This window comes from Zingiber officinale, chromosome 3B (assembly GCF_018446385.1).
Source record: "Zingiber officinale cultivar Zhangliang chromosome 3B, Zo_v1.1, whole genome shotgun sequence".
In the NCBI taxonomy this organism is placed as follows: domain Eukaryota; kingdom Viridiplantae; phylum Streptophyta; class Magnoliopsida; order Zingiberales; family Zingiberaceae; genus Zingiber; species Zingiber officinale.
In genome coordinates this window covers 19,337,239-19,409,327 of record NC_055991.1, presented here as the reverse complement: position 1 = coordinate 19,409,327, position 72,089 = coordinate 19,337,239, and the positions used below count along the sequence as shown (strand labels likewise).

At 37.0% G+C, this 72,089-nt stretch overlaps 3 protein-coding genes across 3 annotated transcripts in view; 2 read left to right on the top strand and 1 right to left on the bottom strand.

The window, feature by feature from the left end:
- The first annotated feature begins 14,878 nt into the window (after positions 1-14,878).
- Positions 14,879-21,287, top strand: LOC122054727 (leucine-rich repeat receptor-like protein kinase PEPR2). The gene is made up of 4 exons (XM_042616166.1): positions 14,879-15,197; positions 20,228-20,464; positions 20,516-20,669; positions 20,822-21,287. Exons 1-4 carry the CDS (start codon positions 14,879-14,881, stop codon positions 21,285-21,287), a joined length of 1,176 nt encoding a protein of 391 aa, XP_042472100.1.
- Positions 21,288-23,892: 2,605 nt separating this feature from the next.
- Positions 23,893-25,031, top strand: LOC122054726 (receptor-like protein kinase). The gene is made up of 2 exons (XM_042616164.1): positions 23,893-24,076; positions 24,484-25,031. The coding sequence occupies exons 1-2, from the start codon at positions 23,893-23,895 to the stop codon at positions 25,029-25,031; spliced, it is 732 nt and encodes a 243-aa protein (XP_042472098.1).
- A 44,059-nt stretch (positions 25,032-69,090) lies between these two features.
- The window catches only part of LOC122056078 (receptor-like protein kinase), a 4,339-nt gene continuing 1,340 nt past the window's right edge, over positions 69,091-72,089 (bottom strand). The window contains exons 2-3 of the mRNA XM_042617859.1: positions 69,919-72,089; positions 69,091-69,544 (exon numbers count right to left, since the gene is read on the bottom strand). The exon at positions 69,919-72,089 is cut by the window's right edge and continues 782 nt beyond it. Coding sequence (XP_042473793.1) covers positions 69,165-69,544; positions 69,919-72,089 — 2,551 coding nt within the window. The 3' untranslated portion in view covers positions 69,091-69,164. The remainder of the gene's footprint in view (positions 69,545-69,918) is intronic.

The window sequence follows — 72,089 nt, the reverse complement described above, 5'->3', positions numbered from 1 at the left end:
TGATTTCACATTATTCATACAAATCAATGTTTCATACAATGACTTTAGTGGTTCATTGTCAAATATTATCCAAAATGTGATGGAAAGTGCTAAAAATATCATTTTTCAATCATAACCCAAAATTTAACAAGTGATTTATTCAAAGGAAAGAGAATAAAGAGCCGATGATAAGTGGAAATATCAGACAAAAAATAACAGTTTCATTTACCTTATAGAGAAATGACAGATGGAGAGGCTCGTTAGGCACTTATCTATACCGAATCACCAACCCGTATACCGTTATCGTACAAAAAAATACGGTATAAAATTTTTTCATACCGATACCATATCAGATTTTCAAAATATCAAATTTTCAGTATACCAAAATTCTAATATTCATCCCGTTTAGAGTAAATTTTCGGTATTAGTATGGTATACTGAAAATTTTACTAAAAATCATATTTGGATACCGATATCGAAAATTTTGGTATAGTATAATACCGTACAAAAATTTCTGATATATCGTAAAATCGGTATAGTTCGGTAAATTTCGGTACGATATGTGTAGTATACGAAAAATTTAGTATTTTTTCCCCCTCCTAAGTATAAGAAAAAGTGGTAGTAAATGCCTCCTGAATTATTAGAATGTCATTGGTTATTTGCGTTGGACTTGAGATTCAACTCTTTTAATGGAACAATACCGACAAACTTTGAAAATTTATCTCATCTCTCTCAGTTGAAACAGTAAGAGAATGATTTCAGTTGTAGTTGGGATGAAACAGGTTGGGAGGCAGCATCCCATCATCATTGGGTTCGTTGCAACACTTGATTTCAATCTTAAACCTCAGTGATAATGGATTTGTTGGACAACTTCCATTTGAGTTGAGGAATTTGAATATACTACAGAGCTTTGATATTTCTTTTAACAATCAAACAGAGAGTTTGATGCCCTTGAGTGATTTCACATTATTCATACAAATCAATGTTTCATACAATGACTTTAGTGGTTCATTGCCAAATATTAACCGAAATGTGAGGGAAAATGTTAAAAATACTATTTTTCAGTAATAACCCAAAATTTAACAAGTGATTTATTCAAAGAAATAGAATAAAGATCCGATGATAAGTGGAAATATCAGACATAAAAATAACACTTTCAATTATCTGATAGAGAAATAACAGATGGAGAACCTCGTTAAGCACTTATCTATATCGAACCACCAACCCGTATACCGTTACCGTACTAAAAAATACGGTATAAAATTTTTTCATACCGATACCATATCAGAATTTCGGTATACCGAATTTTCGGTATACCAAAATTCTGATATTCATACTGTTTAATGTAAATTTTTTTGTATCAGTATGGTATATTGAAAATTTTGATAAAAGTCATATTCTGATACCAATATCAAAAATTTCGGTATAGTATAATACTATAAAAAAATTTCTGATATACCGTAAAATCGGTGTAGTTCGATAAATTTTTGTACGATATGTGTTGTATACGAAAATTTTAGTATGTTTTTCTTCCCTTAAGTATAAGAAAAAGTGATTGTAAATGTCTTTTGATTTATTATTAAAATGTCATTGGTTATTTGCGTCGGACTTGAGATTCAACTCTTTCAATGGAACAATACCGACAAGTTTTGAAAATTTATCTCATATCTCTTAGTTTAAACTACAAGAGAATGATTTCAGTTGTAGTTGGGAGTCAGCATCCCATTATCATATGGTTTGTTGCAACACTTGATTGCAGTCTTAAACCTTAGTAATAACCCAAAATTTAACAAGTTCGGTAAATTTCTGATATACCTTAAATCGGTATAGTTCGGTAAATATTGGTACGATATGTGCAGTATACGAAAATTTTAGGTTTTTTTTCCACCCCTAAGTATAAGAAGAAGTGATAGTAAATGACTTTTGAATTATCAGAATGCAGTGGTTATTTGTGTTGGACTTGAGATTACACTCTTTTAATGGAACAATACCGACAAGTTTTGAAAATTTATCTCATCTCTCTCTCAGTTGATTTCAGTTGTAGTTGGGAGGGAGCATCCCATCATCATTGGGTTCATTGCAACACTTAATTGTAGTCTTAAACCTCAACGATTATGTATAAGTAGGACAACTTCGACTAGTGTTGAGGAATTTGAATATACTATAGAGCTTTGATATTTTTTCTAACAATTAAATATGGAGTTTGATGCCCTTAACTGATTTCACATTATTAATACAAATCAATGTTTCATATAATGACTTTAGCAGTTCATTACCAAATATTAATCGAAATGTGAGGGAAAGTGCTAAAATACCATTTTCCAGTCATAATCCAAAATTTAACAAGTGATTTATTCAAAAGAAAGAGAATAAAGAGCCGATGATAGGTGGAAATATCAGACAGAAAAATAATAGTTTGATTTACCTGATAGAGAAATGACAGATGGAGAGCCTCATTAGACATTTATCTATATCGAACTACCAACCCGTATACCATTACCGTACCATAAAATACCGAATATAATTTTTTTATACCAATACCATATTGTAATTTCGGTATACCAAATTTTCGGTATATCAAAATTTCTATATTCAAACAGTTTAGAGTAAATTTACGATATCAGTACGGTATATTGGAAATTTCGCTAAAAATCGTATACTGATATTGATACCGATACCGAAAATTTTGGTATGGTATAATTCCGTACCTAAATTTCCGATATACCGTAAAATCGGTATAGTTCGGTGAATTTTGGTACGATATGTTCAGTATACAAAAATTTCAGTATTTTTTTCACCCCTAAGTATAAGAAGAAGTGGTAATAAATTTTTTGTTGGTGTTGCTCTTGGCTATCTTTCAATTGAGCAATGCCTTGAACTCTGATGGAATTGCACTATTAGCCCTTTCCCGCAACTTGATACTTCCACCGTCGGTGAACTCTACTCGGAATTCATCATACCCAAGTCGCTGCAGATGGGGGGGAATAAGTTGCGACAGAAGTGGATATGTCACTTCAATTGAGCTTCCTGTGCTACGAATTTCGGATTCTCTGGGCAAAGAAATTGGGTTGCTTAGATGTTTGAAGAAACTAAATCTTGCTGCCAATGATCTTTCTAGATTTATTCCCTCAGAATTGGGCAATTGCACCCTTCTTGAACACTTGAAACTCTCAAATAATTTTCTTTCAGGTGAGATACCAGTGACCCTTCATAATTTAGAAAAGTTATCAAACTTGGCGCTTTACAATAACTCACTGAGTGGCAATAAATCGAGTCTTTTGTTCCAAAGACCGTCTCTTGAGATTATTTACCTTAAGGATAACAATCTCAATGGCTCAATTCCTTCTTTCAATTTAAATGCATGCAAGTTTAAATTATTACAGCTTGCTCAAAACAATCTTTTTGGTACTTTGCCTAATTCAATTGTTAATTGCAGTGAGTTACAGTAACTCTATCTATACGCGAACCAATTGACAGGACTTATTCCCATGACCATAGATGACCTCACAGAAATGGATGTTAGCCAAAATGATCTAGAGGGGAACATCTCTTTTAGGTAAAAAACAACATGCAAGTTAGAGAGATTAATTTTCTCTTGCAATAGATTTGAAAGTGAACTTCTAGTGGCATTGGGTAATTGCACTAACTTGATGTTCTTTTCTGCTTCTAATAATCAATTGTCGGGAAGAATACCATTAGAACTTGGCATGTTGGAAAAACTTGAGACTCTTAACCTATTTAATAATAGTGTTGTTGACAGCATCCCTCTTGGTATCTATTTTAGAAATCAATTGGTGGTTTTGTTATTAGGCAATAATATGCTTAATGGGACAATACCTCCAGACCTTGCAAACTGTTCGATTTTGAAGAGGTTGGTTCTTTCACACAACAATCTTAGTGTCTCAATTCCAGAATTCTTTGTGGCATCAAATTGGCTAAAATTGATTTAAGTTTCAACAAACTCAATGGACAAATTCCTTAAGCTATAACATTGTGAATCTGACCATTATCAACTTGTCAATGAATAAGCTCGATGGACCGATACCTCAGCAAATAGAAAACCTAGCCAAACTTCAACTTTTGAATCTGTCCAATAACAATTTGTATGGTCCATTGCCTTTTGAAGTATTAATGTAAAATACCGAAAAAAATAGTGAATAATGATAAGAGAATTTTCTGAAATTTCTGAGAATTTTTCTGGAATTTTTCGGAGCTCGAATGGACGAGTTTGCTGGGATAAAAATAGGGCCCCGGGAAGGCCTGTTTAGTCAACCCTATTTAAGCGAGGAAAAGTTTAGGAATTTTAGTATACCGAATTTTTGGTATAACAAATTCCAATATTCATACAGTTTAAAGTAAAATTTCGGTATCAGTAGGTGTACTGAAAATTTCACAAAAAATCATTTACTAATACTAATACCGAAAATTTCAGTATGGTATATACCGTACCAAAATTTCTGATATACCTTAAAATCGGTATAGTTCGGTAAATTTTGGTACGATATGTGCAGTATATGAAAATTTTAGGATTTTTTTCCACCCCTAAGTATAAGAAGAAGTGGTAGTAAATGCCTTTTAAATTATCAGAATGTCATTGGTTATTTGCGTTGGACTTGAGATTACACTCTTTTAATGGAACAATACCGACAAGTTTTGAAAATTTATCTCATCTCTCTCTCAGTTGATTTCAGTTGTTATTGGGAGGGAGCATCCCATCATCATTGGGTTCATTGCAACACTTAATTGTAGTCTTAAACCTCAATGATTATGGATAAGTAGGACAACTTCGACTTGTGTTGAGGAATTTAAATATACTACAGATCTTTGATATTTTTTCTAACAATCAAATAGGGAGTTTGATGCCCTTAACTGATTTCACATTATTAATACAAATCAATGTTTCATACAATGACTTTAGTAGTTCATTGTCAAATATTAATCGAAATGTGAGGGAAAGTGCTAAAATACCATTTTCCAGTCATAACCCAAAATTTAACAAGTGATTTATTCGAATGAAAAAGAATAAAGAGCCGATGATAAGTGGAAATATCAGACACAAAAATAATAGTTTCATTTACTTGATAGAGAAATGATAGATGGAGAGCCTCGTTAGGCACTTATCTATATCGAACTATCAACCCGTATACCATTACCATACCATAAAATACCGAATATAAATTTTTCATATCGATACCATACTGTCATTTCAGTATACCGAATTTTCGGTATATCAAATTTTCGGTATACCGAATTTTCGGTATACCGAAACCGATACCATATCAGAATTTCGGTATGACAAATTTTCGGTATATCAAAATTTCAATATTCATACCGTTTAAAGTAAATTTTCGGTATCAGTATGATATACTGAAAATTTCGCTAAAAAACATATATTGATACCGATATCAAAAATTTCGGTATGGCATAAAACCGTACCAAAATTTCTGATATACCATAAAATCGGTATTGTTCGGTAAATTTTGGTACGATATATGCAGTATACGAAAAATTTAGTATTTTACCCACCCCTAAGTCTAAGAAGAAGTGGTAGTAAATGCCTTTTGAATTATCAAAATGTCATTTGTTATTTGCGTTGGACTTGAGATTCAACTCTTTCAATGGAACAATACCGACAAGCTTTGAAAATTTATCTCATCTCTCTTAGTTGATACTGCGAGAGAATCATGTCAGTTGTAGTTGAGAGGAAACAAGTTGGGAGGCAACATCCCATCATCATTGGGTTCGTTGCAACACTTAATTGCAGTCTTAAACCTCAGTGATAATGGATTAGAAGGGAAACTTTCACTTGAGTTGAGGAATTTGAATATACTACAGAGCTTTGATATTTCTTTTAACAATCTAATAGGGAGTTTGATGCCCTTTAGTGATTTCACATTATTCATACAAATCAATGTTTCATATAATGACTTTAGTAGTTCATTGCCAAATATTAACCGAAATGTGAGGGAAAGTGCTAAAAATACCATTTTTCAGTCATAATCCAAAATTTAACAAGTGATTTATTCAAAGGAAAGAGAATAAAGAGTCGATGATAAGTGGAAATATTAGACACAAAAACAACAGTTTCATTTACCTAATAGTGAAATGACAAATGGAGTCTCATTAGGCACTTATCTATACCGAACCATCAACTCGTATACCATTACCGTACAAAAAAATACGGTAAACAATTTTTTTGTACCGATACCATATCGGAATTACGGTATATCGAATTTTCGTTATACCAAAATTCTGATATTCATACCGTTTAGAGTAAATTTTCGGTATCAGTATGGAATATTGAAAATTTCGCTAAAAATCGTATACTGATACCGATATCGAAAATTTTGGTATGGTATAATACCATACCAAAATTTCTGATATACCGTAAAATCGGTGTAGTTCGGTAAATTTTGGTACGATATGTGCAGTATACGAAAATTTTAGTATTTTTTCCCTCCCGTAATTATAAGGAGAAGTGGTAGTAAATGCCTTTTGAATTATCAGAATGTCATTGGTTATTTGCGTTGGACTTGAGATTACACTCTTTCAATGGAACAATACCGACAATCTTTGAAAATTTATCTCATCTCTCTTTTAGTTGATACTGCAAGATAATGATTTCAGTTGTAGTTGGGAGGAAACAAGTTGGGAGGCAACATCCCATCATTAGAATGTCATTGGTTATTTGCGTTGGACTTGAGATTCAACTCTTTTAATGGAACAATACCGACAAGTTTTGAAAATTTATCTCATCTCTCTCAGTTGATACTGCAAGAGAATGATTTCATTTATAGATGGAAGGAAACAAGTTGGGAGGTAGCATCCCATCATCATCGGGTTCGTTGCAACACTTAATTGCAGTCTTAAACCTCAGTGATAATGGATAAGTAGGACAACTTCCACTGAAGTTGAGAAATTTGAATATACTACAGAACTTTGATATTTCTTTTAACAATCTAACAGGGAGTTTGATGCCCTTAAGTGATTACATATTATTCATACAAATCAATGTTTTATACAATGGCTTTAGTGGTTCATTGCCAAATATTAACCGAAATGTGAGGGAAAGTGATAAAAATACCATTTTTCAGTCATAACCCAAAATTTAACAAGTGATTTATTCAAAGGAAAAAAGAATAAAGAGCTGATGATAAGTGGAAATATAAGATACAAAAATAACAGTTTCAATTACTTGATAGAGAAATGACAGATGGAGAGTCACGTTAGACACTTATCTATATCGAACCACCAACCCGTATACCGTTACCATACCAAAAAATATAGTATACAATTTTTTCATACCGATACCATATCGGAATATTGGTATACCAAATTTTCGGTATACCAAAATTCCGATATTCATGCCGTTTAGAGTAAATTTTTGGTATCACTATGGTATACTGAAAATTTTGCTAAAAATCGTATTCTAATATTGATACCGAAAATTTCGGTATAGTATAATACCATATAAAAATTTCTGATATACTGTAAAATCGGTATAGTTCGGTAAATTTCGGTACGATATGTGCAGTATACAAAAATTTTAATATTTTTTTCCTCCCGTAATTATAAGAAGAAGTGGTAGTAAATGACTTTTGAATTATCAGAATGTCATTGATTTTTTGCGTTGGACTTGAGATTACACTCCTTCAATGGAACAATACTAACAGGCTTTGAAAATTTATCTCATCTCTCTCTTAGTTGATACTACAAGAGAATGATTTCAGTTGTAGTTGGGAGGCAGCATCCCATCATCAATAGGTTCGTTGCAATACATAATTGCAGTCTTAAATCTCAGTGATTAAGGATAAGTAGGACAACTTCCACTTGAGTTGATGAATTTGAATATACTACAGAGCTTTAATATTTCTTTTAACAATCTAATAGGGAGTTTGATGCCCTTAAGTGATTTCACATTATTCATACAAATCAATGTTTCATACAATGACTTTAGTGGTTCATTGTCAAATATTATCCGATATGTGATGGAAAGTGCTAAAAATATCATTTTTTAATCATAACCCAAAATTTAACAAGTGATTTATTCAAAGGAAAGAGAATAAAGAGCCGATGATAAGTGGAAATATCAGACACAAAAATAACAGTTTCATTTACCTTATAGAGAAATGACAGATGGAGAGGCTCGTTAGGCACTTATCTATACCGAATCACCAACCCGTATACCGTTATCGTACAAAAAAATACGGTATAATTTTTTTTCATACCGATACCATATCAGATTTTCAAAATATCAAATTTTCAGTATACCAAAATTCTAATATTCATCCCGTTTAGAGTAAATTTTCGGTATCAGTATGGTATACTGAAAATTTTACTAAAAATCATATTTTGATACCGATATCAAAAATTTTGGTATAGTATAATACCGTACAAAAATTTCTTATATATCGTAAAATCGGTATAGTTCGGTAAATTTCGGTACGATATGTGCAGTATACGAAAAATTTAGTATTTTTTCCCCCTCCTAAGTATAAGAAAAAGTTGTAGTAAATGCCTCCTGAATTATTAGAATGTCATTGGTTATTTGCGTTGGACTTGAGATTCAACTCTTTTAATGGAACAATACCGACAAACTTTTAAAATTTATCTCATCTCTCTCAGTTGAAACAGCAAGATAATGATTTCAGTTGTAGTTGGGATGAAACAGGTTGAGAGGCAGCATCCCATCATCATTGGGTTCGTTGCAACACTTGATTTCAATCTTAAACCTCAGTGATAATGGATTTGTTGGACAACTTCCATTTGAGTTGAGGAATTTGAATATACTACAGAGCTTTGATATTTCTTTTAACAATCAAACAGAGAGTTTGATGCCCTTGAGTGATTTCACATTATTCATACAAATCACTGTTTCATACAATGACTGTCACGCCCCGGAGGAGTCTCTGTCCGAAAAAATTTCGGCAGCATCTCCCCTGTACGGCGGACAATCTGAAACTTTTCTACAAGCACTATATACCTCAGCCACATGCGGCTGGAATAATAACAATAAAAGAAAACAAACACCACGCAGTTAATATCAAATTCAGCCTCTGGCTGACACAACCACGCAGTTAAAAATAAAGCAGCCCACTCGGCTGTACCAAAACCAAAACACAAAACTGCTAGCCGGCTAGACTTACACAACCAATAACATAAATACAAAATACCACATAACAACGTCAACACTCCAAAAATAAAACCAGAGTACAGAGCTAAACAAACTGATACATAAAACAAACAAAACATACGTGAAACCGATAAGTCTTCTGATGTGACGTAGGGACCAGCAGACAGGATGCTCCAAGCGACACCATAAATTACCTGGTACCTGAAAAAGATAGTGTCAACGGGGGTGAGTTCAATAACTCAGCGAATACCAATGGACATGAGTAGTAAGATATATCTAACAGCAACAAACATGGAATATAACTTCCTAATCATATATAGGGAATATGCAAAACTGAAAGGAAACTGAGGAAGCTGTACTTACCAGGAACTCCTATCCAGACAAAAGGGGTCGTCAAACCGAAAGTGTCAATAATCCTGTATGCAGGTCAAAGGTATGCATCCAACCAAAATGCAGCAACCAAATGCAGCAAACACAATCACAATAATATAAATACATCAATGCATATGATGCTAATGATGCGTCCTGGTCACCCCGCCAGTCGATCCTCTCACACACAAATGGCGAGACCAGTGGGTAGGGCTATGACAACTGCACTCTCATCACTGCTCCCGATGAGTGACCGAGTGGACGGGATCCTGTCGTACTCCTATCCTGTGACCCCAAATCATAAATGGGGAGCTCAATGCTCTTAACTCCCGGCGATGACGGGAGGATATCTCTGCCGGCTCACGCTGAGTCTCCTAACCAACGGAGCCAAACAGTCCACCGTCTCGGCTACATACCTGCTACACTACATGCCGTGAGCAAACAGAGGCGGGCTACCACTGAGTCATATGACCAGGAGCAAAGAACCGCCACACACCTGCCTGATATACCACTAAACCATGAGTGGGGGTGTGTGCAGTACATGTAACTGGCGATGGGCTCAACCATAGTGGAGCCGACAATCGCACAGCATGCAATCATGATGCATGTCACTTTGCATAACAAAAACTGATAAACATAACCATATCCATATATACAAAATGGGTACTGTAAAAGCGATGGTCACATACCAAAAATCTATAGTACACAGGTCAGATAGAATATCAAAAACCTATGTCCTGAATATAATAAGTATGAAATATCCTGATCAGCATAGAAAAATCCATATATACATGATATGGGTACCACAGTATCAGTAGGTCAATCCACGGATCTAGGGCATACAGGTCCTCTATGGTATAGCAACCTAGATCCTAAACATATCTCCTTCCATAATATATGTACCAACAATATGCACATATCAATAATCAAGGTCTAGGTACACGAATCATATATGATATACAAATAGAGGTACACAAGCCAGTCATGGCATAAAACCTAAGTATCAGACAATCTCGATACACATGACTGAAACCAAAAGTCCAGAACCTAGTCCTAACCTCAGTAAAACATGGTATGTCACTTATTCTAGAAACTAAGATACTCATGGTAATACAGTACTCATGGCAATAAATCACATGATATAAGCACGGATACGTCACAGGCGATAAACCTAACATGCTATGGATATCAAACAGTGACATACCAAAGACAAACATGTTCATTGCTTGTAGTTATAAAATACTATGCATATCCAAAGACAATATCATAAAAGATAAGTCAAGAGGTACCCGCCTCCAATCGGTAAGGTCCAATCCGATCCAAATTTGACGTCGAGATACTCGTCTCGAATCAACCTCCTGTAATCACATTTTACAATTAATTATATCATTAAATCAAAATGACCAAATCCTAAACCTATTAGGAATAAATCATGGTGAATCAATCCAATAGATCCACATCCCCTTCACAATTCACCACATATCACCAATTCCAACACATAATCAATTATGTATGTATCAATTCCTACCTAAATCAATATGTATCATAATCATATTCCTTACCAAAATTCACATGATCATCTAACCAAATCCTCCAATTCGGAACATGATCTACAACCAATATTCAAATACATCTAATCCTTACCTCAAATCACAGCTGTGTTGGATGGGAGGGTTACTGTTGGGAACCAGGTGTCGCTGGATAAGAATAGCAACCTCTCAGCAAAGACTTCTTGACTCTTCCTCTCCAAATCTCGTACCCTTGATCCACAACCAGGAGGAAGAACATACACAACAAAGCAACACAACAGGGAAGAAAATCAGAGGAGAAGATCACTGATCCACTACAAAGTTCGTGGCTGCTGGACCCGGGTGGCAGAAATGGACTATCGGATCCCAAAAACACCACAGATCACCACTTCCTCACCAACTTGTAACCTTCTTCCTCTCCACTGGTCAGAGGTGATCAAGAATCCGTCGACAGTGCTAGGGCACGGTGTAGTCGGCTGCCGGTGCTAGGGCACAGGGAAGAAGTTCTGTGCGTCGGCGTCGGCACGATCAGGTGACTGTGAACCCAAAAATCTAAGGCACAAGGAGTTAGCCGGCGACGAGAGCTCGGGTGGCTAGCGACCAGCCGCGACACTGTGGCGTCGGAAATGGGGCGTCGACGCTATTCCTTGTGGTGGTGGCAGCAGTGGAAACTAGGGCACGACTCGGCGTCGGTGGGCAGAGATCAGGCTCGGAGAAGAGGAGGAAGTGGCCGGCGCTAGGGCGGTGAAGTCAGCGTCGCCGGTGTGGAGAAGAAACGGCACAGTGAAGAATCGGGGAAGAAAGGAAAACCGTCGGGTCGGGTGAGGGGTTCGGCGAGGGAAAGGAACGGAGGAAAAGAGAAATAAAGTAAAGAAATAAAAGAAAAAAATAAAGGAAAAAGTAAACTTTTCCTCACTTAAATGAGTAGCCAAAATAGGCTTTCCCAGAACCCAAATCTTATCCCCGTTAACTCGTCCATACGAGCTCCGAAAAATTCCCGAAAAATTTCCAAAAATTCTGAAAAATTCTCTTATCAATATTTGCCTATTTTCGGTATTTTACAATGACTTTAGTGGTTCATTGCCAAATATTAACCGAAATGTGAGGGAAAATGTTAAAAATACTATTTTTCAGTAATAACCCAAAATTTAACAAGTGATTTATTCAAAGAAATAGAATAAAGAGCCGATGATAAGTGGAAATATCAGACATAAAAATAACACTTTCAATTATCTGATAGAGAAATAACAGATGGAGAACCTCGTTAAGCACTTATCTATATCGAACCACCAACCCGTATACCGTTACCGTACTAAAAAATACGGTATAAAATTTTTTCATACTGATACCATATCAGAATTTCTGTATACCGAATTTTTGGTATACCAAAATTCTGATATTCATACTGTTTAATGTAAATTTTTTGTATCAGTATGGTATATTGAAAATTTCGATAAAAGTCATATTCTGATACCGATATCAAAAATTTCGGTATAGTATAATACTATAAAAAAATTTCTGATATACCGTAAAATCGGTGTAGTTCGATAAATTTCGGTACGATAAGTGTAGTATACGAAAAATTTAGTATTTTTTCCCCCTCCTAAGTATAAGAAAAAGTGGTAGTAAATGCCTCCTGAATTATTAGAATGTCATTGGTTATTTGCGTTGGACTTGAGATTCAACTCTTTTAATGGAACAATACCGACAAACTTTGAAAATTTATCTCATCTCTCTCAGTTGAAACAGTAAGAGAATGATTTCAGTTGTAGTTGGGATGAAACAGGTTGGGAGGCAGCATCCCATCATCATTGGGTTCGTTGCAACACTTGATTTCAATCTTAAACCTCAGTGATAATGGATTTGTTGGACAACTTCCATTTGAGTTGAGGAATTTGAATATACTACAGAGCTTTGATATTTCTTTTAACAATCAAACAGAGAGTTTGATGCCCTTGAGTGATTTCACATTATTCATACAAATCAATGTTTCATACAATGACTTTAGTGGTTCATTGCCAAATATTAACCGAAATGTGAGGGAAAATGTTAAAAATACTATTTTTCAGTAATAACCCAAAATTTAACAAGTGATTTATTCAAAGAAATAGAATAAAGAGCTGATGATAAGTGGAAATATCAGACATAAAAATAACACTTTCAATTATCTGATAGAGAAATAACAGATGGAGAACCTCGTTAAGCACTTATCTATATCGAACCACCAACCCGTATACCGTTACCGTACTAAAAAATACGGTATAAAATTTTTTCATACCGATACCATATCAGAATTTCGGTATACCAAATTTTCGGTATACCAAAATTCTGATATTCATACTGTTTAATGTAAAATTTTTGTATCAGTATGGTATATTGAAAATTTTGATAAAAGTCATATTCTGATACCGATATCAAAAATTTCGGTATAGTATAATACTATAAAAAAATTTCTGATATACCGTAAAATCGGTGTAGTTCGATAAATTTTTGTACGATATGTGTTGTATATGAAAATTTTAGTATGTTTTCCTTCCCTTAAGTATAAGAAAAAGTGATAGTAAATGTCTTTTGAATTATTAAAATGTCATTGGTTATTTGCGTCGGACTTGAGATTCAACACTTTCAATGGAACAATACCGACAAGTTTTGAAAATTTATCTCATATCTCTCAGTTTAAACTACAAGAGAATGATTTCAGTTGTAGTTGGGAGTCAGCATCCCATTATCATATGGTTTGTTGCAACACTTGATTGCAGTCTTAAACCTTAGTAATAACCCAAAATTTAACAAGTTCGGTAAATTTCTGATATACCTTAAATCGGTATAGTTCGGTAAATTTTGGTACGATATGTGCAGTATACGAAAATTTTAGGTGTTTTTTCCACCCCTAAGTATAAGAAGAAGTGGTAGTAAATGACTTTTGAATTATCAGAATGCAGTGGTTATTTGTGTTGGACTTGAGATTACACTCTTTTAATGGAACAATACCGACAAGTTTTGAAAATTTATCTCATCTCTCTCTCAGTTGATTTCAGTTGTAGTTGGGAGGGAGCATCCCATCATCATTGGGTTCATTGCAACACTTAATTGTAGTCTTAAACCTCAATGATTATGTATAAGTAGGACAACTTCGACTTGTGTTGAGGAATTTGAATATACTATAGAGCTTTGATATTTTTTCTAACAATTAAATATGGAGTTTGATGCCCTTAACTGATTTCACATTATTAATACAAATTAATGTTTCATACAATGACTTTAGCAGTTCATTGCCAAATATTAATCGAAATGTGAGGGAAAGTGCTAAAATACCATTTTCCAGTCATAATCCAAAATTTAACAAGTGATTTATTCAAAGGAAAGAGAATAGAGAGCCGATGATAAGTGGAAATATCAGACACAAAAATAATAGTTTCATTTACCTGATAGAGAAATGACAGATGGAGAGCCTCATTAGGCATTTATCTATATCGAACTACCAACCCGTATACCATTACCGTACCATAAAATACCGAATATAATTTTTTCATTCCAATACCATATTGTAATTTCGGTATACCGAATTTTCGGTATATCAAAATTTCTATATTCAAACAGTTTAGAGTAAATTTACGATATCAGTACGGTATATTGGAAATTTCGCTAAAAATCGTATACTGATATCGATACCGATACCGAAAATTTTAGTATGATATAATTCCGTACCTAAATTTCCGATATACCGTAAAATCGGTATAGTTCGGTGAATTTTGGTACGATATGTTCAGTATACAAAAATTTCAGTATTTTTTCCACCCCTAAGTATAAGAAAAAGTGGTAATAAATTTTTTGTTGGTGTTGCTCTTGGCTATCTTTCAATTGAGCAATGCTGAACTCTGATGGAATTGCACTATTAGCCCTTTCCAGCAACTTGATACTTCCACCGTCGGTGAACTCTACTCGGAATTCATCATACCCAAGTCGCTGCAGATGGGCGGGAATAAGTTGCGACAGAAGTGGATATGCCACTTCAATTGAGCTTCCTGTGCTACGAATTTCGGATTCTCTGGGCAAAGAAATTGGGTTGCTTAGATGTTTGAAGAAACTAAATCTTGCTGCCAATGATCTTTCTAGATTTATTCCCTCAGAATTGGGCAATTGCACCCTTCTTGAACACTTGAAACTCTCAAATAATTTTCTTTCAGGTGAGATACCAGTGACCCTTCATAATTTAGAAAAGTTATCAAACTTGGCGCTTTACAATAACTCACTGAGTGGCAATAAATCGAGTCTTTTGTTCCAAAGACCGTCTCTTGAGATTATTTACCTTAAGGATAACAATCTCAATGGCTCAATTCCTTCTTTCAATTTAAATGCATGCAAGTTTAAATTATTACAGCTTGCTCAAAACAATCTTTTTGGTACTTTGCCTAATTCAATTGTTAATTGCAGTGAGTTACAGTAACTCTATCTATACGCGAACCAATTGACAGGACTTATTCCCATGACCATAGATGACCTCACAGAAATGGATGTTAGCCAAAATGATCTAGAGGGGAACATCTCTTTTAGGTCAAAAACAACATGCAAGTTAGAGAGATTAATTTTCTCTTGCAATAGATTTGAAAGTGAACTTCTAGTGGCATTGGGTAATTGCACTAACTTGATGTTCTTTTCTGCTTCTAATAATCAATTGTCGGGAAGAATACCATTAGAACTTGGCATGTTGGAAAAACTTGAGACTCTTAACCTATTTAATAATAGTGTTGTTGACAGCATCCCTCTTGGTATCTATTTTAGAAATCAATTGGTGGTTTTGTTATTAGGCAATAATATGCTTAATGGGACAATACCTCCAGACCTTGCAAAACTGTTCGATTTTGAAGAGGTTGGTTCTTTCACACAACAATCTTAGTGTCTCAATTCCAGAATTCTTTGTGGCATCAAATTGGCTAAAATTGATTTAAGTTTCAACAAACTCAATGGACAAATTCCTTAAGATGTAACATTGTGAATCTGACCATTATCAACTTGTCAATGAATAAGCTCGATGGACCGATACCTCAACAAATAGAGAACCTAGCCAAACTTCAACTTTTGAATCAGTCCAATAACAATTTGTATGGTCCATTGCCTTTTGAAGTATCAGTGTAAAATACCGAAAAAATAGCGAATAATGATAAGGGAATTTTCTGAAATTTCTGAGAATTTTTCTGGAATTTTTCGGAGCTCGAATGGACGAGTTTGCGGGGATAAAAACAGGGCCCCGGGAAGGCCTGTTTAGTCAACCCTATTTAAGCGAGGAAAAGTTTAGGAATTTTAGTATACCGAATTTTTGGTATACCAAATTCCAATATTCATACAGTTTAAAGTAAAATTTCGGTATCAGTAGGTGTACTGAAAATTTCACAAAAAAATCATTTACTAATACCAATACCGAAAATTTCAGTATGGTATAATACCGTACCAAAATTTCTGATATACCTTAAAATCGGTATAGTTCGGTAAATTTTGGTACGATATGTGCAGTATATGAAAATTTTAGGATTTTTTTCCACCCCTAAGTATAAGAAGAAGTGGTAGTAAATGCCTTTTAAATTATCAGAATGTCATTGGTTATTTGCGTTGGACTTGAGATTACACTCTTTTAATGGAACAATACCGACAAGTTTTGAAAATTTATCTCATCTCTCTCTCAGTTGATTTCAGTTGTTGTTGGGAGGGAGCATCCCATCATCATTGGGTTCATTGCAACACTTAATTGTAGTCTTAAACCTCAATGATTATGGATAAGTAGGACAACTTCGACTTGTGTTGAGGAATTTAAATATACTACAGAGCTTTGATATTTTTTCTAACAATCAAATAGGGAGTTTGATGCCCTTAACTGATTTCACATTATTAATACAAATCAATGTTTCCTACAATGACTTTAGCAGTTCATTGCCAAATATTAATCGAAATGTGAGGGAAAGTGCTAAAATTCCATTTTCCAGTCATAACCCAAAATTTAACAAGTGATTTATTCGAAGGAAAGAGAATAAAGAGCCGATGATAAGTGGAAATATCAGACACAAAAATAATAGTTTCATTTACTCGATAGAGAAATGACAGATGGAGAGCCTCGTTAGACACTTATTAATACCGAACCACCAACCCGTATACCGTTACCATGCTAAAAAATATGGTAAAAAATTTTTTCATACAGATACCATATCAGAATTTCGATATACCAAATTTTCGGTATACAAAAATTATGATATTCATACCGTTTAGAGTAAATTTTTGGTATCAGTATGGTATATTGGAAATTATGCTAAAAATCATATTCTGATACCGATATCAAAAATTTCGGTATAGTTCACTAAATTTCGGTACGATATGGGCAGTATACGAAAATTTTAGTATTTTTTCCCACCCCTAAGTATTAGAAGAAGTGGTAGTAAATGCCTTTTGAATTATTAGAATGTCATTGGTTATTTGTGTTGGACTTGAGATTCAACTCTTTCAATGGAACAATACCGACCAGCTTTGAAAATTTATCTCATATCTCTCAGTTGATATTGCAAGAGAATGATTTCAGTTGTAGTTGGGAGGAAACAAGGTGGGAGGCAGCATCCCTTCATCATTGAGTTCGTTGCAACACTTGATTGCAGTCTTAAACCTATGTGATAATATATTAGTAGGACAACTTCCTCTTGAGTTGAGGAATTTGAATATATTACAGAGGTTTGATATTTATTTTAACAATCTAATAGGGAATTTGATGCCCTTAAGTGATTTCACATTATTCATACAAATCATTGTTTCATACAATGATTTTAGTGGTTCATTGCCAAATATTAACCGAAATGTGAGGGAAAGTGCTAAAAATACCATTTTTCAGTCATATCCTAAAATTTAACAAGTGATTTTTCAAAGAAAAGAGAATAAAGAGCCGATGATAAGTGGAAATATCAGACACAAAAATAACAGTTTCATTTATCTGATAGATGTTGAGCCTCGTTAGGCACTTATATATACCGAACCACCAACCCGTATTTCGTTAACGTACCGAAAAATATTGTATAAAATTTTTTCATACCCATATATGAATTTTGGTATACTAAATTTTCGATATACCAAAATTCTGATATTCATACCGTTTATAATAAATTTTCGGCATCAGTACGGTATACTAAAAATTTCTCTAAAAATCATATATTGATACCGATACCGAAAATTTTGGTATGGTTTAATACCATACCAATATTTTTGATATACCATAAAATCGGTATAGTTTGGTAAATTTTGGTACGATATGTGTAGTATACGAAAATTTTAGTATTTTTTCCCACCCCTAAGTATAATAAGAAGTGGTCGTAAATGACATTTGAATTATTAGAAGATTATCGGTTATTTGTGTTGGACTTGAGATTCAACTCTTTCAATAGAACAATACCGACACGCTTTGAAAATTTATCTCATCTCACTCGGTTGATACTGCAAGAGAATGAGTTCCGTTGTAGTTGGGAGGAAACATGTTGGGATGCAGCATCCCATCATCATTGGGTTAGTTGCAACACTTAATTGCAGTCTTAAACCTCAGTGATAATAGATTAGTAAGACAAGTTCCACTTGGATTGAGAAATTTGAATATACTACAGAGCTTTGATATTTCTTTTAACAATCTAACAGGGAGTTTGATGCCCTTGAGTGATTTCACATTATTCATACAAATCAATGTTTCATACAATGACTTTAGTCATTCATTGCCAAATATTAATCGAAATGTGAGGGAAAGTGCTAAAAATAATATTTTTCAGTCATAACCCAAAATTTAACAAGTGATTTATTCAAAGGAAAGATAATAAAGAGTTCATGATAAGTGGAAATATCAGATACAGAAATAACAGTTTCATTTATCTAATAGAGAAATGACAGATGTTGAGCCTCGTTAGACACTTATATATACCGAACCTTCAACCCGTATACCGTTAATGTACCGAAAAATATAGTATAAAATTTTTTCATACCGATACCATATCGGAATTTCGGTATGCCGAATTTTCGGTATATCAAATACCGAATTTTTGGTATATCAAAATTTTTATATTCATATCGTTTAGAGTTAATTTTCGGTATCAGTACGGTATATTGAAAATTTCTCTAAAAATCGTATATTGATACCGATACCGAAAATTTTGGTATGGTATAATTCCGTACCAAAATTTCTGATATACCGTAAAATCGGTATAGTTCGGTAAATTTTAGTACGATATGTACAGTATACAAAAATTTTAGTATTTTTTTCCTTCCCTAAGTATAAGAAGAAGTGGTAGTAAATGCCAGCAAAGGATAAGTGAAATTTAAATTCTATGGTCATGACAAAATGAAAGATTAACCACTAAAATATTGACCCAAATGTGAGGGAAAGTGCTAAAAATGTCATTTTTCAGTCATAACCTAAAATTTAACAAATAATTTATTAAAGAAAAGAGAATAAAGAGCCGATGATAAGTGGCAATATCAGACACAAAAATAGCAATTTCATTTAGCTGATAGAGAAATGACAGATTAGAGATTCGTTAGGCACTTATCCATACCAAACCACCAACCTGTATACCATTATCATATCAAAAATACGGTATAAAATTTTTTCATACCGATACCATACCGAAATTTAGATATACCGTAATTCCGATATTTATACCATTTAAAGTAAATATTCGGTATAAGTACGGTATACCAAAAATTTTGCTAAAAATCTTATACCGATACCGAAAATTTTTGTATAGTATAATATTATACCAAAATTTTTGGTATATTGTAAAATCGGTCTTAGGATAGCAGACTTGTTTGTTTCTATTAAGGCCCAATGAACATGATAACGAATTTTCTGTTAGTGTTGCTCTTGGATATCTTTCAATTGAGCAATGCCTTGAACTCTGATGGAATTGCACTATAAGCCCTTTCCAGCAACTTGATACTTCCTCAGTCGATGAACTCTACCCAAATTCATCAGATCTAAGTCCCTGCAGATGGGCGGGAATCAGTTGCGATAGAAGTGGATATTTCACTTCAATTGAGCTTCCTATGCAATGAATTTCGGGTTCTCTGGGCAAAGAAATTTGGTTGCTTGGACGTCTGAAGAAACTAAATCTTGCTGCCAATGATCTTTCTGGATTTGTTCCCTCAGAATTGGGCGATTGCACCCTTCTTGAACACTTGAAACTCTCAAATAATTTCCTTTCAGGTGAGATACCAGTGACCCTTCAGAATTTAGAAAAGTTATCAAACTTGGCGCTTTACAATAATTCATTGAGTGGCAATAAACCGAGTCTTTTGTTCCAAAGACCGTCTCTTGAGATTATTTACCTTAATGATAACAATCTCAATGGCTCAATTCCTTCTTTCAATGCAAATGCATGCAATGTTAAATTATTACAGCTTGGTCAAAACAATCTTTCTGGTACATTGCCAAATTCAATTGGTAATTGTAGTGATTTACAGTAACTCTATCTATACGCAAACCATTTGACAGGACTTATTCCCATGACCATAGATAACCTCACAGAAATGGATGTTAGTCAAAATGATCTAGAGGGGAACATCTCTTTTAGTTCAAAAACAATATGCAAGTTGGAGAGATTAATTTTCTCCGGCAATATATTTGAAAGTGAACTTCTAGGCATTGGGTAATTACACTAACTTGACATTCTTTTCTGCTTCTAATAATCAATTGTAGGGAAGAATACCATTAGAACTTGGCTTCTTGAAAAAAACTTGAGACTCTTAACCTATTTAATAATAGTCCTGTTGACAACATCACTCTTGGTATCTATTTTAGAAATCAATTGGTGGTTTTGTTATTAGGCAATAATATGCTTAATGGGACAATACCTCCAGGCCTTGCAAACTTTTCGAGTTTGAAGAGGTTGGTTCTTTCACACAACAATCTTAGTGACTCAATTCCAGAATTCTTTGTGGCATCAAATTTGCTATATATTGATTTAAGTTTCAACAAACGCAATGGACAAATTCCTCAAACTGTAGGGAACATTGTGAATCTGACCATGATCAACTTATCTATGAATAAGCTTGATGGACCGATACCTCGACAAATAGAAAACCTATCCAACCTTCAGCTTCTGAATCTGTTCAATAACAATTTGTATGGTCCCTTGCCTTTTGAATTATCAGAATGTCATTGGTTATTTGTGTTGGTCTTGAGATTCAACTCTTTCAATGGAACAATACCGATAAACTTTGAAAATTTATCTCATCTCTCTCAGTTGATACTGCAAGAGAATTGATTCAGTTATAGTTGGGAGGAAACAAGTTGGGAGGCGGCAGCCCATCATAATTAGGTTCATTGCAACACTTGATTGCAGTCTTAAACCTCAGTGATAATGGATTAGTAGGACAACTTCCACTTGAGTTGAGGAATTTGAATATACTACATAGCTTTGATATTTCTTTTAACAATCTAACAGAGTGTTTGATTCCCTTGAGTGAATTCACATTATTCATACAAATCAATGTTTCATACAATGACTTAAATGGTTCATTGTCGAATATTATCCTAAATGAGAGGGAAAGTGCTAAAAATATCATTGTTTAGTCATATTTAACAAGTGATTTAATTAAAGAAATGAGAATAAAGAGACAATGATAAGTGACAATATATGACACTAAAATAATAATTTCATTTACCTGATAGAGAAATGACAGATGGAGAGCCTCGTTAGGGACTTAACTTTACCAAACCACCAACTCGTATATCGTTACCATATATACCAAAAAATATAGAATAAAATTTTTTCATACTATTACCATACCGAAATTTCGGTATACCAAATTTTCAGTATAACAAAATTCCGATATTCATACCGTTTAGAGTAAATTTTCGATATCAATACGATTACCTAAAATTTTGCTAAAAATCATATACTGATATCGATACCGAAATTTTCGGTATCGTATAATACCATACCAAAATTTCTGATATACTGTAAAATTGGTATAGTTCGGTATGATATGTGCAGTATACGAAAATTTTCGTATTTTTTCCCACCCCTACGTATAAGAAGAAGTGGTAGTAAATGCTAGCAAAAGATAAGTGAAATTTAAACCTTATGGTCATGACAAAATGGAAGAGTAACCACTAAAATATTGACCCAAATGTGAGAGAAAATGCTAAAAATGTCATTTTTCAGTCATTGTTAACAAATGATTTATTCAAGAAAAGAGAATAAAGAGCCGATAATAAGTTGCAATATCAGACACAAAAATAGCAGTTTTATTTACCTGATAGAGAAATGGTAGATGGAGAGCCTCGTTAGGCACTTAAGTCCAGAAATCTTAGACAAGATTGACGAAGCAGACAACCTAGGTGGGGTCTTGGACAACTCTAGTTCTGTCAAAGAATTAAGCTTTTGTAAGGATAGAGGCCAGAAATTTTCGATGAAGAGACCTTCAGCTGCAATCGCTCGAGTACCAACATGTTGACAACCTCACCTCAGGCGGCAGCACCTCGATCGATATCATTGCTAAATAACTTGAGCGTTTTGAGCGCACCGAGCCGCCGACCTAATCTCCCTCGGCAAAAGATGAAATGTGTTATGGAATACGTACAAGCCGTCGACAGTCATGTCCTCCCAGGAGTTTCCAGAGACATCGATAGTCACTTCCTCCCTAGAGGATTTATCACAGTAATATCTCCTCCTCGTTCTTAATTAGTAACACGAATTCTTTTGGTTGAGACATTGGTCCCAGACAAGTATAAGAAGAAGTAGTAGTAAATGTCAACAAAGGATAAGTGAAATTTAAACCCATGGTCATGACAAAATGGACAAGTAACCACTAAAATATTGACCCAAATGTGAGGGAAAGTGCTAAAAATACTATTTTTCAGTCATAACCCAAAATTTAACAAGTGATGTATTCAAAGGAAAGAGAATAAAGAGTCGATGATAAATGGCAATATTAGACACAAAAATAACAGTTTCATTTACCTGATAGAGCAATGATAGATGGAAAGCCTCGTTAGACACTTATCTATACCAAACCACCAACCCGTATACCGTTATCATACCAAAAAGTATGGTATAAAAAATTTTTATACCCATACCAAAACGAAATTTCGGTATACCGAAATTCAGATATTTATACCACTTAGAGTAAATTTTAGGTATCAGTACAGTATACCAAAAATTTCTCTAAAAATCGTATACCGATACCAAAAATTTCATTATGATATTATACTGTACCGAAATTTTTGGTATATTGTAAAATCGGTATCAGTACGGTATACCGAAATTTTTGGTATATTGTACCAACTAAGCAATACCCCATCACAGCTTCAATGCTTGGTCATCTATGGGATTTGTTGTGCCCTAGCCTAGTCCGTTGCTGCTCATGATTTCCATCCATTGCCAGAGCTTTCGGGCATTAGTCGTCCTAATGGTAATGGTAATGGTTAAGGAAGGATTCCATGGACGAAGATTCGACCAGTGAAGCTTTAATTTCAAAATCTAATGGCTCACCGAACCCACCGTCGACTATGTGTTGCCACGTAAGGCACAACCCTATTGGGCTACGTTGTGCCCTAGAGGCCACGTTGTGCCTTAGAGGCCATGTAAGGGTGTGTCTTCTCTGCGGGCACCTTCCGCAGAAGACTGACGACTGTATAGCTTCTTCTCTGATTGCTCTGGCCAGGCTGTCAGCACGCGATCACTCCAAATGATGTACTTGCCTCCGGGATGGTGAGTAGAGCCCACTATTGTCACTAGCTAGCCTCCAACCGCATGCCATAGAATCCTCTGTTTGAATAGTAAAACGGAATCGTAACAGAGGAAACACCTACCTTGCAATCGGTCTGCACACTTATAATCTCCCGGCTCTTGGGAGCTCCCCTTGATGGTTCTTCCGAAGCCCTATCCAGTGGTGTGCTTGGTCCTGGCAGTGTCCTTGCAAGTCGTGTCTACTGTCGCAAAATGCAATTTGGTGCGAATCACGTCGCCCTTCGTTGTGTGTCCAAATCGGATCAGAGAAGATGGAAGCAAAAAGTTTGGCCATGGCGAGGAGGAATTCAAATTGATGGGTAAGTGTGCAGAGATCTAGCTACATAAGACAACAACCAATGAATTTAAACTAAGTTACCTTTGTTATGCTTGAATATCAACCCCCACAGTTGTTAATGGTTGTGATGCTGCAATATTAGACAGTTTCTTCTTCACTAGAGATTCAAGTTTACTTTATTTATTTATTTATTTTTTTGTTGCTTATTTTACATGTGAAAATTGTGAGAAATTATCATTATATATAGTTTGTTATGCTTTCTCTAGGTAACATCCAAGTTATATCACATGAAAAAAACATGGTAGGATAGCTGACTTGTTTGTTTCTATTAGGGCCCAATGAACATGATAATGAATTTTCTGTTAGCGTTGCTCTTGGCTATCTTTTAATTGAGCAATGCCTTGAACTCTGATGGAATTGCACTATTAGCCCTTTCCAGCAACTTGATACTTCCTCAGTCGGTGAACTCTACCCGGAATTCATCAGACCCAAGTCCCTGCAGATGGGCGGGAATCAGTTACAACAGAAGTGGATATGTCACTTCAATTGAGCTTCCTGTGCTACGAATTTCGGATTCTCTGGGCAAAGAAATTGGGTTGAATAGACGTCTGAAGAAACTAAATCTTGTTGCCAATGATCTTTCTAGATTTATTCCCTCAGAATTGGGCAATTGCACCCTTCTTGAACACTTGAAACTCTCAAATAATTTCCTTTCAGGTGAGATACCAGTGACCCTTCAGAATTTAGAAAAGTTATCAAACTTGGCGCTTTACGAAAATTCACTGAGTGGCAATATACCGAGTCTTTTGTTCCAAAGACCATCTCTTGAGATTATTTACCTTAATGATAATAATCTCAATGGCTCAATTCCTTCTTTCAATGCAAATGCATGCAACGTTAAATTATTACAGCTAGGTCAAAACAATCTTTCTGGTACTTTGCCTTATTCAATTGGTAATTGTAGTGAGTTACAGTAGCTCTATCTATACATGAACCATTTGAGAGGACTTATTCCCGTGACCATAGATGACCTCACAGAAATGGATGTCAGTCAAAATGATCTAGTGGGGAACATCTCTTTTAGATCAAAAACAACATGCAAGTTGGAGAGATTAATTTTCTGCTGCAATAGATTTGAAAGTGAACTTCTAGTGGCATTGGGTAATTGCACTAACTTGACGTTCTTTTCTGCTTCTAATAATCAATTGTCGGGAAGAATACCATTAGAACTTGGCTTGTTGAAAAAACTTGAGACTCCTAACCGATTTAATAATAGTCTTGTTGACAACATCCCTCTTGGTATCTATTTTAGAAATCAATTGGTGGTTTTGTTATTAGGCAATAATATGCTTAATGGGACAATACCTCTAGGCCTTGCAAACTGTTCGAGTTTGAAGAGGTTGGTTCTTTCATACAACAATCTTAGTGGCTCAATTCCAGAATTCTTTGTGGCATCAAATTGCTATATATTGATTTAAGTTTCAACAAACACAATGGACAAATTCCTTAAACTGTAGGGAACATTGTGAATCTGACCATGATCAACTTGTCAATAAATAAGCTTGATGGACTGATACCTTGGAAAATAGAAAACCTAGCCAACCTTCAGCTTCTGAATCTGTCCAATATCAATTTGTATGGTCCATTGCCTTTTTAATTATCAGAATGTTATTGGTTATTTGTGTTGGACTTGAGATTCAACTCTTTCAATGTAACAATACCGACAAGCTTTGAAAATTTATCTCATCTCTCTCAGTTGATACTACAAGAGAATGATTTCAGTTGTAGTTGGGAGAAAACAAGTTGGGAGGCAACATCCCATCATCATTGGGTTCGTTGCAACACTTAATTGCAGTCTTAAACCTCAGTGATAATGGATTAGTAGGGAAACTTCCACTTAAGTTGAGGAATTTGAATATACTACATAGCTTTGATATTTCTTTTAACAATCTAACAGGGAGTTTGATGCCCTCGAGTGATTTCACATTATTCATACAAATCAATGTTTCATACAATGACTTTAGTGGTTCATTGCCAAATATTAACCGAAATGTGAGGGAAAGTGCTAAAAATATCATTTTTCAGTCATAACCCAAAATTTAACAATTGATTTATTCAAAGGAAAGAGAATAAAGAGCCGATGATAAGTGACAATATCAGACATAAAAATAACAGTTTCATTTACCTGATAGAGAAATGGCAGATCGAGAGCCTCGTTAAGTAGTTATCTATACCGCACCACCAACCCGTATACCGTTACCGTACCAAAAAATATAGTATAAAAAATTTTCATACGATACCATACCAGAATTTTGGTATACCAAATTTTCGGTATACCAAAATTCCGATATTCAAACCGTTTAGAGTAAATTTTCAGTATCAGTACAGTATACTAAAAATTTCGCTAAAAATCGTATACTAATACCGATATCGAAAATTTCGGTATGGTATAATACCATACCAAAATTTTTGATATACCGTAAAATCGATATAGTTCGGTAAATTTTGGTACAATATGGGCAGTATACGAAAATTTCAGTATTTTTTCCCACCCCTAAGTATAAGAAGAAGTGGTAGTAAATGCCAGTAAAGGATAAGTGAAATTTAAACCCTATGGTCCTGACAAAATGGAAGAGTAACCACTAAAATATTGACCCAAATGTGAGTGAAAGTGCTAAAAATGTCATTTTTCAGTCATAACCCAAAATATAACAAATGATTTATTCAAGAAAAGAGAATAAAGAGCTGATAAGTGGCAATATTAGACACAAAAATAGCAGTTTTATTTACCTGATAGAGAAATATCAGATGGAGAGCCTTGTTAGACACTTAAGTCTAGAAATCTCAGACAAGATTGACGAAGCAGACAACCTAGGTGGGGTCTTGGACAACTCTAGTTCTGTCAAAGAATTAAGCTTTTGTAAGGAGAGAGGCCAGAAATTTCCGACGAAGAGACCTTCAGCTGCAACCGCTTGAGTTCAACCATGTCGACAACCTCACCTCAGGCGGCAGCACCTCGATCAATATCATTACTAAATAACTTGAGCGTTTTGAGCGCACCGAGCCGCCACCCCAATCTCCCTCGGCAAAAGATGAAATGTGTTATGTAATACGTATAAGCCGTCGACAGTCATGTCCTCCCAGGAGTTTCTAGAGACATCGACAGTCGCTTCCTCCTTGGAGGATTTTTCACAGTTATATCTCCTCTTTGTTCTTAATTAGTAACACGAATTCTTTTGGTTGAGACATTGGTCCCAAACAAGTATAAGAAGAAGTAGTAGTAAATGTCAGCAAAGGATAAGTGAAATTTAAACCCATGGTCATGACAAAATGGACGAGTAACCACTAAAATATTGACCCAAATGTGAGGAAAAGTTCTAAAAATACTATTTTTCAGTCATAACCAAAAAATTAACAAGTGATGTATTAAAAGGAAAGAGAATAATGAGTCGGCGATAAGTGGCAATATTAGACACAAAAATAACAGTTTCATTTACCTGATGGAGAAATGACAGATAGAAAGCCTCGTTAGGCACTTATCTATACCAAACCACCAACCCGTATACCGTTACCATACAAAAAAATACGGTATAAAAATTTTTCATACTAAACCATACCGAAATTTCAGTATACAGAAATTTCGATATTTATACCATTTAGAGTAAATTTTCGGTATCAGTACGGTATACCAAAAATTTCGCTAAATATCGTATACCGATACCGAAAATTTCGTTATGATATAATACTGTACTGAAATTTTTGGTATATTATAAAATCGGTATCAGTACGGTATACCGAAATTTTGGTATATTGTACCAACTAAGCAATACCCCATCACAACTTCAATGCTTGGTCATCTGTGGGATTTGTTGTGCCCTAGCCTAGTCCGCTGCTGCTCATGATTTCCATCCTTTGCCGGAGCTTACGGGCATTAGTCGTCCTAATGGTAATGGTAATGGTTAAGGAAGGATTCCATGGACGAAGATCCAACCTGTGAAGCTTTAATTTCAAAATCTAACGGCTCACCGAACCCATCGTCAACTATGTGTTGCCATGTAAGGCGCAACCCTATTGGGCTACGTTGTGCCGTAGAGGCCACGCCATGCCTTAGAGGCCACGTAAGGGTGTGTCTTCCCCGCGGGCACCTTCCGCAGAAGACTGACGACTGTATAGTTTCTTCTTTGATTGCTCCGGCCAAGCTGTCAGCACGCAATCACTCCAAATGATGTACTTTCCTCCCGGATGGTGAGTAGAACCCATGATTGTCACTAGCTAGCCTCCAACCGCATGCCATAGAATCCTCTATTTGAACAGTAAAACAAAGTCGTAACAGAGGAAACACCTACCTTGCAATCGGTCTGCACACTTGTAATCTCCTAGCCCATGGGAGTGCCCCTTGATGGTTCTTCCGGAGCCCTATCCAGTGGTGTGCTTGGTCCTTGCAGTTCCCTTGCAAGTCGTGTATGCTATCGCGAAATGCAATTTGGTACGAATCACGTCGCCCTTCGTTGTGTGTCCAAATCGGATCAGAGAAGATGGAAGCAAAAAGTTTGGCCGTGGCGAGCAGGAATTCAAATTGATGGGTAAGTGTGCAGAGATTTAGCTACATAGGACAACAACCAATGAATTTAAACTAAGTTACCTTTGTTATGCTTGAATATCAACCCCCACAGTTGATGATGGTTGTGATGCTGCAATATTAGACAGTTTCTTCTTCACTAGAGATTCAAGTTTATTTTATTTATTTATTTATTGTTTTTGTTGCTTATTTTACATGCAAAAATTGTTAGAAATCATCATTATATATAATTTCTTATGCTTTATCTAGGCAACATCCTAGTTATATCACGTGAAGAAAACATGGTAGGATAATTGACTTGTTTGTTTCTATTAGGGACCAATGAACATGATCATGAATTTTCTGCTGTTGTTGCTCTTGGCTATCTTTCGACTAAGCAATGCCTTGAACTCTGATGGAACTGCACTATTAGCCCTTTCCAGCAACTTGATACTTTCTTAGTTAGTGAACTCTACCTGGAATTCATCAGACCCAAGTCCCTGTAGATGGGCGGGAATCAGTTGCGACAAAAGTGGATATGTCACTTCAATTGTGCTTCCTGCACTACGAATTTCTAGTTCTCTGGGCAAAGAAATTGGGTTGCTTATTCGTCTGAAGGAACTAAATCTTGCTGCCAATGATCTTTCTGGATTTATTCCCTCAGAATTAGGCAATTGCACCCTCCTTGAACCCTTGGAACTCTCAAATAATTCCCTTTCAGGTGAGATGACAGCGGCCCTTCAGAATTTAGAGAAGTTATCGAACTTGTTGATTCACAATAATTTATTGAGTGGCAATATATCCAGTCTTTTGTTCCAAATCCGTCTCTGGAGATTATTTACCTTAATGATAAAAATCTCAATGGCTCAATTCCTTCTTTCAATGCAAATGCATGCAAGGTTAAATTCTTATCGCTTGGCCAAAACAATCTCTTTGGTACTTTGCCTAATTCAATGGGTTGCAGCAGTTCTTACTTTAAAGCCCTGTTTAATGCCAAGTTCTTACCTCAAAGCCCTGTTTAGTGGGTTCAATGGGTCCAGCAACTGAACCATGAATCTGATTATGGAATTGATTGCAGCAGTTCTTACCTCAAAGCCCTGTTTAGTGCCAAGTTAATGTGTTGATTCTGAACAGCCAAAGTTGGAATTCAACTTCCTATTAATTCAGTGCTAAATGAGATTCCTTATTAAACTTGGCTCCACATGATTCAAGCCAAAATTCCTTCAAGTTCTAATTTCTGAAGCTGGGATTACAGTAGCTGGTTTCAATTCTGAAACTTCTGCACCAGAATGATAACACTCCAGTCTTCAAGCATTTTAAGAAGAAAGTAAAATTAAGGGGCTGTGGTCAAAAGCTATAGGATTTGAATGAAAAAAGTGATGAGAATTTCACAACATAAGCTATATCAGAAATCAAATCCAGTCTTCTTATGCTATCAAGTTCTTGAAACTCCATTGAACTTGAATCCTAAATCTGAATTCTTGAATGACACAATTGATAATCTGAACATTGATTTCTGAATGCCTGAAACCTTCCCTGAGCTTTTATTGATTTTGATTTCCTGATTCAGAAGGGGAAAAAAATGTGTCCTGATTTCTTTGTGCCAACCCCCATTGCATGTTTTATATCAATGACAGTCTCAAGAGAGCTCTTGATCTGCCATTGACATTTGATGTTACCTTTTCTCTAAATCTTTCATGATCAAGAACCCATAATTTCCCTAAATCTGATTCTTGGAACTGAAGTATGAAAAAAACCATAATTCTGAAATTCCAGAAACCAGGATTTCAGTAATTCCCTGAATCTGAATTCTGATTTAAATGCAATTCCCTGCATTTTCTTATTATTGAGCATTCTAAGGGGATGATTACTGAAATTGGAATACGACAGTTGGTTTAATTTCAGTAACTCCTGCATATGAGCACCAAGAAGACATCTTCAAGCCATTCAAGAAGGGAGTGGTTACTGAATTGTTTTTACAAGAAGCATTTTGATTTCTTTGGAACTGAGTTGTTGAAAGCTGAATTCTGAATTTTGGAAATATTTAGCTTCTCAGCAATTCAGAATTCTGTACTGATACAAAACCTGAACTTGAATGGGAAATAGTTGGAAAATGGCACAACTAAAACTGGAAATCTGAATTCTGGAATTCTGAAATTGTAAACCTGTTGAGTGCCAATTCTTTAAGGTGTTTCCGACTAGCAATGATTTGATTTGAAGCTGTTATCATTACCGTGTTTAATGGTATTCATCCTACATAAGAGCCTGCATGAATCTGGTCTGAACTTCTTTTAAATTGTACTTTCTGAAACTGAAATTTGAAGCACCAAAGGTTTGAAAATTAGTTCATTTTTGAAACTCTTTGGCAAGGTTTATGGACCTGTTTTCTGAGTTTCTGAATTGCAGAAGTTCCTTAAACTTAAATCTGAATCTGGACTCTGAATTGTTGAAATCAATGGTAGCTTAATTACCCTCATGTAAGGATGATGCAAGTTTTCAGAGGGAAAAAGTTATTAATTGAAACACGTGTGGAGATTGAAATTTTCAGAACCTAGTAAGGAAGAGATTGTTGGACAACAAAGTGCATACACATTTAGAGATCATTGAAGAGAAATATTTCTCACTCAATGAAGTTGTTTTGAAACCCCCAATCATGGTGAAGTTTATTTGGAGATATTCTTCTTTATATATTCAACTCATTAGGTTTATTCTTCCAATACTCTCACTTCCTCATAGAGTTCTTTTATCTTGTCATTTTGTTTGTTACACTTAGTTCTTTTTCACTCTATTTCTATTCTTAATAAATTCTTTGGTTTCATGCATGCTATATTTTTATAATGATGGAGAATTAGAAACGAAGCAAGCTTATGGTAGGGAAATGTTGTGAGTGACATCGAGTGAACCTCCACTTCCATATTTGATTGTGAGAGCTAGAGTGAAAACATCTACCTTGTGAGGTTGCATCTTTCTTAGTTTTTCAAATGGATTGAAGTCACCATGTTTATTGATTATTGTAAGGATTGAATTCATGAATGTTTGGTCTTTAGATGGTCTTAGTTAATTACCTTTTACTATCTTTTAGGTATTGCTAAGAAATTATGTAGGAAATGATTTTTTAGTTTATTGCATAGTTTTGTTTGCTTGTCCAAGACGTGCAAGAATAAGTGTGGGGGATTTGATAACCATCCTTTTGTCACAATATTTTGGTTTCTATATTCATGCCTTTTGATCTTCTCATGTATGAAATTCGTATTTATATCATATTCCATGGGCTGAATTCGTTTTTGGGTTTTAATGCAATTTATCTTTTATTCGTGGAATTATGGCTAATTATTTAAATGTGGTCTTTGTAGCAATCAAGGAGCCATGGATTTGAGTCGAATTGATCCAAATTGGGCTTAATCTTGAGATTAATTGAGGAGATCCAATCTAGTCTAATCTAGACTGTTCATTCAAACATTCAAGGAAATCTAAGCCATTCATCACAATCTGGTCCATCCGACTCATGGGACAATAGATCATCACTGTAGATTAAGATCTAGAGTGTTTGATTCCAGATCTGAACTGATCCAGCCATTGATCAAGATCTAAAGATTTTAGGCCCGTTGATCCATATTTGAGGAGTTCAAATGAGAAGCTACAGTGGCTTGGATCGCTATCGTCAATTTCTTCATCTAGATCTAATCGATTAAATTCCACATCATCTCCTTCGTCTTGATTTGGACAATAACTCCATTCTGCCCTCAAGAACAGAACCCACTCCTCTTCCACTTATTAGAAGTGACTCCTCTCCCACTCATTAGATCACTCATCTGGTGCCAATCAGTTTCAGTCAAGCATCTTATTCTTCACAACCGTGCCAATTGATACAAGCTTAAGGGAAGCCCTAGCTTGAATTGTAAGCACTCTTAGATTGATAGATTCATTAATTGTAAGCCTCCAATTTTGCAGTGGGAGCGGTTTTGGCACAAAGAGTGGAGAGAGTGTCTCATGTAATTTATTATGCCTCCTGCTCTAGAAAATTACACTACTATGAGAAGGAGCTTTTAGCATTTGTTTTTGCGTTAGATAAATTTAGATCATATTTGCTTTTCTCTTATGTGGTGGTTTTCTCCGATCATGTAGTGTTGAAGTTCCTTCTTAAGAAGTTGAATGTGAAACCATGATTAATCAGATGGATGCTTTTGCTCCAAGAATTTGACATGGAGATATGCGATAGGAGCGGGAAGGAGAACATGGTGGTTTATTACTTGAGCAGGATAGAGAAGAGAGTTGAGCTTACACTAATAGCGGATTCTTTTCCGGACGAGCAGCTTTTACAGTTGCGAGGTAAGCTTCCCTGGTATGCATACATCGTTAATTACCTAGTTGCACGAGCTTTACCTGCATATTTCTCACAAGCAAAGGTTAGTAAATTGAAAAGTGATGTTAAGTATTATGTTTGGGATGACCCATACTTGTGGAAATTTTGTAGCGATTAGGTGATTAGATGATGTATTCTAGAAGATGAGTTTCACTCTGTACTTACATTTTGTCATTCTTTGTCTTGTGAGGGGGCATTTTGGTCTACAAAAAACTGCTAGGAAGGTCTTGAATTCAGGGTTATATTGGCCTAGCCTATTCCGTGATGCCTTTTAGTTTTATAAAGTATGTGAGCGTTGTCAACGGGTTGGGAATTTAGGGCGTAGGAATGAGATGCCACAACAGTCTATGCTGCTTTGCGAGATTTTGATGTTTGGGGTATTAACTTCATGGGTCCATTTCCTATTTCTTTTGGGTTCACATACATTCTTTTGGCAGTCGATTATGTTTCAAAATGGGTGGAGGTCATCTACACTAGCACCAATGATTCTTCAGTTGTTGTGGATTTTGTCAGGTCTCATATCTTTTGCAGGTTTATCTTACCCAGGGTGATCATCTATGATCAAGGGTCCCACTGTTGCAATGAACATATGAAGATCCTACTTAGCAAGTATGGTGTTGCGCACATAATATCTACTCCCTACCATCCTTAGACGAACGGAAGTAGAGGTTTTGAATAGGAAGATAAAGCATATCTTGGAAAAAATAGTAAGACTAGATAGGAAAGATTGGAGTAATATATTGGAGGATGCTTTGTGGGCTTATTAGAACAAATTTTTTAAGACACCAATTGGAATGTCACCATATAGGATTGTTTTCGATAAAGCATGCCACTTGTCAGTTGAAATTAAGCACAGAGCATATTGGGTAGTAAAAACTTCTAATATGGATATGGATCAAGCCGGGGTTGAGCGGAAATTATAGTTGCAAGAATTGGAGGAGCTTCGGCTCGAAGCCTACAAGAGCTCCAGAATTTACAAAGAGAAGACCAAGATTTTTCATAACAAGCACATCTTGCGAAAGGAGTTCCAAGTGCGTGAGAAGGTGCTAGTATACAATTCTCATCTTCGGCTAATCCGTGGTAAGTTGAGATCTAGGTGGGAAGGTCCTTATTGTGTTACTCACATTTTTCCCTATGGTGTGGTAGAGATATAGGAGATTCCTAGTGGAAGGACTTTTAAAAGTAAATGGACACCATCTAAAGAAGTTCTATGAAGGAGTTGAGGAGATGGTGGTAGAAAGAGCAAAGCTTCACGACCCTATCTACCGGACTTAAGGGTTTGTTCCTTTTCCCCCTTTTTCTTTATACATATATTGGTTTGTTTTTGCTTTGGGTCAATAATTTTGTTTTATTTAGTTTTGAATAAATACCTCCATGTGTGTCCTTCGCAATGTCTTGAGAATCGTAGAAGTTAATTAAATTATTTGACTATCAAGTTGTGGATATTTTTGCATGAGTAAACTCTTAGTTGCACTAGATCGTGTGCATGGTGATGGATTCTAACTTGAGAGATTGAGTATGTTAGAGGAAAAGCAAATCCTAGTGAGGACCACCATCGTGCCTACCATTTTTCTTTTTGAGTGATGACATTCATGATAATTGAACTCTAGGGCTTGCGTAGTTTCTTTTCAAAATTATAGTATCATGGGTATGCATGAATATGATGAAGATTGTTAGTTCTTATTCCTTCTCTTGATTTCCTACTTTCTTTTTACATTCTTAGTTGAATATTTTCTATCATACTTGCTTTGTTTACCTTCTTGAGAGTTTGGTTTATGATTTGATGAATTATTTTTCAGAGACGGTAAAATTTTAAGTGTGGGGGAGAGAGGTTGCTTATGCTCAAAGATCAGATCTTAAAAGTTGTTTCATGAGGATTGATTCATCTTCTTTGCTTTTGATCTTGAGTGGTGGAATTTTTTAGCTAAATGTTGGAGCTGAATGTTTGATTCACTCTGAGTTTCCTGGCACTTTGGTTCTGGAGAGAAATTTCTGAAAAAAAAAACTGTGATAAACTGATTTCTGAATTGGTTGAAAATGCTGAATTGTGAATCGGATCTGAATCTTGGCAGATTGAGAGAAGAAGGATAAACTACAGATTGCTGAAACAAGTTTACATGGATTATATTCCAAGGAAGTAAACAAGAAAAAGAATCTGACAAGAATTAAGCTGTGGAGACTAAGACATCTGAATCTGAAATCCTGAGACAACTTCCTGGACTCCTTTGAAGCTGATTCCGTTGTCCAAATTTCTGAAAACCTATGGCAATTTCAACTTTTTGAGTTCTTTTGAGTCTGATTTCTGACATTGCTTTGTTGGCTGAAATGCAGAATTCTGTTTGTTAGATCAGAATCTGATTCATTGGATTTGGCATTCCTAAATTCCTTTAACTAGAGTCTGCATTGATGTTGGAATAATTGGAGCTGCTGAACCGTTTATCTAAAGTCATTGTATTCCCCATTCTAATGCAAGAGCATAACTAAACCTACTGGAATCAAAGGAAGTATGTTTGAATTTCTGCTGCTGTGTGTCCCTTTATTCTCATGAAAAAATGTGCGTTCCTATGCTGAAATAGATTGGAAAAGATAGATCCTGAAGTTGTTAACAGAAGGCATTCAAAGTTGTTGAGCTGAATTTTAACTAATTGCTGGATTGTTGCAAGCATGTAGAATCTACAGAAAAACAAACTGTAGATTCAGAAGTGCAGGAGTTGAGATGTTCGATTTCAGAATTGTTTTCTGTTTCTGCTGCACAAATATCAATTTTGTTTGCCTTTCCAACCATACAACAAGAGGAACTTCCTTTTCTATATAAAATAAGCATGGCAGAGCCATTTACAACTAGGGAAATCAGAGACTTATAGAAATGGAACAGCTGATGATGTAACGACTTAAACCTATTATGTATTTGATTCTCCTTGCAGTTTCTTATCAGCAGAGTTTGTTCCTTCAATTTCCATTTGGTGCTCTATTCTCTCAAGGTGCCTTGTAAAACTGGAAATCCTGATACTGAATTCTGGGAATCAGTAATCAGCCTTAAACCCTTACACTGACCAGAAATTCAGTGAACTCTTCTACAGAGGACTGTTACAAGAAATTGGTACATGGATTTGGAAGTTTGAATTCTGAATCTGGAATTCAGAAGAATAAGTACAGAATGGTACAAGTAATACTAGGGAACTGATTATTGGAATTTCTGAAACTGAAAGTAGAAGAAACCTCTGATATTTCTGCAAATCTGATTGTTTTGTCTGAATCTATGGTGCTGAACCTATTGGAAACAAATGTCCGTGATATATGTGCCATGCAGAAAGAACGATGAGATAGAATAGTGTAGGGGTTATCTGGAAATGAACCAGAGAAAAATTGAGAAGATCTGCTGGGTTTCTGCAGGACCTACTTGAATACTGGGGTAGGTTAACTAAACATTGAGGGATTAGAGTAAGGATCTTGATTACTCATTGTTGCTGATGTTGTTAGCTTTGGTTCTGGATGGGGTAGTTTGGAAGTTGGTAAGTTGTGTAGCTGACCGAATAATAAAAATGAGGGAGTATGGGCTTTGTGTTGACAATTGTCATGGGTGCATTGGAATGTTTGCATGCTGTTTTATCCTCATCAAGGAAGTGTAGATGTTGGAGTTTTTGCACAAAGCTTTATTACTCAACTGGATTAACAAAGAAAGGGAGAGAGAACCTGTTCAGTTCTAATTTCTTAAGATGTTTTGGCCAGCAACAGTTAGGATTGAATCTCCTTCTCATTTCAGTGTCAACTAGAATCTCTCCATGAACTTAATTATTTATGACCAAGTTGAAATTGCTTTAGATTTAAGGTTTCTGAAGACTCTTGAGAGCTGATCAATGGAACTGATCTGATAGGTAGAATCTGTTCATTGGTACAGTCGGTCCAAATCAGATTTCTGTTTTCAACCAGTAAATACCTCAATTGGGGTTCTTAGCAATTCAGTGATAAATGAAACTCTTTCCTCAGGTTATTCTTCATGGTTCAAGGCAAGATTCTTTGGGTTTTCAAATTCTGAAACTGGACTTTGTAGGGTCTGAAACAGGAAATTCTTGAAATCAGGAGTCCAGAATTCAGCACTAACTTGAAATTGATTTTTGAGGCTGGGGTATTAGTTGTTAAAGATGATAGGTTATGAAATAACGGGAGGGGACTTCATGTGCGAGTATGAAGTAAGAACCATCTGCAAGGAAAGATCAAGAACCTGCTGAGATAAAAACTAAGAGTGATGTATCAACTTCAACAAGGTGCCAAGTCCTTGATGCAAATTTCTGATTAGGGAAAAGAATGCAAGTGAGGCACTCAAATCTTCATTGTCATTTGGTACCATATTCTTTTCAAGCTTCTTAAGCTTTGAAACTTGCAATGCCAATGAGTACAATCTCTGAAAATACCTAGTTGAAGTCACATTTGTTGAATTCTGAAGAAGACTACGAATGTTGGAAATGCAGGTAACTGAGTATATTGCAATAACTGTAAAAAAATTCCAGAATTCAAAAGGGTCCAGAATACTAACAGCTTATGAAGAGGGAAAAAAACATGGAAGTGCTGTGAGAGTTTGATTTCACCCTCCTGCTCTAGTGATTGTCTGATCCAACTTTAAGCTATTTCAGAAAGGAAAATGAAACCAAGGTGCATATGAACTAGCCACTCTGATCAGTAGGCTTGGGAGGGAATTGTAAAAAAAATGAATGACTTCCAAGATTTAACCGTCTTTTAAAGGTCGTTGGAAAAGCAGTTTATCAGATTTTTAAGAATTCAGCAGACTTTAAAAGTTTCATGTGGATTTGACCGAGATTTATATGTTGCAACTTCCTTAAAACTTGTGTTTGAAACTTGTTAAGTTGAAGAATTAAGGAGCTATAATTCTGGATTTGTTGAGCTGAGTTATTGAATTCTGCTGCTGAACTTGCCAAACTGGAACTTGTTTATTTCCTTGGCTGTTATTGTTGCTGAAGAACTGATTTGACATTTTAAGGGAGCCCAAACATTTGTGATGAGATCATAATCTGTCTTTCAATGAAGCATAATTGGCAGATACTGGAAGTATTCATTATCCAGAATTAAAATGTAGGAAAATGCATTATAGGAAATAAAAAAAATGTATAAATAAACGGTTGTTCCGTCGGAATTTTGGAATTTCTATTAGGACTTTGTTGCTTTTTACTATGATCTATGCATTTTTTTTTCTAATTGATCAATAAATCAACCAGAAAGATTTGTTCTTAGTTCAATGTTTTGATGGGGTCGGGTCGTGTAGTCTAATTCAATTAGTTTTTTATTTTGATCGCATCTACATATCCGACTTTTATTTTGAAGGGTTGGATTGCTAACTCAACAATAGAGTACTTGGCTTTTAAGTGCAACTATGATCTTTTACACATGTTGATGTAGCAATAAATTCGTCTAGACTTTTGGTAGAGTCTATAAGACCACGATTGATCCTCAAAGGTAATGAATAGAAAAAGTAGCATGTCGTAATACGTAATATAATAAAAATAAAATAATAGAGTTATTATTTTATTTTCATTGAAAAAATTCCAAATTAAAATGAAAGTGAAATTAAGAATTTCTCCTTATTCAATTCTTACAATTTTTTTTGGTAACGAAGTGGACATGTTGCGTATCAAGTTGTTTATTCCTGTTAACCTAGCATCGAGTGCTATCCTTTGATAAGCTGAATTCTTCTTGACCTGAGCTGAATTTTGCCTTAAATTTCATTTTGAAACTGCAGTCTAAAACACAGATGTTCAGCATCATTCTTATTTCTGAACCCCTATGGCAGTTTCAAATCCGAGTTCTTTATGAATCTGATTTCTGAATTTCTCTTTGGAATATGGTTTTCAATATGTTAGAGTACAGGAAGTAATTCCAGTTTTGCTGCTTTCTAGCCGATGTACTAGCATCACTGTAATTCTTGAGAACATGGACAGTGATAAGGTAACATTAAGTTGACAAGAACCTAAAAGCTGCAGAAGGAAAGAAATCTGATTACAAACCAGACAAAGAACTGCATGATCAATTGGAACTAGAAGAAGGAATGTAAGAATTAATAATGGAATCTGAAACATCATTTCATAAACAGAGAATTCTGAAACAAAATTGTATTCTGACGAGTCCAGCACAAAATCAAGACACTAGTTCTTGTTTTAGTAGATAGTGCAACTGGGATTGTATTAGAATCTGTTTAGTCACCTTGTTGCTATTAAGTTCTTGGAATGTCATTGAAGCTGATGTTAGACCGTGTCGGCTGGCTAGAGGAGGGGTTGAATAGCCTACAAAAATAAAAACACAACCCTTCTCGGACTTTCAAATAAACACTTGTATAAATAAATTAAACAAATAAAACTGAAAAGAAGAGGCAAAGGAGTTTTACTTGGTTACAACCGGAGAGGTTGTTAATCCAAGGAAGTTGAAGCGCACTAACTATCTCCTTCAGGCGTAGAAGCGTCTTACAACATTTAAGCACAGAAAACGAAGAAGCTAAACTAAGAATGAAGCGTACAAGTGTTGGATTGCAATTGCTTGTGTTGATTGAAAGCTTCTGGACCAAGGCTATATATATAGCCTTGGTCGGGGCGCCTGGAAGGGTTCTAGGCGCCTGAAAGGGGATAAAATTTTATCCCTTTCACACGGATCGTGATTTGACCGCGATCCAGAAAAAATCTCAATCCGGGCGCCCGACCCCTCAAAGTCAACACCTGTTGACTTTTTCGGTCCGGACCCTCTGCTCCAATTCAGCTCACCTTCGTCCGGGTCTTCCGCTCCGGCTCCGCTCGCTTGGGTGATCTCTGCCATCCGGAATAGGGCTCACCCGAACCCAGTTTCCGACCTTTTTAAGCAGACTTCCGCTCCGGCTTCTCGTTCCTCAGAATCGTCGCGTGCTTCCTTCTCGTCCGCCAGCGTACTCATCCGCGGCTCTTCATCCCTCGGTCGCACCCTGTGCCGACCTTCTCGCTAGCTGCGTTTTTTGCTCCTCGAGCAGTCTTCCGCTCTGGCTTCTCGTCCCTCGGAACCACCGCACGCTTCCTTCTCATCCGCCGGTGTACTCTTCCACAGCGCTTTGTCCCTCAGACGTACCAAGCTCGTCGGTTCGCTCTCGTGTCGTCCTTCTCACTAGCTGCGTCTTCCGCTCGACTCCCTGCTCCTAAGCTCCTGCACACTTAGACACAAGGTTAAAATACCATAGGACCTAACTTAATTTGTTGATCACACCAAAACAACCTTGGGATTCCAACAGCTGAATCCTGAAACTGATAACTGATACCCTACTGTAGGAGTGCATTTGCTTTCTATGTTCTGTGTGGTTTGAAGGCACTGACATCTTCAATACATCAGCAGATACATCGAACTGAAAAGGTCTAGAGAATGAATATCATGAGGTAATGAATTCTAAAAGCTGAATCAGTGTTTGGTGCCAATACTAAATTTAGTTTTTGAACAACAACAACCAGGATTCTATCTCCAGAGGTTGCAACACTTAATGATGTTGGGTCACTTTGGGAGGGGGGGTTGCTTGCTTCGTAGATGATGATGTTGCAGCGGAAACCTAACAAAAAGCTCACAATGCTAACACGAGGATTTACTTGATATCCACCTCAAGAAGAGGTGACTAATCCAAGAATCCACATACACAAGCACTCTCTACTAAGAAAGAAACTCTTTCTTGGTAACTACCGGAGGTGGAGAAACCTCGTACAATCTCCTCACAACAAGATGCACTCAAACAAGAAGAAAATACACAAATGTATAAACTAAAAACCTTCTCTTGCTTGATCTTGTTGATGTAGATCGCCTCTTGAGCCTTAGAAGTGCAGTAGCACTTGCCCCCAAGAGCTTCTAAGAACCAGCGGAGAGTGGCGGAGAAAATCGTGTGAAGATCGGGAAGAAGACTTCGTGTAAGCACTACCTCATTTTAACTCGCCATCGCCTTTATATTCCACGATATAGGGCTCCCAATCGATTGGGCCTTCTCCCAATAGATTGCCATGTCAGATCCTAGCCGTCCAAAATTTGCATCTTGCGCAATGGTCATATCCTAATCGATTGGGGAGGCTTGAATCGATCGATCGATCGATTCAGAGTGCCTCTATGCTGTAATCGATTGACCAATAGATTCATACTTCCTCGCATTCCTATGAGAAATTTAGCTGTAATCGATCGACTGATCGATTGGCGTGGCCCAATCGATCGACTAATCGATTGAGAACCTTTCTGTGCTCGCAATAAGGTCTCCCCAATCGATCGACTGATCGATTGGGTTGCTTTCACTCGTAGCACATTCCCAATCGATCACCTGATCGATTGGGCTCTGGTTTAATCGATCACCTGATCGATTGACCAACTCTAACTTGCCTAACTCAAGCCTAGGGTTCTCAAACCCAACATCCAGTCAACCTTGACATATTGAGACTCCTTATTGCCTATCATCCGATTAACCTTGACCTGCTGGGACTTTTTCACCAAGTATTCGGTCAATCCTTTAACCCACTTGGACTTTTCTCCTTGTGCCAAGTATCCGGTCGATCCTTTGACCTACTTGGACTTTCAATCACAGATGTCCGGTCATTCTTGACTCACCTAGATTTTTATTGTTTGACTTCACTCACCAGGACATTCTTACTAGCTACCTAACTTCACTCACTAGGACTTTCACCTGACTTCATTCACCAGGATTTCCATCAGCCTAACTTCACTCACCAGGACTTTCCTTCTGTCTGGCTTCATTCACCAGGGCTTTTATCTAGCTTCACTCACTAGGATTTTCCTTTCGCCTGGCTTCATTCACTAGGACTTTCAATATAAAGTGTCTGGTCAACAATGACCCACTTGGATTTTCCTCTTCTGCCAACCTTCCCGTTGGACTTATCCTTGCCTAACCTCCAGTTAGGACTTTCCCAGTCAAGTATCCGGTCAACCTTGACCTACTTGACTCTTCTCCTTATCAACCTGGTCAACCTTGACCAATCTCCCAAATGGACGATTGCTCCTGCAATCTCCATATATTGTCAAAGCAATCTTTATATATTGTCAAATATCGAAATTCACACATTACGACTCAAGCTTGAGCCAATTCAAGCTTAGTCAACCTGGTTAACCTTGACCCAAGGGATATTGCACCAATAATTTTTCCCTTTTTGATATTTAACAATACTTTTAAGTTAGGTTAATCTCATAGCTTCACATTCTTCTTCATGCCAAAGCATGAATTAGGGTTTCCTTTATTCTCTTCCTTTCCTAGAGGGAAAACTCCCCCTTTGGGTAATGAAGACCTAACTTAAACCTTACATTCTCCCCCTTTGGGACACATCAAAAACTCTTCTCAATAAGAGTTATCATACGTTGTTCATGTAAGTACCCAAAGGTAGTTTTGATGTGATCAACCAAGTTAGGTTAGGCCATGTTGGTATTTAACCCCCGTGTCTAAGTGTGCAGAAACTTAGGAGTATAGGAACTTAAGCGAAAGACGCAACTAGTGAGAAGGACGACACGGAAGAGAGATGACGAGCTTCGTGCGTCTGAGGGACAAGGTGCTACGAAAGAGTACGCGGACGGACAAGAAGGAGGCATACAACTTTTCTGAGGGACGAGAAATCGGAGCGGAAGATTGCTCGAAGGCAGAAAGTTGGGTTCGGATGAGCCCTATTCCGGATGGCTAAGATCACCCATGCGAACGGAGCCGGGGCAGAAGATCCGAACCAATGCGAGTGGAAATAGAGCAAAAGACTGGGATCGAAAATCAATAAAAAGTTGATTTTTCAGTCCGAGGTGCCCCGACCAAGTCCGGGGCGCTTAGACCTGTTCAGGGCATCCGGACTTGGTCCAGGTGCCCGGACTCCAGGCGCCCGGACTGAAAAATTTAGTCAAACTCGATGTGGCGCGTTGTGTTGCGATGAGGATAAAGTTTTATCCTCCTAGAGGCACCTAGAACCCTTCCAGACGCCCCTACCAGGGTTATAAATACAACCCTAGTCCCATAAGATCAGAACAACACTTGTAATTCATTTCTTTTTAATCTTGTTCTGTAACTGAGTGCTTCAACTGCTATAAGAGACTTCTCCGCCTGAATGAGACACTAGTGCTCTTTCAACTTTTTTGGATTAACAACCTTCTTGGTTGTAATCAAATAAACTGTTTCGTGCCTCTTCCTTTTTTTATTTAGTCTCTTATTTATTTTATGCAAGTGTTAATTCTTGTAAAGCTATAAAGTTCGAGGAAAGTTCATTTTTTTTGCAGGGCTATTCACCCCCCTCTAGCCGGCCGCCAAGGGTCCAACAAGTGGTATCAGAGCCAAGTTTGCTTAGGAGAACTAACCGCCAAACGAAGCACACGAGATGGCCGAACCGAGCATCAACCCACCAAAGTTCAAGGGAGAATTTATGAGCTAGAAGAAAAAGATGGAGGTATTTTTTAAAATAAATTTTGAATTATTAATAATTATGAAATATGGTTTTGTAGCTCCGAAAGACAGAGAAGAATATCAATGGACAAAGAAGGAGCAAGCCGACTTCATGGCAAATGGCAAAGCAGAGTTCCATCTGCTGAGCGTCTTACTGCTGTTGGGACCGAAAAGTAGCTAGAGGGGGGGTGAATAGCTCTTCGAGTGCTCGTCGTTGGCGTTGCTCGTTTCTTTGATGGTATGCAGCGGAAATATAAGAAACAAAAGCATACAACGCTAACAAGGATGGTTTACTTGGTATCCACCTCACAAGAGGTGACTAGTCCAAGGATCCACACCTACTCACGCACCCTCCACTATGAATAACACTCCTTTATGGTAACTACCAAAGGCGGAGAAGCCCTACAACACTCTCAATACAAGAAGAAGAAAGGGAAATACAAGATAAGCAAAAGCTTACAAGATGTACAATAAAAACCCTAACCCTAACTTCTTCTTCTTGTTTTTGATCCGCCTCTTGACTTGGAAAAGCCACCAAGAATCTTCAAGAACTGGCGATCTGGAGCTTGGAGAGAGATATGGAGGTGCTGGAGAGTATCTGGAGTGAATTGATGAAGTTCTGCCGAAGGAAATGAACGCCTGCGGCTTAAATCGACGCCAACGGTCGTATCCCGATCGATTGAATTGCTCCCAATCGATCGGGGAGGCTTTGGATTGATCCACGGATCGATCCAGAGCGCCTCTGTGCTCTCTGGAATAGCTTGGATCGATCGGTGGATCAATCCAGTGCTTATCGCGCATAAACAGCAGCTCCCAATCTATCCACTGATCGATTGGGACCTCTGGATCGATCCACCGATCGATCCAGAGGGGTTCTGTTCGCGGGGACTCACCGGATCGATCGGCCGATCGATCCAGATCTTCTGGATCAATCCACCGATCGATCCAGATCTGCTGGATCGATCCACTGATCGATCCAGATCTGCTGGATCAATTGGCTGATCAATCCAAATCTGCTGGATCAATCGGTTGATCAATCCAAATCTGCTGGATCAATCGACTGATCAATCCAGATCTTGGTTTTTGACCAAAACCAAGTCCAAAGCCCCCTAAACCAACATCTAGTCAACCATGACTTGTTGGTACATAAGACCTAGCATCCGGTCACCCTTCACCAGCTAGGACTCTCTCACCAAGTGTCTGGCCAATCTCTTTGACCCACTTGGACTTTTCTCTTCTTGCCAAGTATCCGGTCAATCCCTCTGACCTACTTGGACTTTTCTTCCTCGTGCCAAGTATCTGGTCAATCCCTTTGACCTACTTGGACTCTCACCAGATGTCTGGTCAACCTTGACCCCTCTGGATTTCTCCTTCCTGGCTTCACTCACCAGGACTTTCCCAATTACCTAGCTTCACTCACTAGGTCTTTCACCTGGCTTCACTCGCCAGGATTTTCCTCCTGCCTAGCTTCACTCACTAGGACTTCCCAATTCCCTAGCTTCGCTCACTAGGTCTTTCACCTGGCTTCACTCACCAGGATTTTCCCTTCTGCCTAGCTTCACTCACTAGGACTTTCTTCTGCCTGGCTTCACTCACCAGGACTTCCAGTCAAGTATCCAGTCAACCTTGACCTACTTGACTTTCCTTCACAATCTTAACTGGTCAACTTTGACCAAACGGGAATTGTATCAACAATCTCCCCAGATGAACAACTGCACCTGCATTGTCCATATCATCTATACCCAATATATTGTCAAACATCGAAACCCAAACCAAGACTCAGGCTTGGTTAACCAGGTCAACCTTGACCTAGGGAATATTGCACCAACAATCTCCCCCTTTTTGATGTTTGACAATACCTCTTGTTAAGTTAGGAAATTAGGCTACTCCCATAGCCTCAACTCCCTTCATGCCAATATATGAATGATGGTCCCCTTCATTCTCCTCCTTTCCTAGAGGGCAAACTCCCCCTTTAGGTACTGAAGGCCTAACTTAACCATGCATTCTCCCCCTATTGACACACATCAACAACATGCCCTCATCATTGGGCACACATCAAGAACAAACTCTCCCCCTGAAGAGTTACCCAACGTTGTTTACAACTTCACTCGTTGCTCATAACACAATAATGAAGGTCTCATACCCTTCATTATCATCAATTTGCTCATCCGTGAGCAATAACCACTTAAACATTGAGGATATCCACTCCCCATTAAATCCCAACGCCCAACCTTGAGCATTTCCTCTACAAGAAGGTTAACCACCTTCCAAGGTGTATGAAAAAATAGTGTTCATGTCTTTAAAGAGTCCCTCCCCCTAAAGACATGGTGATAACTTCTGTCATTGCACCAACAATGATTTAGAATCCCTAAACCTATAGGAAATCCAAATTTAGAAGTTTTGAGGTTCAAAAATTCAATATTGAAATCAACCTCAACCTAAACTTCAATTTAGTCTTTCTTAACCAATCCATCCTTGTTTTCAATATGAAAATACCCTTTTTATGTATACACATGTATTTTGAGGGGTTAGGAATGGTCATCTAGACTAAAATAGGTTCAAAATGCTGAAAATAAGCTTTCCCAGACAAAATCAGCATCTTCAATCGATTGGAGTTGGGTTCCAATCGATTGAACCCTGCTGAATCGATCCACTGATCGATTCAGTCTTCTTGGATCGATCGGCTGATCGATCTAGCGAGCTTCTGCTCGCGAGAAATGCCTTCTCAATCGATCGGCTGATCGATTGAGGCACTCCAATCGATCCACTGATCGATTGAAGGCCTGAAATTGCTGAAATTCAATTTCAGCCAATTTCAGAAACCCTTAGAAAATTCTACAAAATTCCAAAAATCGTAAAAATTTGTGTAGACATTATTTAGGGTATAATTTATCATGAAAAAATAGTTTTCTATGAAAATACATCATATTTCCAAAGATTGACACAAACTTGAGAACTTGCAAAAACTTTAGTGTTTTCTTCAAGCTTGTGTCTAACTATTCAATGGTGATTACTGTCAAAAGATAGCCTTCACCAAGGTTTTCCAAAATTGTTTTAAAAACATTTTCAAAACCAATATCCCACCATATTCCTTGGGCTTAATGCACATGACTTGTACATTAGCTTTCCCAATGATGGGAAAACACATAACTATGTGTTTTGATGAACTTAAAACTCAAAGAAATGCACTAAATCAACATGTTGAGTTTTGTTTATCATCCTAACATCTCACTTGTATCTATTACATACAAGTCATCTTATAGGTCTTTGTGAGATGTAAAATTTGGTTTTGCCCTAATCTAGGGATCATGCATATCTATCTAGGCATTTTGTGGATATTGAACATCCACCTAGGATGTCACTTGTTGATAAATGCCATTTGTCCTCAATTTTAAGGAAATAAGCATAATGCATGATAATTTTATGACATACATAAAAAAGAAATCATTTTCAAAAGAAAATTTTCTTATAACTACATGATGTATGTATAGCATGACATGATATTTTTGTATTTTCATGATAAGACATGAGTGCAAAAATAAAACATGATGTCATGGCATATAATGAGCAAATAATCATGGCAAAGTCTAGCATAAATAAAATACCTAGATTACCTATCTAAGTATCGTTAATCTTAGCTAATCCTAAAACTTAAACTCTAGATTGCCCAAAGTGCTTCAAGAGAGTGCCAAAACCTAAATGGGCATTTCTAATTCTCTTGATTAATTTATGCCAATTGAAATTAAGCTTATTCCATAAATGTTGGCATATTTCATTTTCCCACAAGAGTAGCACTTTAAATTAAGGCTCAAATTACCTTTAATTTCCTAAGAACATACCAAAATCCCAACTTGGTAGATCTTATGATTTTCCAATATGTGCCATTTTAAAATAAAACCAAAACTTCTCAAATTTGGCACATTTTACTCTTTCAAGGAGTAAATCATAAATCCATTTCATTTTCAAAAGTTTATAATAACTTTGAAAATGCTCCTTGAGTTTCAATTTCTTCAAAGTTGGGTTAACTACCCTTCTTCTTAAAGTTGACACTCTCTAACCCATCTATTGGGTAGAGAAGATGCTCCTAGGAACTCAAAACCTATTGGTGCTCCTTGGATGCTCTAGGTATTCACTAGGGATAACTTCCCTAGATACCTTCCTAGTGACCTTGTTTGGCTTCTTAGAAGTCTTGGTCACTTTTTCTAGATCAACCCTAGGAATTGCTTCCCTTGTGACCTTGTTAGTGACTTTCTTAGACTTCTTAGAAGTCTTAGTCACATTTATTGCAAAAATACTCTTAGGAATAACCTTCATAGTATTTTTGACTTGACCACTAGACCTAGGGTTGGTTCCATAACTATATGGAACCCTATGGTAAGAGGACACATCCTTCTTAGCCTTGGGTTTGTATCCCAAACCTCTATGGCCATTAGATGACCTTTGTGCTCTTAGACCGAGGCTATGCTCATTTTGCCCTTTTAGGATATTTTCCATCCTTTTTAGGGTCTTTTCCATTTTGTCAAGCCTTGACCTCAAGACTTGATTTTCTATCATTAAATCCTTAGATTTTGATTTTTCATTACACCCATGAGCATTTTTGTTTCTAGACTTATAACTATGGTCTTTAGTGTGATTGCCTAGATTTTTATCTATCTTCCTAATCCTAGGTGTGGTAGTCTTAGCATGATAAGCTACATAATTTTCTTTAATTTTATCATGTCTCTTATTTTCATGGTAAATAGCATTAAAATGAAATAAACTTGAATTAGCATGCTTTTTACCATTATGCAAGAGAATAGGCTCAATGAAAGTTACCTTTCTTTTCACCTTAGAGGCTCCCCCTTGAATTGAGCTACCTCCTTGACCCTTGACCATCTTCTTCCCCTTGGGGCATTGACTTCGGTAATGCCCCTTTTGATTGCAAGAGAAGCATATAATATGCTCCTTGCTCTTCTTTGTATTGGGGATGGTCTCCTTGGGCTTCACCTTGCCCTTTTGTGCCACTTGGCCCTTCTTCTTGACCAATTTAGGGCATTTACTTTTGTAATGCCCATGTTCCCTACATTCAAAGCATATGATATGATTTTTATTATTAATTGAAATGTTTATACCTTTGCTTGTAGGGGTGGCATCTTCTCCTTTTGATCCGGAGGTAGAAGCTTCCTCTTGATCCTAAGATATTCCTCCATTCGATTTTGCTTGACTTGCGGAGGTGGAAGCTTTTTCATCCTCATCTTCTCTTGACCCGGATGTGGAGGATTCTTCTTGCTCTTGCTCCGGTGTCAATGAAGATTGCTCCCCCTCAATCCTAGAGGTGGAGGCTTCACCTTCTTCTTCATCCTCTTGTACATGAAATAAGGAATATGCTCCTTCCTTGCTCTTTTGATTGCACTCCTTTGAGGATGAAGCTTCTTGGACTTCCTCTTCTTCGGAAGTTGAGCATCTCTCAACTTCGGAGTCCTCCTCTTGATCTTGCTCCAATGAGTCACTCTCTTTGGATTCCTCTTGATTCGGTACAGTGGAGGGTTCTTCATGGATTGTTGCCAATTTGCTCCAAAGCTCCTTGGCATCGTTGAATTCTCCGATTTGAGCCAAAATGTGGCTAGGCAATAAGTTGACCAAAAGCTTGGTCACTTTATCATTTGCCTCGCTCCTTTGAATTTGCTCCAAGCTCCATTTGCTTTTCTTGAGAAGCTTGCCCTTGGAGTTTGTTGGAGCTTTGAAGCCTTCCATTAGAGCAAACCATTGCTCTATCTCCATCATAAGAAAATTTTCGATTCTTGATTTCCAAGAATCGAAGCTTGTGGATGTGTACGGTGGAGCCACCCTTGTGTCAAATCCAAGTCCATCTTGGAATTGCATCTTGAAGTTGAGCTTCTTGAAATCTTTGACTTTTGATGAATTTGCTTCAACTTCTTCACCCTCTAGCTTTACTTGTTTTGTTTGCCCCTTCCGGTGATGATTCCGGTGAAGAGCGACCTTGCTCTGATACCACTTGTTGGGACCGAAAAGTAGCTAGAGGGGGGGGGTGAATAGCTCTTCGCGTGCTCGTCGTTGGCGTTGCTCGTTTCTTTGATGGTATGCAGCGAAAATATAAGAAACAAAAGCATACAACGCTAACAAGGATGATTTACTTGGTATCCACCTCACAAGAGGTGACTAGTCCAAGGATCCACACCTACTCACGCACCCTCCACTATGAATAACACTCCTTTATGGTAACTACCAAAGGCGGAGAAGCCCTACAACACTCTCAATACAAGAAGAAGAAAGGGAAATACAAGATAAGCAAAAGCTTACAAGATGTACAATAAAAACCCTAACCCTAACTTCTTCTTCTTGTTTTTGATCCGCCTCTTGACTTGGAAAAGCCACCAAGAATCTTCAAGAACTGGCGATCTGGAGCTTGGAGAGAGCTATGAAGGTGCTGGAGAGTATCTGGAGTGAATTGATGAAGTTCTGCCGAAGGAAATGAATGCCTACGGCTTAAATCGACGCCAACGGTCGTATCCCGATCGATTGGATTGCTCCCAATCGATCGGGGAGGCTTTGGATCGATCCACGGATCGATCCAGAGCGCCTCTGTGCTCTCTGGAATAGCTTGGATCGATCGGTGGATCGATCCAGGGCTTATCGCGCATAAACAGCAGCTCCCAATCGATCCACTGATCGATTGGGACCTCTGGATCGATCCACCGATCGATCCAGAGGGGTTCTGTTCGCTGGGACTCATCGGATCGATCGGCCGATCGATTGGGCATGATCCAATCGATCGGCTGATCGATCCAGATCTGCTGGATCGATCCACTGATCGATCCAGATCTGCTGGATCAATCGGCTGATCAATCCAAATCTGCTGGATCAATCGGCTGATCAATCCAGATCTTGGTTTTTGCCCAAAACCAAGTCCAAAGCCCCCTAAACCAACATCTAGTCAACCATGACTTGTTGGTACATAAGACCTAGCATCCGGTCACCCTTAACCAGCTAGGACTCTCTCACCAAGTGTTTGGCCAATCCCTTTGACCCACTTGGACTTTTCTCTTCTTGCCAAGTATCCGGTCAATCCCTCTGACCTACTTGGACTTTTCTTCCTCGTGCCAAGTATCTGGTCAATCCCTTTAACCTACTTGGACTCTCACCAGATGTCTGGTCAACCTTGACCCCTCTGGATTTCTCCTGCCTGGCTTCACTCACCAGGACTTTCCCAATTACCTAGCTTCACTCACTAGGTCTTTCACCTGGCTTCACTCACCAGGATTTTCCTCCTACCTAGCTTCACTCACTAGGATTTCCCAATTGCCTAGCTTCACTCACTAGGTCTTTCACCTGGCTTCACTCACCAGGATTTTCCCTTCTGCCTAGCTTCACTCACTAGGACTTTCTTCTGCCTGACTTCACTCACCAGGACTTTCAGTCAAGTATCCAGTCAACCTTGACCTACTTGACTTTCTTTCACAATCTTAACTGGTCAACTTTGACCAAACGGGAATTGTATCAACAATCTCCCCAAATGAACAACTGCACCTGCATTGTCTATATCATCTATACCCAATATATTGTCAAACATCGAAACCCAAACCAAGACTCAGGCTTGGTTAACCAGGTCAACCTTGACCTAGGGAATATTACACCAACAACTGCTACAAGAAGTCAACCAGATCGGAGTCTACGAGTCATGTCATCCAAATCGGAGATAGAAGCCCTCGCCAAACTTGCGCTAGTAGTAAGTCACCAAGAAGACAAAGATGAAGCAAGCTTGTCCGAAATGAGCATCAAGAACATCGATGAAGGGGGAGCGACATCGAAAGAAATCAATACTTCAAGGGGAGCTTCAGATTACGAAATTACAAAGTAAGTCAGGTACAGTCTCTTCCTCCTGACAAGTTATTTTAGTTCATAAAACTATTATTGAAAAAATGTTGTAAATTAGAGAAAGAAAATAAGGATTTAAAATCAATCTTAGCTGGTTCTTGTCGATTAGAAGATTTTGATAAAGTAAAAAATTGAAAATGAAAAATTGAAAAAGGAAATAGAAAATTTGAAAAGTCATGCATGCTCAACTTTTATTCCTTCTAATTTTAGAAATTATTCAGGACTTAACTTATATCTCAAATATCATAAGGGTCAAATTAGGAAAATATCACAGAAATATTGTAATACCCCACCCTCCTCACTACTAGTCTGTGAGGGCGGGGCGCTACTGGACTACTAACTTATCTTAACTAACATTGCACACATGTTGATAGTAATTCCTAAAACTCTTGGAAAACTCAAAACATACAATTAACTAGCAGCGGAAGACTAAAATGACTCGTCTAATACATTCTACTCAACTCTTTGTTAATAAATTCTTATGCTAAATCCCAAGGCTTCTATAGTCCAGGCACCACACATCATCGAACACCTCCTTGTCGCCTTCCTTTGCTAAAACTTTTCCTTTCCTGTATCTGCAGTAAGAGGAAATGCAAACTATAAGCGAATGCTTAGTAAGCGCTGTCTAACTCAAAAAAACTCGATTATGCATGTAAATATACTGAAATCCAAGAAATGAAAGCTCTAAAGAAAATACTACACATGCTCATCTAATAGCAAAAGAACAATGCATACTGGAATGCTAAACATGTAAAGCTAATCAGAATAACATGCTAGCATAAGGAAAACTAAAACTTGCTGAGTTTTAAACACTTTCTGAATCTTATTTCACTTGCTTAAAAACTTATTCTTTTATTTCACTTGTTTAAAACTTATACTTTAATACTTCAAAATAATAATCAACTTCTCTTAGGCCCAGACTTAGTACCATCTTATGTGCGTTCCCTAATAGGTTGGGGTAGCGAGTCACCAATCCTAAAAGAGCAGACCTTGGTCTACCAGGGCCAAGACCTTGGAATTGGACACCTGGATTTGTTTAACGACAACCTTGGAAGTCGGGTACTAGCCTTTTCAAAGTAAAATATCTTATTATCTTAATTACTTCTTCTTTAAATACCTTGACATTTTAATAAGCACCTTGTGTGCCAAAATCCCTAAAGTCTTGACTTTGGGATCTACTTAAGGCCTTGGCCTTTTTCTTTCTTTTCTTTATCTTTCTTATACTTGTTAATACTTCTAAAAGAATGCTTTTTTAAAAAGAAACTGAAATGTTTAAGCAAATTCTAACTTTGAAATGCTTAAACAAAAATCTGCACACTATGCTAATCAAAATTCTGCATACTATACTAATCAAGATTCTGCATTCTATGCTACACTATTTCTGCATACTATGCAAACATAAATTCTGCACTATAATACTTAACCAAACTGCACTATAATCTTTTTCTTTAAAAACTGCACTATAAGTTCCACAAAAAATCTGCACTACAAGTTCCATCAAAAATCTGCACTATAAATTCCACCAAAAATCTGCACTACAAGTTCCACAAAAAATCTGCACTATAAACTTTAAAGAAATCTGCACCATAAGCTCTTTAAGAAATCTGCACTACAAGCTCTAAAGAAATCTGCTCTAAAGAAATATGCATTTTAAGCTCTAAGAAATCTGCACTACAAGCTTAATTAAAATCTGCACTATAAGCTTACATAAAATCTGCACTATAAGCTTAATTAAAATCTGCACTATAAGCTTAAATAAAAATTTGCACTATAAGCTTAAATAAAAATTTGCACTATAAGCTTAATTAAAAATCTGTACTATAAGCTTAATTAAAATCTGTACTATAGGCTTAATTAAAATTTGCACTATAAGCTTACATAAAGATCTGCATTATAAACTTAATTAAAATCTGCACTATAAGTCTACATAAAAATCTGCACTATAAGCTTAATTAAAATATGCACTATAGGCTTAATTAAAAATATGCACTACAAGCTTAATTAAAATCTGCACTATAAGCCTACATAAAAATCTGCACTATAAGCTTAATTAAAATCTGCACTATAGGCTTAATTAAAAATCTGCACTATAAGCGTAATTAAAATTTGCACTATAGGCTTAATTAAAAATCTGCACTATAAGCGCTTCTCATGCTTTGAATTCAAGAAGAACAAATGTCCGAAACTACTCCTACTGCAGGTGAGAAGCACTTACCTTGCTTCTTGGACTCACAACCGAACAAGAAGGGCTTCTAGGACCTTGGCTGGCCGCCGGAGACGATGCCCTAACTCCCTTTTGTTTTCTGCTCGAGCTCCGCCGTCACACGCAGAAGAGAAAGAGAGAATGGTTTAGGTCACGAGAATAAAACCCTCTCCTAACTTATCTCTTTTGTAACCTAGTATTTCTGTTAACTCCATAAATAAATTTTTCTTTTTTTTTTTCTAAACAGAACCGCCGCTGGGATTCTTGGTTAGCCAAATCTTTGACCGGGTCAGAGGTCACGGGCTTTGTATGGATTTTCAGTCAGCCAAATGTTTTTCAGTAAAGCATGCTACTTGCTAATTGAAATTGAGCATAGAGCATATTGGGTAGTAAAAACTTGTAATATGGATATGGATCAAGCCGGGGTTGCGCAGAAATTACAATTGTAAGAATTGGAGGAGCTTTTTCTTGAAACCTATGAGAAATCTAAAATTTACAATGAGAAGACCAATATTTTTTATGACAAGCACATCTTGCGAAAGGAGTCCCAAGTGGGTGAGAAGGTGCTAGTATACAATTCTCGTCTTGGCTATTCGTGGTAAGTTGAGATCTTGGTGGGAAGGTCCTTATTGTGTTACTTACCATTTTCCTTATGGTGTGGTAGAGATATAGGAGATTCCTACTAGAAGGACTTTCAAAGTAAATGGGCACCATCTAAAGAAGTTCTATGGAGTTGAGGAGACGGTGGTAGAAAGAGGAAAGCTTCACGACCCTATCTACCCAACTTAAGGAGAGTTTGTTCCTTTTCCCCCTTTTGCTTTATACATATATTGGTTTGTTTGTGCTTTGGGTCAATAGTTTTTTTTTCATTTAGCTTTGAATAAATACCTCCATGTGTGTTCTTCGCAATGTCTTGAGAATCATAGAAATTAATTAAATTTGACTATCAAGTTGTAGATATTTTTGTATGAGTAAATCTCTTACTTGTACTTGGTCATGTGTGTGGTGATTGATTCTAACTTGAGAGATTGAGTATGTTAGAGGGAAAAAAAATCCTAGTGAGGACCACCTTCGTGCCTGCCATTTTTCTTTTTGAGTGATGACATTCATGATAATTAAAACTCTAGGGCTTGCTTAGTTTCTTTTCAAAATTATGAGAAATGATATGCTGTAGGAATGAAAAGCACAAAAAGCTCAAGGAATGAGTTATACCATTCCTATGTGGAAAAAAAGCATGAAGCCTTCTCTCTCTGTCCAGCTCCTCCTTTGACTATAACCTTGAGTTGCGCCCTCTCCTTTGATTTCTCTTCCACAGAGAAGCTGTGCTTGAAGCCTCCAATTTCTCTTCCACGCAGAAGCTGTGCCCGAAGCTCGCTTAGATCTCCTCCGATTTCTCTTCCATGCAGAAGCTGCACACGAAGCAGAGATCCACCACCAGTAAAGCTCCTCCATGTACGACTGAACCCTAAAGCCACACCCCTAGTGACCCCGCGAAGCTTCTCCATAGCCTAAGCCCTAAAGCTCCTCCTATGACCTAAGCCCTAAAGCTCCTCCACCAGTGGACCATGCCTTTGTACAAGTTTGTTTCTTAGCACTTGATGAATCTTCCCCTTATCATTGAACATTAAGCTCTTCGCATGCTTGAGAACTTGAAAAATTCTAGTATAATTCTTGTAGCATCTCATTCTCAAACCCGAGATATGCCTTATTATTAACCAATTTGGTTCGATTCCAAGAAGTGAAACCCTGATTTAGAAAAGGATAAAGGAATATAGAAATTGTATAGGATATTGAAAACCATGTATAGGATATTTTACATTTGCATTATTACAAGGACTTATTTATATTTGCAACAATTTATACTATAGAGTTTTAAATCATTCTCCAATTTTTAGAATTAATAGCGTTTTGAAATAGCTCTTATATGCATGGTGTGTAGGAGCGATTTAAAACCATTCTTATACCTAACGTGTTTTAGAGCGGTTTGAAGCACTCCTAAATTTCTAGGTTTAAAAATGTTTTGACGTGCTCCTATACACAAGGTATTTAAGAGTGGTTTGAAACTGCATCTAAATTTCTAGCATGCATCAATAGCGTTTCGAAATCGCTCTTATCCATGGTGTGTAAAAGTGGTTTAAAACTATTCTTACACCTAAAAGATTTTAAAGCGGTTTGAACCGCTCCTAAATTTATGGCTGTAGAAGCTGTTTAAAATCATTGTTATATGCACAACGTGTAAGATCAGTTTCAAACTATCCGTACCTACAAAGAATACTAGGATTGGTTTTTCAACTTGTACCAACGGTTACAAAAACGGCTTCTATAGGATATAGGGACAACAACAAGAGGAGTAGTTTTGTAACCGATGGTAAAAGTGTAGAAGTGGTTCAAAACCGCTCTTGAAGTCAAAACAACTGCTTCTGTACAGGTATTTTTTTTTGTAGTGAGAGAATCACAACAGATTATTAGAGAATAACAACCATTCATCAAGGAATATTCTTCTATGCATTCAAGGAAACCTTCTTCAAATGCAATTATACGTATTCCATTAACCGACACATTACGACAACATATTCTTAATTGCCTCATTAATGACATTAGTTACAGAAGAAAGACAATACACATATGGGTAACAGAAGATTCCTCGGACGATGATTATACATCTTCCAGGTTATATGTCTTCCCTTACTCAATAATCTTTGACACCCAACATTCTCTACCACCTCATGATTGCGGAGATTATGAGTGGTGGTATATAAAGGGAGTTCTCTCCATTGGCGAGGTAAGTTCTGAACACTAAATTACATTTTTATAGTAGTCTCACTCGCAGACTTTAACTCTCGTTTACTGTTTATCTGCTCCAAATTTCCGCTTGGATACTCCACTGACTTGAGCGTTGGAGAGTATATGCTAGGGACTCCTTCCCTGGTTTTTGTGCTGACATTGTTTGATCGGTCTTCGGTGTGTGCAGAGAGGACACTGATAGCCACTTTTTGCTGCAATCAAGAGTCTTTCCTCTCAACAAAAAGTCTTCTCCCGGTCAATCACAATGCTACACACCGAACGTGCCATCTCCACCATTTTCATTCAAGATTGGTCTCTTTTAATTCTTGGGTATAAATCACCTGGGAAAGAGATAGATGTATACTTATGACCTTTGATCAATTTACTGAAGAAACTATGGGAGAATGGGATGGAAGCATATGATGCATCAGTTGAACAAGTATTTCAATTACATGTTACTGTGATGTGGACCATTCATGACTTTCTAGCATATGGTACAGTATCTAGATGGAGTACAAAGGGTTATAAAGTATGAGTCCATGTATGTGTAGCTGAAACTAAATCTCAAAGATTATAGAGTAAAATATGCTACACATGCCACCTTCGATTCTTGAATGTGCAGCACCCATGTTGTAGAAATAGGAATTCCAATGGAAAGGTTGAACAAGAAGGACCACCACAATGATTTAGTGGTTATGAGATTTTAGTACAATTAGATGCATTTACGCAAGTGACATTCAGTAAGTATCTTATATTAAGTAAAAAAACGACAACGATCTTTGGATGATACAAAGTTCAAAGTGATGTTTGTAACCATTGGTAAAAGTTAAAAAATCACTATTATTATTCTCTGTAGGTACGGTTTAAAACTAATCTTACACGTTGTGTATATAACAATGGTTTCAAACCGCTTCTGTAGTTACAAATTCAGAAACGGTTCAAACCGCTCTGAAACCCTTTAGGTGTTATAATGATTTTAAATCGTTTTTACATACCATGGATATAAGAGTGATTTCGAAACTCTATTGATGCTAGAAATTGAGGAGCAGTTTCAAATTACTCCTGCATGTCATGGGTATAGAAGCACATCAAAATTAAAGATAGAAATTTAGGAGTTGTTCAAACCGCTCCAAAATCTAGAACCAAGTATTATGTGGAACCGTCACATTAGCGGTCCCCTAGAGCCGGTCCACGGGTACACAGGTGGAAGGTGCATGTCGAAAACGTTAATCCCAGATAATGACATCTCGAGAATCGACACCTAGACTTTTCAGCCACAAGACCGTATATACACCCCCATCTGCCATCTAGAACAAGCTTATTATGATCCTACGTACAATAAAAGACGTTACATCTCTCAAAATGTGATATTAATTGGTAACATTTTATCTTATTTAGGAGTATAAAAGTGATTCTGGACAATTAATTAATCACACCTCACTGACTAAAGTATAGTTATTATTAGAAGTTATTGTTCTCCGGCGTATTGATAAATTGCCTCTTAAAATATAAAAATTACTTGTATTTTTTATTGACTTTTAGGAAATGTTTTCATTGATTTCTACTCATTAATTGTACACTATATAATTAGGAAAGAACTTTATATATATATATATATAAACCCAAATAGCTTAAAGATATATTTAGTTTTCAATAATTAAGCGAACGGCGGAATTTTGTCCCGGCCAGGATCATGATTGATGATCATGAGTTAGGGAATTCAACTGGAGAAAATCAAACCCATTTATTTATCCATCTCATTATCATTTTCTTTTCAAATTTAGAAAGAAAGAAGGATTCGACATCATCCCCTTTCTTACTGTAATTTATTTGAAAGAGGTTTAGGACCACAGCAGCAGATGCCAGATTCGCAGCTGATAGGAGGAAACTCACCACACTCAATGGCGCACTCGTGAATAGTTCTGCAACCGGTATGGTGTTTACAAGCTGTATGCACATTTTAACATGAATTAATTAAACAATAATATCCATTAGTTCATATCATATATATCTGATGACTGCATGCGCTACTTACGTGGAGGAGGCTCACGAACATCATCTGCAGATCAAGAAAGGAGGCACGTAACGTTAGCAATATATATAAATATATACACATACAAATTTGATGACCAATATTGTGTATGTGGCAGTACCAGATTTGGCCAACAACGGGGAAGAGAGAAGAAGGGCGACGACGAGAAGAAGAAGAAAGCAGTACTGCTTGGAAGCCATTTCGCCAATGTTTTTGTGCCTTAATAGCTAGCTAGTTATATTTATAATGTGGGAATTAATGCTAGGAAATCTATCTTAAATGCAAGGATCGCCACCAGACCAGCAACTAATTATTTGCTTCCAATTTAGCTAGATTTTGATTATTTGCTTGAAATAAAATTTAATATAAATAAAAAAAACATAAGTCTGGCTATTTTTGTTCCCCATTGGCTCCTCTCTTATTTGTTGTTTACTTATGCTCTTTAATCTTACTATTTTAATAAGAACCTATCCCTTTAATAACTAACTTTGGTGTCGTTCAAAATAAAGTTACGTTAATGTCATTTTTTTTATTCATACCGAAAATAATGGTAAGGTTTATTAGTAATTTCCATAAATGAATTAGTGATCTAGAGTTCGAGACTTAGCTGCGACAAATTATTGAAATATTTTTTCATTAATTAATAAGGAATCTAGAGTTCGAGACTCAACTAACTTCGAGATCCTTAGAGATGTAAAACGATTTTCTAATGAACTAAAATGATTTTTTTCATTAATTTTGTAAGTCTACACATCTCGATTCGAGAAGTTCAAAAGTGGAAAACAGATTTTCTAATGAACTAATTTCGAGGTCCTTAGAGATGAAAAACGAATCGACTATAGATGCTCACTCAGGTGTTTTAGGAAATACATTTAAAGTGCATCTTAACGAATCTCAGTTTGTTATCTTTTCTTTGAGATTCGTGAGTCTGGTGATGAGTTGAACCTTGAGTGTAAATGTGTGACTATTTCGCATTCTTCCATCCAGAGGTTGCTGATTTGGTTCTTGAACGGGTCCTGTCTCGTGAGTTTCGCCTTCGAGATCCTTTCGTGTTATTTCAGGAATTTCTCCCAGAGCTCTTTGAGAGCTCTTTGGCTGACTCATAAGCTCCGATCCGGTTGACTATTTATGGTGGTAAGACGCTTAGAAGATGGAATTCTACCTTGCTGTTTACCATGAAGTTGGCTTGCTCCTTCGTAGTCGACTGATATTCTTCTTTATCGGCTCTTTGTTGATCCTTAGGTGCTACAAAATCATATTTCATTATTAAAAGTAAATCAAAATCTATTTTGAATAATACCTCTATCTTCTTTTTTCAAGTCGCAAATTCCCTCTTGAATTTCGACGTGTATACACTCGGTCCGGCCATCGTCTTCTTTGCTTCGATCAACGATTAGTCCTTCTGAAGCGGTTGGGCTCTAATACCACTTGTTGGTCCTGGTACGATCAGTTAGATGCAGTGAATAGCCTACGATCAAAGTTAGAATAAAAATAATCTCTTTCTTTTCAAACTTAGCAAAGATGCATAATTAGATTAAGCAGTAATAGACAATTAACATAAAGAAATAATAATAACTTTAAAAGAAAAGAGGCGCAATAGTTACTTGGTTACAACCTAGGTGGTTGTTAATCCAAAGCAGTTGAAAGCTTAATAAAAATCTCCTTTATTGAAGGCGGAGAAGTCTCTTACACTTTTTGAAAGCTCAGAAATAAACCAAGAATTGAATACTGAAGTTCTTGTTTAATTCTTAGGTTCAGGGGTCTTTTATAACTCCTGAAAAATATTATCCTTAGCTTGAAGGGGCCTCCAAGATGGTTTAAGGTGCCTTCAACGTGACAAGTTTGATCGACGAACATAAAACTTTATCTTCAGCTTGAAGGTCTTGTTGGATCGTGAATTCGATAGAGGGGGGTGAATATCGATTTAAAAAATTTAAGAGAGTAAATACGCAGCGAAAAAAGTGAAAAGAGAGAGAGCAACGCTAACACAAGTATTTTTTTACTTGGTTCGAAGCCTTTAGCGACTCCTACTCCAAGGCCCGCTCTCGGTGAGTGCTTTCGTTGGATAATTTACTAGAAATTTGAAAAGTATTACAATATTAAAGTATAGAACTACTTTTAAGAAATTAATACCGACAATAAGAAAAGGAAAACAGCAGCACTTTGTCGGAGAGGCGTCGCAAGAGCACGGGAGAGCAGATCGTTCATTGTTCTTTTGCTTCAGCCTTCACCCTCCTTATATAGGAGGTTCGGGGCGTCCGGATCCCTTCGGAGCACCCTGAATGTGACGTAGCCAAGCCAACCAGGGTGCTCCATGTGGCGATGCTCGTTTGGGGATAAAACTTGACTCTGGGCGCCCGGATCCCTTCTGAGTGCCCGGACCCTTGTTTTCTGCAATTTCCTTCCTACAAGAAAATGTTAGTTCGAGGCAAGTATAAATCATATCCTGCAAAACAGAATGTTAGCACAATTTATAGATAAGTAGAATAGTAATTAGATTTCGTCTCCTCGAGACCGGAATCTAGTCACGATCTCGACTTAGATATCCTAAATGGATCTAAGTCGGATCAGCGCCTAATGTTCCCTTCTCGGGAACACGCCCTCACAGTCACTCCCCTCTAGTGACTTACCTTCACTTACCTACCAGACGTCCGGTCAGCCCTTCGATCCGTCTGGACTTCGTGTCAGCTACCTGGTCAGCCCGTCGACCTAGCTGAACTTCCCTGCAACACTAAGTTAGCACAAAAACCAGTGTTAACATAAATTCAAGTATAACCTAGGGTTACCTCCCTAGGGTTGCCTAGCTTCACTCACTATGACTCCTATTGTCTGGCTTCACTCACCAGGACTTTCTCCACCTAGCTTCACTCACTAGGGCCCAGCTTCACTCACCGGGACTTCCACCACCTAGCTTCACTCACTAGGACCCAGCTTCACTCACCGAGACTTCCATTTTGCCTAACCTTTGGTTAGGACTTACCTTTGCTAGTCATCTAGTCCTGACTAGACTTCTCTCTCTCCCAAACATCAAGTCCTGTTTGGGTCAACCCTTGGTCATATTGTCAAACATCGAAACCCTAGAGGTCGATTGCACCAACAGAAGATTCCTCCAACAGGCTAAAAGGCGCCTTCGACACTGTTCATGCAAGATGCCTTCCAAGTCATTGAAGAAACCTTCCATGAGGTAGATCAACCTTTTAGCTGCTCTTTGACCACTTAGGTGATGCTCCGGTTAACCGGATTTGAGCTCACCTGAACTCAACTCCGACCTTCTTCTCGAGCAGGATTTCACTCCTACTTCTAGTCCCTCGGAAGCGTCGCGCACGTCCTTCTCGCTCCACCGGCATACTCTTCTGCAGCTTCTTATCCCTCAGATGCACCAAGCTCTCGACTCCATTCTCATGCCATTATTCTCGTTCGCTACATCTTCCACTCAACTTCTTGTGTTCTTAAGCTCCTGCATATTTAGATACAAAGATCAAACACAATAAGACCTAACTTAATTTAGTTGACCACATCAAAACTACCACGAGGTACTTATAGTTAGTATTGTTGCATGTCCCAACAATCGTACTACCTAAAAAATAATACACATTATTTCTTTTCCAGATTCTATTTATTATTTCTTTCTGATATGGAAGATCGGCCTAAGCTGCAACCACATAGTCTACTTAAATAAACTTAGCTCTTGGCTCTGATACCCTAGCTATTAATTAAACATGAAAGAGAAAACCAGGATTTAATAAGGTTCAGCTAATTATGTGTAAATCCTCAAACACTACCAAAGTAATATTTCAATATTTTTTTTTTAACAAAATGATAAACCTAGTTAATCATGGAATGACCGACTCAACCCTATAAAAAATTTTCATTGACCATCAGGGTAAATCAAGAAGCACTCATGACGGGTAGTCCAGAAACCCAACATCCCTTGGTTGCACGTCCGATTTAAAGGAAAAATTCTTACAAATACGTCATAACTGAAGATCAAATCATAAATACTAGATGACAACTTGAACGTCCTACCACTACACTATAACTAGGGGCAATATTTCACCAATTTAGGAAATATTATAAAAAGAGAGAAAGATTTAATTGCCTGAACATAGGTGTCTTTTATAGCCTTAAGACTCCTTATTTCTAAATTCCCAATGTGGGATTATTTAATTTTACCCAAAAAAAACAATAGACCAAATAAATATTGGCACATAAAACAACACTAAAAAGGCAAGATGATAGATATGATTTAGTTCAAATTGATTCCATTGTTCAATTTTGAATGACGGTGTTAAAACTATTCCTAATAAATCATTTCTAAAATTAGTACTTTTTTTAGTGTTATATGTTTACATTTTATTAACCTTTGTAGGCAAAAATTTAGTTTATTCTTTTTCTAGCAAGTTAGTATTTTTCAAGTGAGTTATGCATTAAACCAGTTTTGCTTTGCTTAGAAACCTCAAACCTCTAGTTATTGAAAGCGCATGTCGGAACTTGTTGCTATGATACTAAACTCTTCCTTGAGTCTAATTCAGTACCATTCATAACAAGAACTGGAATGTAGCCAAATCCGAATTCTCCATGATTGAAAATGCTATTTTAAATGGATATTTTTCAAAAAAAAATTAAGAAGTAGGAGGAGATGTTACTGTGATAAATTTTTCCTTGAGTCTAATACAATACCATTTACCATCAAGGACTAGAAAAGGGGCTAAATTCCAATTCTTCATAATTGGAAATTAGTCACTAAATGGACACTCACATTATTTTTTTCAAAAAAAACAAACTTTGGAATCTTCACGCAGGATAGAAAAAGGACTAGAGCACAGAGCAAAGTCAATCAAAGCTATGATTGTAAAAATAATAATAATAAAACCTTTGGAATCTTCACTCAAGGATAGGGAAAGGACTAGAGCATAGAGCAAACAAAGAAGCAAGAGCTATGATTACAATCACTATCTTATATAAACCTTTGGAATTATTATTTAGCACGCTGCATTGTTCTAATATGATGATGTTTGTGCATGTAGAATCTCCTATTTGACCAAAGATGCAAAGTTGAGGATTTCCGATGAATGAGTTTGGCAATGAGTCTACAAACTTAAGCAAACCCCTCAGTAGTGAACATTTATAGCCATTTTATGCAATGTTAAAGTTCCTCAACTTAAGTGAAAGTTGTGCTACCAGTCCATTATCATTGAAGTCTAAAGCTACATGATGTAGGAGGATCTGAGTTTTCAAATGTCATAACTTTTGATTCTGATTAAACCCATAATGACCCAATCTTGACCCCCCAAAAATATCATTTAAAGTCTTTTCGAATAGTCAAATATTTTTTTCCTTTATGTTAAGATTTTTTTCTCTTTCTATTAAGATTTTTTCTTTCTGTTAGAGTTTTTTTGCATCTTAGAGTTTGGATCTATTTAAACATTTGTTTAGTTGATGTTAGGATAACATCTTTTGTTTTGAGTCAAACTTTATTCGGTTAAATCTAGAGATGATGGCTTCTATTCATTTGTTGATTTCTTGTGTCTTATTTTCTCTGAAATTCCTCGGTGAAATTCAGCTTTCAGAATAATCATTATTCTGTCTGGTGTCACTACATTAAAGTTTTGCAATGAACCTAATGACAGTGAGATGCAGCCTCCCAACTTGTTTCCTTCACTACTTTCTTCCCTTGCTTTCATAGTTTATTGATCTTAGTGGATGGCTTATTATTCTGGTTGATAGTTGTATTTACCTTGACTCTATTCGCTCTTGCTTCTTAAGATTGATCTTTTATTGCTTGATCTTATATATTGATCTATTTTGATATCCTTGCAGTCTCGTTGTTATCCATGCTATTTATGACCATTTATGCTCGTACCATTATGCTAGCGATATAATACTACAGCATAGCTGTAGAATATTGAACTAAGTTACCAAGTTGATATTTATTCATGCATGGTATTAGTAGGACCATACTGTATTGTAGGATATCGAGTATCTTAATAGACTTTGATTGTTATTTAGGCTCATGTCTAAACGCTAGTGAAGTTAGACATACATTGTTATACCCAGTTGATCATCATCTTCCATTCGTGGTTGAGAAAATTATCAACAACCGTTGTTATAGTCTATGGACCATTGTCTCCTATTCATGGTTGAGAGAGTCGTCAAAGACCCTTGATATATCCTATCAACTATTGTCTCTCATTTATGGTCTAGAGAGTCGTCAGTGATCATGATACATACGACTGCCCACGAGACATTCGTGTTCGCTAGTTCGCGTGCAGTTCGTAGCTAGATAGCTACGTATATACCTTATTTGCCCATGAGATCATTCGTGATAGTGAGTTCGCACACAAACAATGACTATTTACTTACCCTGACTACCCACGGGACCATCAGTGGTAGAGGGTTCTCTCGCAGTCAGTGCTTGTTATTTGCTTATCCTGACTGCCCACAAGACCATCTGTGGTAGAGCATTTTCCCGCAATTAGTGCTTGCTATATGTTGGTCATGTATTTATTTGTGCAGGGGGATGTACTGTAAGTACTATCGATTTATTGATTAGATCTGATTGAACAAATTAGTGGGTGTTATGTTATTGATTATGATGTTGGCTAGTAGGTTATTATTTTGGTGTTCCTACATTTGAAGTAAGTATTTTACTTGAGACTGTATCATGTTGATCTCCTTATATTTAGTTTCATGCATTATCTTCTTGTACCTGTTGAGTATGTTATACTCACTACCCCTTGCTTATCTGTATGTTTCTAGATTAACAGGTAGATGATATATCATGTCTCTCAGAGATCCTACCTGTTGATCCCACGTCACATCGGAAGACGATTTTCTAGTTTTGTTTCCTGCTTTGTTTGTGTTTTGAATTTGTGGTTTTTTGTATTTGGTTTGATGTTGTTGTGTCAAGCTAGGTTGACTTGCAGTTAGTTGTTTTATGATTTTATGTACCTTACTCTCGGGGAGTAACATGTAGTGTGAGTGGTGAGGAGTGAAACCACATAAGAGAGAGTATTCTATGTAGAGTGCGAGTTATGTATGAGAGCGAGTCTAGATGATGAGGATGTATAAGTGACTAGATCCACCTTGAAATGATTTATCTAGTTCACAACAAACGGCTCGCAGTAAAGACGTTCCAAATCTATTTATGACCGAGCCTTTGCTAAAAAAAAGTCTAAGAAGATGAATAGACCCACCAGAAAGGTCTATCTAGTCCGCAACAAATGACTCGCTGTAAAGACATTTCAAATTCATTGATAGTTAATCACTTACTAAAAGTGATTAGGAGATGAGCGGGTCGGTGCAATTAAAGATACCATATGCTGAGGGAGGATGAAGACATTGGACCCATGGCACGAGCATACCCTTACGCGTCTTCAGCTCACCAAAGGATACTAGAGGACTCGGCTCACCCCTAGAGGATAGAGAATAGACATTAAGGATGCTTGATGGAGGACAGACATTGAAGATGCTTGGGTGCATGTAGTGTTGAGACACCTCTGAGTGGTGTCTATTTTGACATGTTTTGACATTGACGACAGGTACTGGTTGATGCTTAATCCCCCAGCTCATGATGGCAAAGGCGAATACGCTCGCCCCCAGCGCCCCCACCAACCCGTCTCAAGGCCAACACGGAGGAGGTAAATCACGGGTGGCTACTAGCTTTTGGAATAATGACTAGCACATAAGGGAGGCATTTACTCGGCTTTGCCGAGATTCGAACCCCAAACCTCATGATGGCAACACCTTATGCGCTAGCCACTAGACCCATCTGAGGGGACCTTAATCCCCTAGCTCACTATCATACGAAAGATGGGTAATCGACTGGAGTTACTTCTGATACAGGTTACATAGAGATGAGAGTGATGGTATTACTATATATATAGTAATAAATTTTAACAACGAAAAGTTCATCGCAATTTTGCAATAAATAAAAAAAAAATGTCGCTAATTTGTAACAAAATAAACAACAAAAATATTTTTATCACAAATAGAAATTAAAAATTCTTTGCAAATTAGAAAAATTTGCGACGAATAGATAGTTTGTCGCTAAATTTTGTGATGAATCGTAGTTCATCTCTAAATTTTGTCACAAAACTCATCGTAAAATTTTGCCCCTAAAATTTACCGGCCCTCCTTTGTCGAAAAATATGCCCCTTAACTTCCCTCACGCCATGTCCTAGATCCGCCCTCGGCCAGCTCAACCCCACCCTCAACTTGGACAACCTCCTCCACTCCGAGGCCCCTTCCTCAACACCAGTTCTAGCCGCCAGCGAACCCTCCAAACCTCCCAAGCTTTTTCGCACGAATCCAATCTCCTCCACTTCGAGACCATCCCCAATGGAATGGTTACTCCCTCAACTTCGCAGGTGCTAGAGTGGGCTGTCAGAGAGATCGACCGCGTTGAGTAGACAGGCTGATCGGGCGATCTGATAGACCAGGCGAGAAACCGAATGCTATCACAGGCACTCTGCCGAACAAGAGTTGCACCACCCCACTACGCACCCACGTGTAAAAGAGATCCCCTCCCCATGCATTTATTCACAACCTCAATGTATGTGAATCAATATAAACCAACAAAAGTGCCTTGAAACTATCAATGTGGGACTAAAGTCTCATTCACAATGAAACTTCTTCTCTTCCATCTCTTTCTCTATTCACACTTATTCAACAGAGGATACACGCTGCTCAAAGGTAAAACCACAAGAACATAAAAAATCATCATTTTGAGCATACAGTTAGTTCTGATATTGCTATTATTTTGTTGTTTGTGTTTTGAAATTCCTTGAGCACTAAATCCGAAGGAGTTCATGCGATTGGTTTAGGTAATCAACAAGAATGAGAATTTCGTTAAATGATTGGATTTGTGGCTCATTTGTTCCTTTGTGCATCAGAGCTTCTTGACAAACGAATACCTCGATACCCCGGTCAACTGGATTCCTGGCTTCGAAGGCATTCGCCTGAGACTCCTTTCCAGTTTCATCAGAACAACAGACCCTGCTGATCACTTCTTCCTCAACCGTGAGATGGAAAAGTACCCTGTGCCAAGAGAGCTTCTTAGCCTTTGTTATTGTTCTAAACATCCAATTTTTATCAGCAGCTGCTGCTGCGGTTGCTGCTTTGTTAAAAGTTCTACCTTCTTTAGTGTAAGTGTAAGTGTGAGTGTAAATGTAAAATGTAAATCCAATTTTAAATTTATTAACTTTGAGGGTATTTGGCTGAGCTTATAAGCTCTAAAACAGCTTATAAGCTCTTCAAATTTGTTTGGTAAATTTTTTTTCAAACAGCTTATAAGCAGCTTATAAGGTCAACTAGATTCCTGGCTTCGAAGGCATTCGCCTGAGACACCTTTCCAGTTTCATCAGAACAGCAGAACCTGCTGACCACTTCTTCCTTGACTGTGAGATGGAACAAGTACCCTGTGCCAAAAGATCTTCTTAGCCTTTGTTATTGTTCTAAACATCCAATTTTTATCAGCAGCTGCTGCTGCCGCTTTGTTAAAAGTTCTACCTTCTTCAGTGTAAGCGAGTGTAAATGTAAATGTAAATGTAAATCCAATTTTAAATTTATTAACTTTGTATGTGAAATTTGTCTGGCTGTGACCATGTATTGTTTGGAATGTGAATGGCTGAAATTTCTGTGTAAAATAATGTCAAGTTTGCTATAAATTTTGCAAGGCATATAAATTGGTTACTGGTTGCAAAATTTGTCAATAATTTGTGACGAAAAAGTTTTTCTAGTTGATTTGCTATGAGTTTTTTTTTTTGTCGTAAAATTTTACAACGACCTATTTGCGACGAAAGAATAATCATTACAAAATTCGTCGCAAATATTTTTTGTGATGAATTTTTTTATAAAATTCGTCTCAAATGATAGAAATTTTTTTTTTTTTAGTTTACCCATGTGAGCATTTGTACATTCTACCTCGAATATCTTCTCAGACAATAAGAAGGGATCTGTGAGTTTTGTATGATTGTGTTTTTTCTTTGATGATATGAGTTTATCTTTTCATAACAAATTAAAAAAATGAAAAACTTACCCCATGCTGCTGTTAGATTCCAAACATTGATTATCATAGATAGAAATATTATTCAAACTTTTAAGTCACACATCTCCATAAGTATAGTATAATTGTCAAATTTGGGATTTTTGTTTTAAAATTTCAATTAGAAGTTCTCAAATCAAATTATTACTAAAAAGTAAAAGATTGTCTAGATTTCTCAAATTATCCAATTCTTTTGGAGCAACCCCTAACTGATTCTCATACAACTACAATAAAATCAACGACTGACATTGACCTATCTCGAAGGGAATCAGCCTGACAAATAGTTAATAGATAAGAAAAGATATTCGAGCCTTGTCAACAAGCCAACTGTTGATCGTATTTTTCCTGAAAAGTGATTGTCAATAGCAGTGAAGTTCTTCAATTAAATGCAATTATCCAATACCACTGCAGGTTCACCGTCAAATTGGTTAAAGAACAAAATTAATCTCTCCAACTTGCAATTATTTGGGCTGAAAGGGTTATTCAGTTTCACCAACATTAACTTTTGTGAGGTCATTTATGGTCTCTGAATTGGTTCATATCTAGCAGTCTGGCGGCTCCTCTGCGTCGCTCCATCAACCAAGCGGTGCTGTGGTTCCCCTGCTTTCCGCACCCTCTGTTAGATTAGATACACACAAAACTCTACGTGACAGACAGAATTTGACCTTTCTACGATTGCAGTCCCTAAGCCTTAACAAAGAGCGACTTGTTAGTGATACTAAATAGAACTTTTCTATGATACAAAACACTTGTCCAGTCTAATTCAGCACCATTCATATCAAGAACTTTAAATGCGTACTCTTGAAAAAAGAGGTGGAAAAATAAATAAGATTTTATATACTAGTTGTAGGTTCAGGTTTCTTCTGTTTCTGAGCATCAGCAAATCTAGACTTGATATCTTGCAGCTCTCTGACAGCATTCTGCATTGAAGGCCGCATTCTTGCCTCCCTTGCTACACATCTCATGGCTAAGGAAACAACCTTGTTCACTTCTTCAATCTCCGAAGTACCTGTGACTTCGTTCACAAGATCTTCATCCATGACAGCTTCTATTTTACTACTGCCGTTCAAGGAGGAAGTCACCCATCTTACTATGTCCATATTTTCTGAGAACGAAGGGTCGATGGCCATCTTTCTGGTTATGAGTTCGAGTAAGACGACTCCATAACTGTACACATCCGACTCCTTGCTCCTTTTGGTCGTGTAGGCGGTCTCTGTTACAAGGCATAGAAGCATAACTTCGCAATGCAGTTGTAAGAAATGTGGAAAAATATAATGGTAAGAGTGGTTCCTTTCCTAAACACCAAACCCTTTGGCACGAGGGTTAGATTACTCCTATCAAACAAGAAACATAACCCCTTTTTTCCTCTTGGAAATTATTTTACACAAACAAGTAATCACACTTGGTGAACTTAGGCATCAAGTGGGTAACAATTCTAATTTCTACTGACATTGGATCTACTATTTGACAGAGCAGAATGGAATCGCAGAAGGAACATACATTTATAGTTACCAATAAGAACAATGAAGACCTGTTAGCAATTCAAGGACTGTTTTACTCAGGAAAGAAAAAGAGAGAAATGCAGACCTGGTGAAATATAACCAAGGGTGCCCATAATAGCAGTTGACTGAATAGAATGTTGATCAAGCTTAGCGATCCCAAAATCTGAGATATGTGGCTCCATTTCAGCATCCAGCAATATGTTTTTAGGCTTTATGTCACGGTGGATAATCGCAGGGTTGCAGTGGTTGTGAAGATAATCTAGCCCATGACCAATGCCAATGGCTATCTTGTACCTCACCTTCCACTCCAGAACGGGTGCCGGCTTAATTTCATGAAGAACATCATGGAGGCTACCATTTACCATATACTCATACAATATAAGTCCAAATTCATCTTTCAACCAAAAATTCTCCAATTTCACTAAATTTCTATGCCGGATTTTTCCAATAGTTTGGATTTCCCTTATCATGCTTGTAATTGATTCTTTCTGATGTGGGAAAACAATCTTCTTTACGGCATATATTTTTCCTATATCGAGGGTTGCCTTGTAAACTATCCCATGAGCTCCTCTACCGATTTCATATTGCTGATTGAAATCCTCAGTGGCTTCAATCACTTGGTTTAGTAGGAAAGAAGAACCTTCTTGCAAGGATGGAACGCCAACTTTCTTTCTTTTGCACCCGAGAAAGAAAAATCCCACAAGGAAAAGCACTAGAGCACATAGCAAAACTGAAGCAAGAGATATGATTACAATCTTCATCTTGGACAAACCTTTGGAATTATTATTTGGCACGTTGCATGGTTCTAATATAGTGATGTTTGTGCATGTAGAATCTCCTATCTGACATGAGATGCAAAGTTGAGGATTTCCTATAAACGAGCTTGGTAATGATTCTACAAGCTTAAACAAACCTCTCGGCAATGAACCATTAAAGTCATTGAATGAAATATTGATGTATGTTAATGAACTGAGATCACTTACGGGTATCAAACTTCCTGTTAGATTGTTAAAAGAAATATCAAAGCTCTGTAGCATATTCAAATTCTTCAGCTCCAGTGGAAGTTGTCCTACTAGTTCATTATCACTGAGGTTTAAGGCCACTTTCAAGTTTTGCAATGAACCAAATGATTGCGGAATGCTGCCTCCCAACTTGTTTCCTCCAAATTGTAGCTCAATCAGTTCATTTAACTCATATAAGAAATCCGGAATTCCTCCGCTAAATTGATTCTCTTGCAGTATTAACTGAGATAGACTAGATAAGTTTCCAAAGCTTGCTGGTATTGTTCCATTGAAAGAGTTGAATCCCAAGTCTAACACATATAACCTACGACATTCTGATAATTCAAAAGGCAATGGACCATACAAATTGTTGCTGGATAGATTGAGAAGTTGAAGGTTGGCTAGGTTTCCCATTTGTTGAGGTATCAATCCATCAATCATATTCATTGACAAGTTAATCATGGTCAGATTCACACAGTTTCCTACACTTTGAGGAATTTGTCCATTGAGTTTGTTGAAACTTAAATCAACATACAATAAACTTGATGTCACAAAAAAATCTGGAATTGAGCCACTAAGGTTGTTGTTACTAAGAATTAACCTCTGCAAACTTGAGCAATTTCCAACTCCCGAAGGTATTGTCCCATTAAGCATATTATAGCCCAATGTCATAGAGATCAATTGATTTCTGAAACAAATATTAGGAGGGATGTTGCCAACAAGACCACTATTTGTAAAGTCAACTTGCACCAAACTACTGTTGATTCCCAAGCATTGAGGAATGACCCCTGTGAATTGATTGTCATAGATAGAAATGTTACTCAAACTTTTTAACTGACACATCTCCATAGGTAGTTGCCCAGAGAAGTTGTTGTCATAGATAAGTATAGTTGTCAAGTTTAGGATTCTCCAAATTTCAATCGGAAGCTCTCCGGTCAAATTATTACTAAAAAGTAAAAGACTTTCTAGATTTTTCAAATTACCCAATTCTCTTGGAACATTCCCTTCTAGTTGATTATCATACAACTGCAATGAAATCAATGATTGACATTGGCCTATCTCAGAGGGAATTGACCCTGACAAAGAGTTAATAGATAGATAAAGAATCTCAAGCTTTGTCAACAAACCAAGTGTTGATGGTATTCTCCCTGACAAGTGATTGTCAACAATAGCAAGGTTCTTTAAGTTACTGCAATTACCCAATGTCGCAGGAAGTTCACCGTTAAATCGGTTGAAGGACATAACTAGACTCTCC

Excerpts from the sequence above, each read along its gene's own strand:
- LOC122054727 (XM_042616166.1), top strand. The coding sequence starts at position 14,879 with ATGCTGAACTCTGATGGAATTGCACTATTAGCCCTTTCCAGCAACTTG. Across the intron at positions 15,198-20,227 it reads CTCAAATAATTTTCTTTCAG|GTGAGATACCAGTGACCCTT; the intron begins GTGAGATACCAG and ends ATTTCCTTTCAG. Across the intron at positions 20,670-20,821 it reads AGTGAACTTCTAGGCATTGG|AAATCAATTGGTGGTTTTGT; the intron begins GTAATTACACTA and ends TATCTATTTTAG.
- LOC122054726 (XM_042616164.1), top strand. The coding sequence starts at position 23,893 with ATGGTTCTTCCGAAGCCCTATCCAGTGGTGTGCTTGGTCCTGGCAGTG. Across the intron at positions 24,077-24,483 it reads GGAGGAATTCAAATTGATGG|CCCTTTCCAGCAACTTGATA; the intron begins GTAAGTGTGCAG and ends TTGCACTATTAG.